At 51.5% G+C, this 69,369-nt stretch overlaps 3 protein-coding genes across 3 annotated transcripts; 1 reads left to right on the plus strand and 2 right to left on the minus strand.

The window, feature by feature from the left end:
• Positions 1-3,749: 3,749 nt before the first annotated feature.
• Positions 3,750-16,312, minus strand: LOC132590620 (atrial natriuretic peptide receptor 2-like). Its single transcript, XM_060263592.1, has 8 exons — positions 16,165-16,312; positions 9,711-10,180; positions 9,319-9,610; positions 7,392-7,594; positions 6,052-6,165; positions 4,993-5,128; positions 4,604-4,698; positions 3,750-4,336 (listed from the first exon to the last, which is right to left on the minus strand). Exons 1-8 carry the CDS (start codon positions 16,310-16,312, stop codon positions 4,187-4,189), a joined length of 1,608 nt encoding a protein of 535 aa, XP_060119575.1. The 3' UTR covers positions 3,750-4,186.
• Positions 16,313-18,119: 1,807 nt separating this feature from the next.
• On the minus strand, positions 18,120-31,902 carry LOC132590621 (atrial natriuretic peptide receptor 2-like). The gene is made up of 7 exons (XM_060263594.1): positions 31,230-31,902; positions 23,240-23,442; positions 22,366-22,479; positions 21,190-21,325; positions 20,804-20,898; positions 20,455-20,551; positions 18,120-18,304 (listed from the first exon to the last, which is right to left on the minus strand). Exons 1-7 carry the CDS (start codon positions 31,900-31,902, stop codon positions 18,120-18,122), a joined length of 1,503 nt encoding a protein of 500 aa, XP_060119577.1.
• Positions 31,903-40,837: 8,935 nt separating this feature from the next.
• LOC132590622 (atrial natriuretic peptide receptor 2-like) lies at positions 40,838-58,041 on the plus strand. Its single transcript, XM_060263595.1, has 7 exons — positions 40,838-41,519; positions 44,660-44,862; positions 47,140-47,253; positions 48,162-48,297; positions 48,581-48,675; positions 48,924-49,053; positions 58,031-58,041. Exons 1-7 carry the CDS (start codon positions 40,838-40,840, stop codon positions 58,039-58,041), a joined length of 1,371 nt encoding a protein of 456 aa, XP_060119578.1.
• Positions 58,042-69,369: the final 11,328 nt, after the last annotated feature.

The raw sequence follows: 69,369 nt of genomic DNA on the forward strand, positions 1-69,369 counted from the left end.
GGAGCAGGTGCGGAAAAGACCTCGAAGGTAACACAGAACGAAATGAAAACGGCAGTATGACCTTTACAAACGTACATGTTTATCATCACTGTTTGACCAACTAAGTTGCTCAATGTTTATTTTTATGGCTGGCTGCTGAGTAGTGAGCAGAGATAACAGTATGTCGGGGGGAGGTAAGACTTCTATTAGGATGTGTGAAATATTGTCAACTGCATTATACTGTTTGAATATGCGACTTCCGGTTTGGACTTCCTTGGTGAGCTCCCGTCCAAGTACTAACCAGGGCTGACCCTACATTGCTTCCAAGACCTAATAAGATAAAGTTAGCATGGGAGGAGGAGAGCTGGCTTTTATACCCCGCTTTTCTCTGTTCAAAGGAGTTTCGAAGTGGCTTACAACCTCCTTCCCTTCCTCTCCCCACACCAGGCGCCTCGTGAGGTAGGTGGGGCTGAGAGAGTTCAGAGAGAACTGTGACCGGCCCAAGGTCACCCAGCGGGCTTCATGTGAAGGAGTAGGGGATCAAACCCAGTTCCCTAGATTAGAGCCTGCCGCTTTTAACCTTTACACCACGCTGGCTCTCACAACACAGAACTTCATCCAGTTATAATATGGCTTGATAAGAGGTGCAAGAACCACTGAACCAGCAAATGAGAATGAACAAAATGTGATTTACTCCCAAGCTGACCAGAGTGGGATTGCTGCCTTTATACTGCTGCACGGACACGGAAGAACGGATCTGAGCTACAGATCCTCATTTTTTTTACAACCCTCCTCATGAGTAAGGTTATGTTCCCTACATATTGATCATACCCATTTCCCCAACATATCTGCTCAGAAGTAAAGTTCCTCTTGTACCTGCCATTAGTGTTGCCTCTAAGCTGCAGAGCCTTGTGAGCAAAAATACTGCTTTGTGAGCTACTGGCATTGGAGTGGTGAGCAAGCAATTTGGCTACTGCATGGATCAGTGTGCTCTGGGGTCATCCTTCCTGAGCTAAGACAAAAATGCGTGAGCTGGAGGCGAAAAATCTGCATGCTGGCTCCCGCTAACAGCTCAGAGGGAACACTGCCTGCCATCATCCCTTTCGTTGTCCTCCTTTCCAGTCCTTGAAAGAGGCTTCTGATTAACTCAGCCGGCCACAACATTCCAGAATTCACTGTTAATCAATGCCAATGTGGTGGATTAGTTAAGAGTGTCAGATGAGGTTCTGGGAATCCAAAGTTAAAAAAAAAAAAACAACCACCACCAGGCCATAGAAGCTCACTGAGAGACCTTGGGCAAGCCAAACACTCCCAACCTAATCTACCTCACAGGGTTGTTGTGAGATATAAAATGGGTGACGGAAGAAACAGGTCAGAGGCTTGGGGTCCTCATTAGTGACACAGAGGTGGTAGAAATGAAGTGAACAAAATCAGTGCTTGTTCCCTGAAAGGGAGAGGGGCTTGAATTGTTTCCTGAAGCGACTGCATTCTTCATGCCCCCGGCTGGCTTGGAGAAGAGACTGAAAGAGAGAAATGAACATATTAACATATGAAGCTGCCTTATACCGAATCAGACCTTTGGTCCATCAAAGTCAGTCTTGTTTTCTCAGACTGGCAGCGGCTCTCCAGGGTCTCAAGCTGAGGATTTTCACACCTATTTGCCTGGACCCTTTTTTGGAGATGCCGGGGATTGAACCTGGGACCTTCTGCTTCCCAAGCAGATGCTCTACCACTGAGCCACCGTCCCTCCCCATGCCTTTTCCAAGTCACTCAACAGTGCAGTAGGGGCTTGGAGAGCCACACCACAGGTTTGAAAGAGCCACATGTGGCTCCCCAGCCGCAGCTTGGCCACCCCTGCTCCAGGGCATTGGTCAAGCCCAGACAAGAGTCGCAGTTTAACCCCCAAAATATCTGTGGCGGCGTGGGAGAGGGCAGCTTCGTTTGGTGACCGCCGACTCCCCCCTGGCCGCCCGGAGCCGCTCACCTGGCCCATTGGCCTGGATTCACCGGCGAGTCCCGTCTGGGAGAGGGCCGCTTCGGAGTCGCAGGTGCCGTCCACCTCGGTGGAGGCGAAGGTAGTGCGCACGGCGAGGCCTTGGTGGCGCAGCTGGGGCTCCAGCGTCTCCAGGGCCAGGCCCAGGGGAAGCGCAGGCTGCGCACCGGCAGCAGCACCCCCAAAGTCACCTCCACCGTCGGGGCGGCGCTGGCCTTCGTGGCCACGGAAAGGGGCGCCCCGAGGAGCTGCAGCGCGACAATGGACGGGGCGGGAGAGACGCTCTCGGGAGCAGAAGCCAGGGAGAGCCTCCGCGCCGCGCTCTCTCGGCAAAGGCGCCCCTTCCTTGCCCCCCCCCCCCCTTTCGGACGCCCGGGCAGGGGCGGAGCTGAAGGTGCCCGCCCCTCGGCGCCCTCCCGCGGATCAATCCCGGACGCAGGGCCGGTTGAGCCAGGCCCAGGCAGGAATCGGAGCTGTAGGCCGAGCGCCGCTCACCCTCGCTGAGTCTTCCTTCTCCAGCTGGGGTGTCGAGGATTCGAGGGGATCCTCCTGAATCCCTGCCCCCCCCATCGAGGCGGGCATCGGGCGCTTCCAGAGACTCCCCTCCCCATGTTACAAAAAATACATTAAGCCCCCCCCCCCCCATTTTTCTTCAAATAATCCTCCGCCACGTTGTCCGGAGCCTGGATCTCAAGCACACACCCCAAAGGAGGTGGCGGTGGCGGCTGCAAGCATTAACAGCTTCAAGAGGGATTGGATCAACACAGGGGACATTTTGTAGAAAAATAGCTGGAGCTCATCCAGGGATTGTTATGCAGCTGCGCATTACTATTCAATGGATAAGGAGGTGGCACTCTCAGGAGGAGGAACTCTCAGAAAGGTTCAGGAGCTGCGTTCCTGTGAGCTCCCACTGAATCCAAGGCCTGGATCAACACATGGAGCAGAGGTCCATCAGTGGCTATTAGCCAGAATATCTAGATAAGGGGTGCCAAACATGCAGTTCGGGGCCAAATCAGGCCCCCAGAAGGCTCCTATAAGGCCCCCGAGTATCTGCTTCATGAAAAAAAAAACTTACCTGGGACAGAAACTTGAGTTTCTCCTAAATGAACCTATTGGCAATAAATCACTTCCCTATTCCAGTAAGCAAGCAGATGATGAGATGAACTGGTGAGTGTTAGAACATCCCTACTTAAGGATGACCGACCCATCAGACTGGAAGCACCCCTTCAAGCTCCAGAGTGTGGGTGGAAGGGTGCACTGGGGATGGCATAACGAATGCCTGTCTCAAAGCAGAGAAAATTACCCATCCTTCACTTGCAGGTCTGGATTGGCCCAGTGTCTTGCTCTGAAGACAAATGGGTCAAACTAGCTAAGTTGAGGAAAGCACTCATTCAGACACCACCCCAAAGCAACTCATAGCTGAGGATGGAGAAAAAGGCACAAATTCTGGTACTTCAGTTTCATCTCCTTCCTTTCCAGCTGTTTTTGCATCTGTGCAGAAGGTGAAACTGAGGCTCCTCCAGATGATCAAATGACATGGAGGGAGGACTCAAATCCCATAAAGCAGGGGTGGCCAACACTAGCTGGGACTGATGGGAGTTGTAGGCCATGCTGGCTGGGGCTGATGGGAGTTGTAGGCCATGCTGGCTGGGGCTGATGGGAGTTGTAGGCAAAAAAACATCTGGAAAGCTACCGTTGGCCACCCCTGCCATAAAGAAAAGCAAAAATGTGCATGTGTGAAAACACTCAATTTCACTGGGTCAATGATAACAAAGAATGAAATGGTAAGGCTTTTTATTTGTTTAAATACACAACCATTGGTCAGACTGATCAGTTTGCTCTCTGTATGTTTTTAGGATTGGTTGCCGTGCAGTGAGCAGTGACGGCAGGTCTACGAGAGAGGAGGAAATCAGGACTCCTATTCAGACGTGTGAAAATACAAACCTGTGAAATCATGCCAACTATACTGTATGAATATATAAAAACTTAACCCAATGAAAACATGCCAGTGCCTTGTGTACAGACAAACTGCTTGGTGGAGAATCAGCTCTTGGCTCCCAGCCAGAGAGCAGAACGGGAGGCAAAATGGCAGCCATCTGAATTTTCCTACTTAGGGTCGTCCTGCTTGTAAGATGTATCACCACTGGAGGTGGCAGAGGGGATGAAAGGCCTTAGGAATGGCCAATGAGAACAGGCCAGTGAGATGACGTCCCTCTACCCCTGGACACACCCACTTTTACCACTGGAGAGGCCATCCATGTTGAAGACACAGTCTGGGTTGTCAAGAGGGGGCCTCCCCTTCTTCCAATGAATGGGCCCCAGCCACTTGATCCGCTTCTCTGGCCCCATGTAATGAGCCACCACCTTTAGGGGAAAGGGGCTGGATTCAGACCACAGGCCCAGGGAACACTTCCCTCCACATCTGTTGCAAATTCCCAGAATTCCATCCAAATGGAAAGGCCTGGAAGCCCTCGCATTTCACCTCCCACTACCCTCAGGTCCCCCAATTTCACTCAGGGCTCTTCAGTGCCTATCTGAGGCATACAAGCCCCTTTGGAGACCCAATGGGGCTGCTTGGGGACCCTCCCCCCTACCATGGCTGACATCTCTCTCCCCACCCCCTACACACACCTGGTATTCTCCGCTCTCCACATCCTTCATGGCCCACAGGTCGAAATCCATCTCTCGGTCATATTTGCTGTTGAGGCTCACTGTCCCAGTGACACCTGGATGGGTGAGGGCAGGGAGGAAGACGCACATCAGTTCTATGTGGCCCCCAGCACTGGTTGTCCCTCATGAACCTTGGCTGAGTTTGCCTCTTGGACAGGCTCTGGGGCAGCTCCTCTCTAAAGCCAGCCCCCCCCCCCATTCCCACCCTCTCCTGCTCCCTCCTGGCCTGATCTCTCTCAGCCCAGGACACCCACCTGCTGCCTTCCCCCAACCCCCAGCCCCAACTCCTCAGCAAGCTCCCTGCCCTCCACTTCTCCACAACTCTTTTCTCTCTGCCAAACATCCAATACCCTGGATTTCCAGGCCCCTCATCTTCTCCAGGATGCGGCTGGTGTCCCGTTTGGTTCCGCCTTCCTGCAATGTTTCATTCAGGGCCCTGAGATACAGCAGCAGCACATCGTGGAAGCAGACGGCCACCACTGTCCCCTGCCAGAGTGAGACACAGAGAGTGAAATAAAAACTGTGGAACTATCCTGTGAGCCCCCTCCCTTCTTGCTAGCAGCCACTGCCTTGAACTTGGAGGTCATCATTGGGGACAATCTAAACACAGCTCTGCTAATGGAGCCATGAGATGTGCTACATGATAGACTATCTCAATCAACTGGGAGCCAGAGGGCCCCTGAATGGCTCCAGACCAGCATCTTCTCCTTGGCTGGGGCATGGCTCTGATGTTGGGAATCAAAGGGTGTCTCAGGAGAGCTTAGATTTCCCAGCCCACCCGAGAAATGAAGCCTGGGATTCACCCTTTTTCAATTTACATGGAGAAGACTCCTGGATCACAACATGAAGCTGAGGGACAGATCGAGGAGGGAAGAGCAGTCCAGACCTGAGTGACAAGAGGCAAGCCTGGAAACACACAAGGAAGGCAGAACAAGGGGGCAGTGCATGCTGGGTGTGGGAGTGAATAGGAGGAAAGAGGGGGAAAGGGGCAGTGGTCACTCTCAAGACTGAAAAAACACAGCAGAGGTTGCACAACTGAAAATGCATTCAGGACAATAACTAAGAAAACCAGGAAGGGCGAAGCAACAACGGTTGCCCAAAACAGAGAACTGCCTAGAAGGCCACTGCAAACTCCCTGCTTTATGAAGGGCTCATTTTGACCTGGATCTATCAAGCCAACCCTTGTGACTCTCCAGCCAAGCAAATAAACAATTGCCTTCCTCAACCCCAAACCTGGAGAATCTCTTGGGTCATTTTTTGGTCATGATAGGAGATTCTCAAGGCCAAGGGAGAAAGTGATTTTGGCCCCAGATTGCTGTGAGATGTCACTTCTAGCAAAGGGCCCAGCGCTCCATCCCATAATAACAGAATGCAGAAGAAGGCATGCAAACAAGAGTGTGTGGATTTACCATGGAGTCATTCACTGCCACACCAAAGTCTCTCTGAGCACGCAGGATCAGCTGGCTCTGGAAACGCCGGTATTCGGGGGTCTGGGGCTCATGGGGAGTGACCACCAGCACCGTCTGCAATGAGAGAAAGAGGTCAGGAGAGCTCCAGCTGGCTGAGACTCCTTCAGGAGTTCCTGAGCAGGTCTGGCAACTCGGAAGACACAACAGCAGGTTAGCCAGGCCAGGGTTCTTCCAAGGCTGGTCTCCTGCAAGATGGAAAAGACTCTGCATCTCAGAGGGCCAGCCTCCCCTGTCCCCTTTCTCACCTCCTTTTGGGCCAAGGGAAGTCTCTACACACTGAATTGCAGCCAGAAGCTCTATTGGGCTTTATCCAGCTTATAACTTACCTGTAACTGTTGTTCGTTGAGTTGCCTTCTGTGGAAGGACAGATCTTGGCCTGAACAATCCCAAATGTGGGATGGCACAGAAGGCTGTAGGCCTTTCCCTGCTGAAGGAGGCCTTTCCCAAGACCCCTTTCAAGTGCCCAGCCAAGGCAGACCCTAAAGAGCCCCATCTGCAGGTCACCCTCCTTCACTAGACGGGCTGTGACTCAATCTGGAGGAGCCCAGAAGCAAACTTCTCTTCTTTTCATGTCAAGGCAAAGAGTCTGGCTGTGGGGACTCACTCCTCAGGGGAAAGATCTCTGCACCTGCTCAGAGTCACTGCAGGACTCATTCTTGCTCCAAATCTCCTGAAGGTTATTGTTTGGTCAGGCACTCTGCTAAGTCCCAGGAGCGCCTTCTAGCTGTGGCCAAATGCACAGACACGTTAAGAACTTAAATAAGTTTTACTGTACTGGTGTATTTATTGTAACTTCTGAAATTACAGCATTCTACTCAAATTATGATAACAAAATCTGCAAATTAAGTAGGAGAGACCTCATGCTGAGTCTTTAAGGTCTAGTGCTGGACAAAGAAATGGATTATTCCATCCCTCATTCTTGCTACAGAAAATACTACACAATAGATGGAAGAAGAGCAATACCATATTTCCCAGGTTTCCTTAGGGCATCTGACCTACACAGTACCTAAAAAACTACATTTCCCACGTTTCCTTAATTTAAAGCTACAGAAAACATTTTCCAAGTTCATATCAGCTGCTAGTTATTTGTCTTGCAAAGGCAGCACAGTCATGGCTCAACACATTAAACTCCCCAAATCCCACCACGCCCTTAAGCTTTCATTGCAACACACCCAGGGAAGGCAATATCCTTTGGGGTGATTCCAGCACCTAAGCTCCCTAGCTTTCCTCCCCTTCCTTCCTCCCCTCCCTCCTTCCCTGCAGCAGAGTCCTGGGCTTACCTGGAAGGCCTCTCGGAGGCCTCCTGCATCTTGGCTCTCTTTGCTCTGCCAGGGCTTGGCTGCCTCACGATGCCCCTCAGCTCTCAGGCTTTCCCCAAAAATGTCCACATAGATGAAGATGTAGTCACCGCTGGTCATGTTCTGAGTCTGTGCCAGGCCCATGATCTCCTGCAACATCTCCAAGGACCCATAGATGAAGACCACTAAGGAGAAACCAGACAGACCAGAGGAGTGTGAGTCAGACACAAGGAAGGAACGGAGGGCAAGCAGTGACAGGAAGTCGCCCCTCAGCTATGCATGAAGCGCAAGGCTTGACTTGATGCTCTGCATTATCTGGGACTTTGGCTCCTCATCACATTGTTGGTGCTGTACACTGGAGTCTCCCAGTCCCACCTCTTGCCATGTTCTGGGGCTGGGCAATATACAACACGGTCGTTGTGAAGCAGTCTCCTTGTCCCCTCCTGGCAGCCAGGTTCCCATCAGTGTCCTTCCCACCCCCATCAAGTACCAGGGAAATTTTCTCAGACTTCACTTTCAAACTCAAGGACCCACCAATTCATGGTGCCATGACAGATGGATTCTCATGATTTTTATGTGGACCACTAAAATTCATAAAGCTTTCTATCTCTCTATCTATCTGGCTTTTTTTGAGCAGGAATGCAGTTCCGGCTGGCTTGGAGTCAGGGGTGTGCCCTAATATGCAAATGAGTTGCTGCAGGGCTTTTTCTACAGGAGCCTGGTGTGAAACAATGGTTGTCAGCGGGTGTGGCCTAATATGCAAATGAGTTCCCACGGGGCTTTTTCTACAAGAGAGCCTGGTGTGAAACGTGATGTCAGTGGGTGTGGCCTAATATGCAAATGAGTTCCTTCCCCAGGGGACCAGAAGGGGGAGGAGCCTCAGCCAATAGAAGGAAGAGGCTTGGCTCAGTAGGTCTGCTGTGCGATTGAGAGAGTCTGGCAAAGCAAGCTCTGCCTTCCCCCCTTCCTCCCCAAAGGAGGAGCCTCAGCCAATGGAGAAAATAGTGGTTTTGCTATGTAGCTCCTGTGTGATTGAGCAAGCCTGGCAAAGCAAGCTGTGATGCAGAAGAAAGCAAGAGAGAGGGAGAAGGAAGCAGACGACAGCCAGTTGCTCGGGGGCCTGATAGAAGCCCTCCAGGGGCCTGATTCAGCCCCCAGGCCAGAAGTTTGACACCCCTGTATTAAAATATATGAAGGTTTTTAAATGATTTTATTAAACTTTTGTTAGCCAGCATATCACAGGAGTTGTTTAACTTTCATTGCTTGTCCTATTAACTGTGATTCCTTTTTTGTTTATTATAATCCCCAGGTGGGGGCAGGGGATACTTTGGAGGCCCCCCCTGCTTCAGGGTCATCAGAAAGCGGGGGAGGGCGGGGGAAATGTCTTCGAGGCGCTCCATTATGGAGACCGATTTCCAGAGGGTATAATGGAGAATTGATCTGTGGGTATCTGGAGCTCTGGGGGGGGGGCTGTATTTTGAGGCAGAGGGAACAAATTTGCAGCATACCATCCAATGCCTCTCCTCAAAAAGATTGGACCAGGGGTGCCCCCAAAGAAGGTGCCCCCATCCTTCATTATTTCCAATGGAGGGAAGGCATTTCAAAGGTGCGCGGTCCCTTGAAATGTGATGGCCAGCACTCCCTTTGGAGTTCAATCATGCTTGTCACACCCTCGCTCCTGGCTCCACCCCAATGTCTCCTGGCTCCACCCCCAAAAGCCCCTAGATATTTCTTGAATTGGACTGGGCAACCTGCCACTGGCAGAGCCCTCGGAGTGGAGTGGGGTGGGGGGGAAGAGCGCACGGGCGCAATGCCCCAGGAGGACTGCGGGGCGCGGGGGAGAGGGAAGGAGCGGCTTCAGATGGGCGGGCCGGTGTTATCGAGCCTTCTCCCGCCTGGCCCGACTCACCTCGCCCGTTGGCCTGGGTGAAGTGGACAGCCTCGCCGGCCTGCTTATAGTAGTGAGTGAGGGCGGTGAAGCTGGGGACGGCCGCCAGCTCCTCCTGCAAGCTCAACAAGCGGGAATAGTATTGCAAGTGATCCCGCTTGGGACTGACGACCAGGAGGGCGCGGGAGGTCCAGTTGAAGTGCCCGAGCAGCTGGGCCAGGAAGGCGCGGAGGTCGGGCCCCGCCGGGCCGCCGTACACCGTCCTGTTGTAAAACTCTCCCCTCCGGTAGGCCCCGGCTCTTAGGAGCGGCAGCTGGAAGGGCCGGACCAAGGACGCCACCCGGTAGCTTGTGCCCCAGCAGCGCGTCGGGCTGGTGGAAGATCATCAGATGCGCGGCCTTGGAGAGGGCCACTCCGGAGTCGCATTTGCCGTCCGCGTCCTCGGTGGAAGCGAAGGCGGTGCGGAGGGCGAGGCCTTGGTGGCGCAGCTGGGGCTCCAGCGCCTCCCGGGCCAGGCTCAGGGCGGGTTGGACGCGCGGCCAGGCCCAGGGGTAGCCCACGTTGCGCCCGGGCAGCAGCACGCCCAGCCTCACCTCGGTCGGGGCGGCAGTCGAGGAGGGCGCCCCGAGCAGGGTCACCAGCAGGGCCTCGAGGAGCAGCGGCGGCGCGGCCATCGGGCGAGGAGCTCTCGATTGCAGAGAGAGCCCGTCTGTGGGGCGGCGGCGCTGCGCTCCCTCCGGACGCCTGGGGCAGGGCGGAGTCGGGGCGGCCGCCCCGTCTGCGCCCTCCAGCGTCAGAGTTGGCTGAGGCAGGCAGGAACCAGAGCTGAAAGCCCAGCGGTGCCCAGCCTTCAGTCCTGAGGCCCCCTTCTCTTCCCCGTGGGCTGTTGAGGATTGCCAGGGGCTCCGTCTGAATTCCCTTGAGTACAAAAAGAAGGAACCCCAAAGCACCAGCATTGGTAGCACCACACAAAGTGGGGGGGGGGGGCAATCCAGTTCTCCAGACGCCCTCTCTCCATGTCTCATGAAAGATGCAGTAACACATCCTCCAATGTGTCATCAAATCACCTACCACAGCTTTTGTATATGTGATCTGAAATGTACGGTACTTTTTAAATAAAATTAAATACTTTAAATGTACTAATTTACAATTTGTCAACCATTTTAATGTCGGTGCAAAGTAATTTCTAAAGTACTGTCTAGTATTCACAGCTTTTGAACAATTATATGGCTTAAATATTTTCAAATAATATTATTTAGTTTGTTATTAAAAATTAAAACCATAAGATAACAAAAATGTAAGATAGCACTAAAATAAGTCAATTTCCTAGCTCAATTTTCCTTCTCTTGTATTTTAACAAATACACTGTGGTACACCCAGTGACCACAACAAAAGACTAAAAACAATTATTTAAGAACAACAATAATAGCTCAGAATATAATTCTTCATTGCAGATTAGCCAGTCTCCTTGAGTAATTAAGTTCATCTTCCACCTGCTCAGATTGTTGCACAGAAGTGGCAACCATGTCATGTAGTGCCTCCTATTTCCACTTTTTCAGTGACCTGCCTGTTCATTAGATTATTGGATAAAAATATGGAGCAGAGGTCCATCAGTGGCTATTAGCCACAGCATATTGATGGAACTCTCTGTCTGGGGCAGTGATGCTCTGTATTCTTGGTGCTTGCGGGGAGGCAAAGTGGAAGGGCTTCTAGACCCACTTGTGAATCTTCTGATGACACTTGGGTTTGGGGTTTTTTTGGCCATTGTGTGACTCAGAGTGTTGAACTGGATGGGCCATTGGCCTGATCCCACATGGCTTCTCTTATGTTCTTATGAAAGCACATACCTTGAATAAAACGTTGTTGGTCTTAAAGGTGCTACTGGACTAAAAGTTTGTCCGAAGGGCTGTTCATTCTGAGCCCATCCATGGCTTTGAGCTACCAGGGTGGCAGGCCTGGCCCCACTGTATTCTGCCCCCTCTTCAATTCTGATGCCAGGACTATACCTGGCAATGGAAAGTTGCATGTCTGGTTTAGCCCTCTATTTTTTTAGCCTGTGTGTTTAATCTGCAGTTTGCCCTGAACTTTGTGTTCTGCCTTCCACTGTGGAATATACTGGGTGGGGGGAGGGGGAGAGAATACTCTGTTATCCTCACAATGACCTTGTGAGGCAAGTTAGGTTGAGAGAAAGGGTTATTGACTCAAGCTTCATGACTAAGCAGGCATCTGAACTCAAGTTTCCCAAGTCAGAAAAAAGCCCCTGAGCTGCTTTGATTCTTTTGTCAGTTAAATGAGTATCAAGAAACCTCATATAAGGAGGGAGGAAAAGTCTAGAAACAAGGAAACAGTGAGTCCTTGGTTGGTGAGGTGGGCAAAAGACTTCCTCTGGCCACCCATGGAAAGATGGTTGGCCAGAACTCCCAGACCCTCTCCCACTTTGGAAGGCATCACTGAACAACCGAGATCAACTTTTTGGAAGAGTCCTGGGAAGACCAAGTCGTAGGATCTGTGAAGTTGCAATGGTTTATTGAGGTGCTATGATTCACACATTGCACAACTGTGATCAAACGGAAGGCTTGATGAATGATAAAAGGCAAAGAACATCTTATCGTGTATTCGGTTTTATCGTGTTTTGTAGTGTGCTGTTCATGATGCCTTGATAAACTATTTTTTTTTCCTATCAGTAATATCTTTGGTGTCTGCACGGCTGCTGACGGATGTCTTTACCCACCAAGGTAACCAAGAACACAGATTTACAAGCACATCTCAAATGTACTTCTGAGGATTGGAAACCACCACCACCTGCGCCCACAAATCAGTCTTGTTTCCCCAGTCTGTTCTTGCAACAGGACAGGCCCCAGATGAAGGTGCAAGGAGGCAGTGGTGGGTGGCCCCTTTCTGGCTCTAGACTGCAGAAGGAAAAGAAATACACTCACACTGAGCTGACCATCCAGTGAGGCCTGTTCTGTATCCATTTACACCATCTCCACTGATAGGATGTTCATGTCCCAGTCACATTCTGCATGCTGTACATTGGGGTGGCCAAAATACAGTGTGGGACCCACATGTGGCTCTTTCGCTCATATTCTGTGGCTCTTGAAGCCCCCATCACTCTTTTGGCTGGCTTGGAAAAGACAATTCAAGTTGCTTTTTTCCACCTCTCCCTTCCCCATCTATTTGCTTTCTCCCCACCTTTCTTTCACATTTTCCTTCCTTCCTTGCAGCTCACAAACATCTGACATTCATGCCTTGCAGCTCTCAAACATCTAGCATTTATTCTATGTGGCTCTTATGTTAAGCAAGTCTGGCCACCCCTTCCCTACATATTCTCCCACCAGCACTGTCTCCCCAGTCAGCTCTGATGCTTTCTCCCCACCCCATGCATTTAGTCTTTTGTGGCTGCCTGCCTGCTCCACCCCCCCCCCCCCCCAAAAATGGTGCAGAAGGTGTCAACACCCAGAGGCAATTTTTGCACCTCCCATCTAGTCTCTTGCTTGTTATAAGATAAGAGAGGGGGGAGTTAAGGCAATCCCCTGCTCTTCTCTGCCCTTCCACTTGGGCAGAGAGGAACCCTGGCTCTCTTAGCACTAGGAAATGGACAAGAAAACTAAATGTTGTTTGTGTGTGCATGAAACGATTGCACATCCATTTAGCAGTCCTTGCGTCTAGGCTCCTCCCTCTTTTAAAAATCAAAAGGGCCTTTCTATAACAGGGAAAGAGAAGGAAGTTGGAGTTTAGTGGTGCCTTTAAGTCCAGGGAAGTTTTATTCCAAGGTATAAGCTTTCGTGTGCATGCACACTTCTTCAGATACAGTGTAACAGAATTTCCTCAACCACTACGTATAGAAACCAACAAAGGCAGGTTGTCAGGAAGAACGTAAGAGAAGCCATGTTGGATCAGGCCAGTGGCCCATCCAGTCCAAAACAGTGTCCAAAAAAACCAGCTGTCATCAGGAGGTCCACTAGTGGGGCCAGGACACTGGAATCCCTCCCACTGTCAGAATCAAGATGCATGAGTAACTGGGTGATTATAGCTGAGATTGGATTAAGGCAGATGGGAAAAATCTGTAAATGGCGATAAATTGGCATGCAAATACAAAAAATAGCAGATGTGAGAAGGAAATGTTAATCGGGGCTTAGGATCACCACAGTGGATGTGGACAGTTCTCAGGAAGGCACAGAGTCACAGTTCTGATGAAACGGTTTCCTGAGGCACTCTAAACAACAGACCACAAAAGCACGATAAAACGGAATCTACGATAAAAGAAAAACTGACAAAATGCACCATAACAGTAACACTTAACGTGCATTAATTGTTATCCTGCTTCTGCAAGTGCTTTATTCTAAGCACCTCTACAAACCACCTGTTTAAACCACCTGTTTTCTCTGCCCTTTCTCAGTTCTGGTGTGGAAGATGAATGCTGGGTTGGTGAGGAGGTGGGCCCATGCTCCTGAAGCAGTCCCAGGAAATGCGCATCTGGCTCAGAATGAGTCAGTTCCCTTCACAGGAGAAGTGTGGAGCTATGGAGACAGCACACCTGACAGGCACCCTTTCTCTTGCAGCTGCCTGCCTGCTCCATGAGAGCCAGTTTGGTGTAGTGGTTAAGTGTGCGGACTCTTATCTGGGAGAACCGGGTTTGATTCCCCACTCCTCCGCTTGCACTTGCTGGAATGGCCTTGGGTCAGCTATAGCTCTGGCAGAGGTTGTCCTTGAAAGGGCAGCTGCTGTGAGAGCCCTCTCCAGCCCCACCCACCTCACAGGGTGTTTGTTGTGGGGGAGGAAGGTAAAGGAGATTGTGAGCCGCTCTGAGACTCTTGGGAGTGGAGGGCGGGATATAAATCCAATATCTTCTTCTTCTTCTGTTGCCTCTTTGTCTTGAGAAGTGCAGCTCTCAGGCTGGACAGTAAATGTGCACGTCACAAGAGCACTTCCACATCTGGGAAAGAATGTGCTACCTGCCGAAGAACCTCTTGGGTGGCAACAGTGGTTCTCCTCAAAGCAGACCACAGCCAAAGAGATGAGGAGGGGAGTGTCCCTTGTGCCCTGATCGCTCTACAAACCACCCTGCGGATCATGGCACAAAGCCCCCTGAGATCCCTTCCCCTGATAACCAAGGAAGGTCAACTTCCAGAACTGACGTTCTTTAAGTGCCTGGCATGGGGTAAAAAGGAGTGTAGGACCCAGCTGAGGCCCCAGAAGTAAAGCTAAGACAAGGCAGAGACAATCTTGGGCTGCTTTTGACTTAGGGGACTTCTCTCCTCTCGCCTCTGAAGCTGAAGTCCATCACACCTTCAACATAGAAGGCCCCACTGCACGATCTCCTGTAGAGGGATTCTCCAAGCAGTAGACACCTCCTCTGTGCATGGCTGGGCGTGAGGCAAACACTCATCTGGAGGTCAGCTGCTGTCCATGGTCCTGGAGTCCACCTTCCTAGTGGGAGGCATGTCAGGGAATAAAGGAAGAGAGAAAAGGGTGAGGAGGGTGTCAGTGATGGATCATTAGTGGGATGTTCAGTCTCAGCCAATGCTCTCATTCTCCTGAATACCCAGAGGAGAGGTACTGTAATGGTTCATCTAGCTGCCATCTCAGGTAATCAAGATCTTGTTTTCTCACCAAACTACCAAATCATTCACGAGCATGTTGCAGATCCACCCCCCTCGGAAGCCCCTTCTCCCTCAGTGAAGCCTGTCCATGGTTCTGGCGAAACTCCTGGGCAAGCCATTTAAATCTATGGCAACTACCAATCTCAATATTCAAGAAAGTGTTTGTAGCAGTGTTCACATTGCACAAGAGGGTCAGTTATCTCTGTGCCTTCTGAGCCAATCTTCCTTACATCGTGCTTCACAGGGATAACGTTGTGCTTCAGCCCAACCTGTCTTTTAGTGGTTTACGCTTTCCACCTATCACAACCTGCAGTACTTCCAAGTTTTCTCCCACAGCCTGTGGAAGCTGGCCAGTGAGTCTTACACTCACCCAATGTAAGGAGAGCTCTCTCATTTTACCTGATCAGACTCAGCCATTCTGGCAAGACCTAAATGTCTTCATTACCTAAGGGGAACCCAGGGAGTGCCAGAAGGTCCCCCTCTGCCAAAGACTGGCTAAACGGGTCATGGCCACAATCTCCCTATGTTATGAGCTGGCCAAGCAACCACTACCTACCTGCCTGTGAGCCCACTCCACCGGGGCGGTGTTGACCTCTACTGCCTCTCTCTGGGGCGTATCCCTTGATGACATCTGTGTGGCTGCCACATGGTCCTCTCCATTGATCTTCATGTCGCACTACTCTCTAGTTGTTAGAGCCTGCTGAGATGCCTCCTTTGGACAGGCAGTATTGAGTCCAACTTCCACTGACCTTCTGTTTCATCAGCGTATTGCAGGTTGGTCTGTAATAGGCAAAAGGTTCTTTGGGTTCTTTGGTTTATTTTGATTGCCAACACCCTCCGTCCTGTTTGTCTACTCAGCTCGCTAATCAGCCAAGTGTGGAACTTCACAGAGACCATAAAGAAGATAAACAGGTTGTGAACCTGCAATTGATGACCTTTGAGTGGACATCTGTGCAGTTCACACATGCCCGCCCAGCTGTCCCCACCGCTGGCATCTCTTGTCTACTTACCTTGTGTTGATGGGACTTACTGACGGCGGCCCAAAGGATCTAAGGAGGAGGGTGCCTTCTCTTCAGCTCCAGGCATACACAGTTGCCACCTGCTCCCAACGCATAGAAGGGAGGTGTGCCAAAACATTTGAGGCTGGCTCTAGAACTTTCTGAGGTTGGGTTCATGTGCAGGCAGCAAAGACACATATGAGACTTCATAAATGACAACTCCAAGAGCATTCAGTTACAGGTAAGCAACCTGTTTTTCCACTCACTCTCCCTGCTCTGCTGGAAACTGACTAGCCCAGAACCAGAGATCTTGAGTGCCCGGCCACTGTTCACCTCAGAGTCAGAAGACTTGAGGCTGCCGTGGTTCCCGATGATGCTGTGAAGGCAATGAAAGAGGCTGCTGAGGAAGCCCATGCAAACACAGAAGACATGCTAGCCCACTTGAGAGCAAGCCCACCTCCTGCTGATAGCTGCCAAATGCATAAGAGGTGGCAGAGAAAAGCCCCCTGGAAAGGTGGCAGGCATATTGTGCCCACAGGACTACCCAGCAAGGATGATTTCTCCCTCTAGATTTATCAACTGACCCTCCTTCTTTTACCCCACAATGATCACACGCTCTACACAGGCACCTCTCCCTGGTCCCTTCTCACAGTCTCACCTCAACCGTGTCAGTGAAGAGTTAGTAGCAGGAATTGGAGTCTCCACTGAAGCTCTCCTTCTCCTGAGTGCCTGGCTGGAGGGGGAGGGGAGAGTCATGGTCATGCAGCCTTGCCTCTGTACAAAAAGAGCAAACCCCAGGACATCTAGCCCCACCCCCAAGCATCCTCCCAGGGATGGCAGTCCCTGCACACACTGTCCCCAAATAGCCCCCTTGCTAATCCCACCCCCCCTGTGTGCAAGCACAAGGCAGATTCTAGGGTTTTCCATGCTCAGCTGCATCAACCCCTTCCTCACCTGTAAGCTGCCAGGGGGGCAGGATCCATTCTGAGTGAGTTGCTGCTGAAACAGGCAATGGGATGTCTTGCATCTGGAGCCAGGCAGGAGTTCATCGGTTCTGCTGAGGCAGGCCCCCAGCGAGCCCCCAGATGAAGACTTGGATGAAATGGCCGATGGGAACAGCAACCATCAAGGTGATCTGGGATGGTACTTGGGGGGTCATTCCTGCTGTGTACGCATGGCTTGCCCGTAGAGGTGCCCACACAACTTGGCACCACAAGAAGCCACACCTATGCAGCGTGTGCCAATTTGAGCTCCATGCAGTATGCCCTCCAGTTCCGACTTGGTCCCCCAGACACTTTTCTCTGTTCTGGGGAGCTGGGAGAAGTTTCTTTCCTGTGTTTGTATGGCAGGGGGCAGCCAACTGTAAGCAAATCCCCCAGGTCAACTTCCTGCTCTCCCACTCCCCGACCACCCTGGAAACTTCCCCATTCTCAGCTTTCAACTGCAACGCAAACATCTCTTGTGAGGAGGGTGAGAATGAGTGAGGGATGCCATAGATTTAGAGGTGAAAAAACCGCATTCACCAGCCATGATCACTCCTGAGCTGAGCCTCAGATCTGTTCACCTCCCTGCCGTGTGCCTTGTTCAGTGTGTGGCCGAACAGCTTCTTAGCTGTGGACTAGCACTGGTGCTTCAGTTTCATTTCCTTCTCCCTTTCAAGGCACTTTTGCATCTGTGCAGAAGGTGAAACCGAGGCTTCTCCAGAGAATTAAATGACCCAGAGGGAAAATGAAAACTCCCATAAGGCTGAGTGCAAACGCGCGTGCTTAAAGGACCTCAATGATAATACAGAATGAAATGAACACCGAACAGTAAGATCTTTACAAAAGCACATGTTTGTAATCCCTGTTTGACCAATTAAGTTGTGCCATGTTTATTTTTATGACCAGCTGCTGAGTAGTGAGCAGAGTTAACAACTATGGCAGGAGGAGGTAGGACTCCCCTTGGGATACATGAAATGCTGCTGACTGCGTTATAGTCTGGAATTGTGCAAAAGCTTACCTGCTAGAGAGGCCTGAGATTCTCTGGAACGGCTGAACTGATTGGCAATAAACCACTTCCCTACTCCAGTCACAAAGTGAGTGCTAGAACACCCCTGCTTGGGAGGTGACCAACCCACCAGACTGGAACCACCATTTCAAGCTATGGAGAGTGGGTGGAAGGGTGCACTGGGGATGGCATAATGAATGCCTGCCTCAAAGTGGAGAAGATTCCCAATAATTCACTTGCACATCTGGATTTGCTCCACATCTTGCTCTGGAGACAAATGGGTCCGACGGGCTAAGGCAAGGAAATCACTCACTCGGAAACCGCCCAAAAGCAACTCAGAGGTGGGGATGGAGAAACAGGCACAAGTGGCTGTGCTCCCATTTTCATTTCCTTCTCCCTTTCCAGCTGCTTTCGCATCTGTGCAGGAGGAGGTGAAACTGAGGCTCCTCCAGATGATTAAATGACATGGAGGGAAGATTAAAATCCCATAAAGCTGAACAAAAATGCACATGTGTCAAAACCTGCATGGCCATCAGGAGGCTCCCAGCACCTCCTCAGCACGTCCCCCCAGCTGCTTACCAGACAAGCGCATACAACAGGGGTGGCCAGCGGTAGCTCTCCAGATGTTTTTTGCCTACAACTCCCATCAGCCCCAGCCAGCATGGCCAATGGCTGGGGCAGATGGGAGTTGTAGGCAAAAAACATCTGGAGAGCTACCACTAGTCACCCCTGGCATACAAGATGCTCAGAGCCACCCGCAAGAGACACCCTCCACCTGGGATGCACCAGAGCCCCTCCCTCTGCCAACCAGTCTTTCTCCAATGCCAAAGCCCCCCCCCTCCCCTTCCCTCTCAGCTCAGGGTGTTCACAATGACCACAGCTCTCCCCCTTCCACCGCCTTCTCTGATGGGCAGCAGCAGATAAAGTTTGCTATAGAAGGGTGGGGTCAGGAAGAGAGGGCAGCCGGTAGGGTGAGGCCAGGGGGATTGAAGCTCTCCCCTCTGGTTGCCGAGGAGGAGTGTGATCCTGCACAGCACAACCCAACAACAAGGCAGCGCAAACGAATTGCAATTCATCATTCACAGCCACCCGTGATACTTCCAAAACACACGCCGCATGTTTTGCTTATTGCTCCTCCTCAGAGCAGCCTCCCCTGACCAGTGTGTTGGGGATGTGCCCACTGGTCCTGAATTCTCTCTCACAGCCAATCAGATCCCCCCTTGTGAGCCACGTGCTTCCTCCCTTTTCCTCGCCTTCCTTTCCCCCATCGTGGCATCCGAGAGCCCTTTGGAAATCCTGCAGAGGGAGATCACTTGCTCCATCTGCCTGGGCTATTTCAAAGAGCCCACGGCCACCAAGAGCCCCTCAAGTTCTTCTGTGAGCAGGACAAGATGTCTGCCTGTGTCATTTGCAGAGAATCGCAAGCTCATAAGGCGCACTTCATGCTGCCCATAGAAGAGGCACATCAGGATTACAAGGTAGATTAATTTCCCCTCCCCAACCTTGCCTTGCCCAGATTTCCCTGCGTCATTGGAAGCAGAGTCTTCAGAAGAGCAGAACCGGCCTGGCCCTTATCGCCATCATCCTCGGCTGCCTTCCTCGTTGGGTAGAATCCCATGCATCTCCACTCAGAAACACGCCGCCCTCTATTCAGTGGGGTTGACCTCTAGATAGGGGTGCATTGGGATTGCAGTTTGACAGTCCAGCCCTGTGCTCCTCTACGCAGAAGGAAGTATTTCTATATCCAGTGGGATTACTTTCTCCCAAGCAGGTGGCAGTCTGGCAATGCTGCCCTAGGCTCTCCCCCGTGCTGTTCTCCCCCCATGGAGTCTGCTCCACTGCCCAGTTTTCCTCCCTCAGTGGAAGAAAACTCGGTGCACCTGCAGCTCCAGCTCTGATGTTCGCAGGGCAGTGGGGGCTCCCACCAAGAGGAGAGGAGATGCACGTTACTCTGCTACGCTTCAAACACCTCCTCCGAATTTTGGAGAAGAAGAGGCTTGACTGGAAGTCCCTCACAGTCAGTGGGCTGGTGGGGTGGGGGGCCCGCACCCAGGGTACCAAAAAGCCTGGCACAAGCCCTGTGTGATAACTAAGAAAAACACGAACATCAAATGGAAATACTTTCTTTTGAAAAAAGAAGAAAATGCATGATTAATCATTACTGTCAGACTGATCAATTTGCTCTCTGCATGTTTTTAGGATGCGGTGAGCAGTGACGGCGGGTCTACGTGAGAGGAGGAAACCAGGACTCCCATTCGGATGTGTGAGAATGTGCATGCGCGAAACGACGACAATTGTGCAGTGGGATATGGAAAAGCTTAGCCAATGAAAAGATGTCAGCGGCTCATGAACAACCAAACTGCTTGGTGGAGAATCAGTTCTGTGGCCCCAACCAGAGAGCAGAACATGAAGTAAAATAGCAGGGTTTGACCGTTCCTACTTAGGGTTGTCCTGCCTGGCAGATGTATCACCAGAGGTAGCACAGGGAATGAAAGAGCTTCAGAATAGCCAATGCGGACAGGCCAGTGAGATCCACACCCTCCACCCCTGGACACACTCACTCTTACCCCAGGGTGGGTTGTCAAGAGGAGGGCCTCCCTTCTTCCAGTGGATGCGTCCCGTCCAGTTGATCCACTTCTCTGATACTATATAATGAGCCACCACCTGTGGGAAGGAGGGGCAGGATTCAGGTCACAGACTCGGGGGGCACCTTCCTCCACATCTATTGAAACTTCCCAGAATTCTACCCAAATGGAAAGGCCTGGAGGACTTGGCATTTCATCTCTCAGCACGTTCGGGTCCCACTCGGGGGCCATTAATGCATATTCAGTGCACACAAGCCCCTTCAGAGACCCAGTGGGGCAGCCCACGCCTAGAATGGCTGACACCTTACTCCTCCATCCCCCATCCACACACCTGGTATTCTCCGCTCTCCACATCCCTCATGGCCCACAAGTCGAAATCCATCTCTCGGTCATTGTTGCTGTTGATGCTCACCGTCCCAGTGACACCTGGAGGGGTGGGGGCAGGGAGGGAGACGCACATCATTTCTAGGTGGGCCCCGGCATCAGTAGTCACTCATGAACCATGGCTGAGTTTCCCTCTTGGACAGGTTCTGGGGCTCCCCTCTAAAGCCAGCCCCCTTCTGCCATCCCCACCCTCTCCTGCTCCCTCCTGGCCTGATCTGTCTCAGCCCAGGGCACCCACCTTCTGCCTTCCCCCAACTCCAGGCCCAAATTTTTTGGCAACCTTCCCATCCTCCACTCCCCACCACTCTCTTCCCTCCACCAAGCATCCAGTACCTCGGATTTCCAGGCCCCTCATCTTCTCCAGGATGTGGCTGGTGTCCCGCTTGGTTCCACCTTCCTGCAGTGTCTCATTCAGGGCCCTGAGATACAGCAGCAGCACGTCGTGGAAGCAGCCAGGCACTACTGTCCCCTGCCAGAGTGGGATGGAGAGAGAGAGAAAAACATTACGGCCTATCCTGTCCCTGCTGCCCCACTGGCAGCCACTGCCTTGGACTCGGAGGTCATCCTCAGGGACAATCTAGACAAGCTCATCTAGTGGAGCCATTAGAAGTGGCCATGATGGTCTATCTCAGGGGTGGCCAACGGTAGCTCTCCAGATTTTTTTGCCTACAACTCCCATCGGCCAATGGCTGGGGCTGATGGGAGTTGTAGGCAAAAACATCTGGAGAGCTGCCATTGGCCACCCCTGGTCTATCTCAACCATCTGGGAGCCAGATGGCTCCTGAATGGCTCCAGACCAGCAGCTTCTCCTTGGCTGGGGCAGGCGACTGAGGCAGGGAACTCAGGGGAGTTTTTGTCTCTGTGGGTCTGATGACCACCGTGTCTCAGGCAAACTTAGACCCAGCAGCCCACCTGAGATATGAGGCCTGGGATTCACTCTCCCTCTTCTATGACAGTGAGGAGACTCCTGGACCATACCATCCAGTTGGCTGACAGATGGAGGGAAGACCAGTCTAGGCATGGTGAGAAGAGGCATGCCTTGAAGCAAACAAGGAAGGTAGAATATGGGGGCAGTGCATGCTGGGTGTGGCGAGTGAACATGAGGAAATGGGAAAGGGGGCAGTGGTCAACCACAAGCTTGAACACACAGCGCAGGTACCACAACTGAAAATGCATTCAGGACAGTAACCGGAAATTCCGGTAGAAAGAAGCAAAAAGGATAGCTATCAAAAGACCACTGCAAACTCCCTGTGTGATCAAGCGCTAATGGATCCATCAAGCCAACCCTACTGAACCTCCTGCAAAGCCAACCCACAGCTGCCTTCTTCAACCCCAAACCTAGGGATTCTCCTGGGGAATCTCTTGGTCCCAAGGCCAAGGTGAAAAGTGGTTTTGGCCCCAGAATGCTGACTGATCTCTCTCATCTCACTTCTCACAAAGGAACCCACGCTTCATCCCGTAATAACAGAGCTCATAAGAGGGCATGCAAGCAGGAGCATTAGGATTTACACATGATTTATTCTCTGGCACAGCAAACTCTCTCTTGGCACGCAGGGTCAGCTGGCTCTGGAAACGCCGGTATTCGGGGGTCTGGGGCTCATGGGGAGTGACCACCAGCACCGTCTGCAATTAGAGAGAAAAAAAGATGAAGGGAGCTCCAGCTGGCTGGGACTCTTTCAGGAGAAAAAGGGCAGGACAGCACAGAAGAGACACCAGCAGGTCATCCAAGGCAGGGTTCTGCCAGGGCTGGTCTCCTGCAAGATGGAAAAGCCTCTCCATCTTGGAGGGTTAGCCTCTGCTGCCCCCCTCTCACCTCCCTTTGGGCCAAGGGATTCTGATCAATAAACTCTTGTCTCGACATACAGAACCGAGGCTAGAGTCTCTACAGGGATTTATCCAGGCAATAAACAGGTTTGTTCGTTGGGTTGCTTTCCATGCAGGCGCGTCTGTGCCATCCCAAATGTGGGACTGCATAGAAGACCAAAAACAATCCATCTCTATCCTTGCTGAAGCAAGCCTTCCCTAATACCCCTTCCAAATGCCCACCCAAGCATACCCCCAAGAACCCCACCTGCAGATCACCCTCCTTCACTAGGCGGGCTTTGGCTCAGTCTGGAGGAGCCCAGAAGCAAACCTCCCTTCTTTGCATGTTGAGGCAAAGAGTCCAGCTGTGGGGACTCCCTCCTCAGAATCACTGCAGGGCTCATTCTTGCTTCAAGTCTCCTCAACGCATTAAACTGTGACCCTCCCCAACTCTCACCATGCCCTAAAGCTTGCATTGCAACACACTTGGGAAAGGCAGTGTCCTTTGGGGTGATTCCAGCCCCGATCTTCAGCTCACTAGTTTTCCTCCTTTCCACTCCCTGCAGAGTCCTGGACTTACCTGGAAGGCCTCTCGGAGGCCTCCCGCATCTTGGCTCTGCTTGATCTGCCAGGGCTTTATTGCTTCATGATACCCACTAATTCTCAGACTTTCCTCGAAAACGTCCACGAACAGGAAGACGTAGTCACCGTTGGCCATGCCCTGAGCGTGCACCAAGCTCATGATCTCCTGCAACATCTTCAGGGGCCCACAGATGTAGATAGGGTGGCCAGACCGTCCCGGTCTCCCGGGACTTTCCCGGTTCTGGCCCCCAATTCCCGGCTCCCGGGCTGGGTATACCGGGACCATTAAGAGGTCCCGGTTTAGCCAGCCAGAGAGCCGGGGGCCGCGCGCCCGGGCGGGGAAGGCGGCGAGTGAGGGAGGGAGCGACCCTGCGCGTACGCAGATCGCTCTGCGCACGCGCAGGGACGCTCCCACCCTCCCTCGCCGCTTTCCCCGCCCGCGCACGGGGCCCGGCGGTGGCGGCGGAGGCCGGGAGGGCGTCGGAAAGGCCCGCGGGGGTCGCTGGAGGCCCTCCAGCGACCCCCGCGGGCCTTCCCGAGGCTTCCCGGGCCTCGCAACCCCCACCCCCCGTCCTCCTCCGCCCGGGAGGGCGTCGGAAAGGCCCGCGGGGGTCGCTGCAGGGCCTCCAGCGACTCCCGCGGGCCTTTCCGACGCTTCCCCGGGGCTCTCAACCCCCACCCCCCGTCCTCCTCCCCCGGGAGGGCGTCGGAAAGGCCCGCGGGGGTCGCTGGAGGCCCTCCAGCGACCCCCGCGGGCCTTTCCGACGCTTCCCCGGGGCTCTCAACCCCCACCCCCCGTCCTCCTCGCCCGGGAGGGCGTCGGAAAGGCCCGCGGGGGTCGCTGGAGGGCCTCCAGCGACCCCCGCGGGCCTTTCCGACGCTTCCCCGGGGCTCTCAACCCCCACCCCCCGTCCTCCTCCCCCGGGAGGGCGTCGGAAAGGCCCGCGGGGGTCGCTGGAGGCCCTCCAGCGACCCCCGCGGGCCTTTCCGACGCTTCCCCGGGGCTCTCAACCCCCACCCCCCGTCCTCCTCGCCCGGGAGGGCGTCGGAAAGGCCCGCGGGGGTCGCTGGAGGGCCTCCAGCGACCCCCGCGGGCCTTTCCGACGCTTCCCCGGGGCTCTCAACCCCCACCCCCCGTCCTCCTCCCCCGGGAGGGCGTCGGAAAGGCCCGCGGGGGTCGCTGGAGGGCCTCCAGCGACCCCCGCGGGCCTTTCCGACGCTTCCCCGGGGCTCTCAACCCCCACCCCCCGTCCTCCTCCCCCGGGAGGGCGTTGGAAAGGCCCGCGGGGGTCGCTGGAGGGCCTCCAGCGACCCCCGCGGGCCTTTCCGACGCTTCCCCGGGGCTCTCAACCCCCACCCCCCGTCCTCCTCCCCCGGGAGGGCGTCGGAAAGGCCCGCGGGGGTCGCTGGAGGGCCTCCAGCGACCCCCGCGGGCCTTTCCGACGCTTCCCCGGGGCTCTCAACCCCCACCCCCCGTCCTCCTCCCCCGGGAGGGCGTCGGAAAGGCCCGCGGGGGTCGCTGGAGGGCCTCCAGCGACCCCCGCGGGCCTTTCCGACGCTTCCCCGGGGCTCTCAACCCCCACCCCCCGTCCTCCTCCCCCGGGAGGGCGTCGGAAAGGCCCGCGGGGGTCGCTGGAGGGCCTCCAGCGACCCCCGCGGGCCTTTCCGACGCTTCCCCGGGGCTCTCAAACCCCACCCCCCGTCCTCCTCGCCCGGGAGGGCGTCGGAAAGGCCCGCGGGGGTCGCTGGAGGCCCTCCAGCGACCCCCGCGGGCCTTTCCGACGCTTCCCCGGGGCTCTCAACCCCCACCCCCGTCCTCCTCCCCCGGGAGGGCGTCGGAAAGGCCCGCGGGGGTCGCTGGAGGGCCTCCAGCGACCCCCTCGGGCCTTTCCGACGCTTCCCCGGGGCTCTCAACCCCCAACCCCCGTCCTCCTCCCCCGGGAGGGCGTCGGAAAGGCCCGCGGGGGTCGCTGTAGGGCCTCCAGCGACCCCCGCGGGCCTTTCCGACGCTTCCCCGGGGCTCTCAACCCCCACCCCCCCGTCCTCCTCCCCCGGGAGGGCGTCGGAAAGGCCCGCGGGGGTCGCTGGAGGGCCTCCAGCGACCCCCGCGGGCCTTTCCGACGCTTCCCCGGGGCTCTCAAACCCCACCCCCCGTCCTCCTCCCCCGGGAGGGCGTCGGAAAGGCCCGCGGGGGTCACTGGAGGCCCTCCAGCGACCCCCGCGGGCCTTTCCGACGCTTCCCCGGGGCTCTCAAACCCCACCCCCCGTCCTCCTCCCCCGGGAGGGCGTCGGAAAGGCCCGCGGGGGTCACTGGAGGCCCTCCAGCGACCCCCGCGGGCCTTTCCGACGCTTCCCCGGGGCTCTCAACCCCCACCCCCCGTCCTCCTCCCCCGGGAGGGCGTCGGAAAGGCCCGCGGGGGTCGCTGGAGGCCCTCCAGCGACCCCCGCGGGCCTTTCCGACGCTTCCCCGGGGCTCTCAACCCCCACCCCCCGTCCTCCTCCCCCGGGAGGGCGTCGGAAAGGCCCGCGGGGGTCGCTGGAGGGCCTCCAGCGACCCCCGCGGGCCTTTCCGACGCTTCCCCGGGGCTCTCAACCCCCACCCCCCGTCCTCCTCGCCCGGGAGGGCGTCGGAAAGGCCCGCGGGGGTCGCTGGAGGGCCTCCAGCGACCCCCGCGGGCCTTTCCGACGCTTCCCCGGCCTCTACCACCCCCCCCCCCGTGCTGGCGGAGGCCCGGGAGGGCATCGGAAAGGCCTCTCCGCCGCCGGACTCGCTGCCGCCGCCGCTGGACTCGCCGCCGCCGTAGGTAAGGGGGCCGAAAGCGGGGGGGGGGGCTGGCGGTTGGGGGTTTGCCTTCCTTTCTTCCCTCCCTCCTTCCTTCCTTTCTTCCTTCCTTCCCTCCTTCCTTCCTTCCTTCCTTCCTTCCTTCCTTCCTTCCTTCCTTCCTTCCTTCCTTCCTTCCCTCCTTCCTTTCTTTCTTCCCTTCTTCCCTCCCTCCCTTTCTCCCTCCCTCCCTCCCTCCCTTCCTTCCTTCCTTCCTTCCTTATGTTCTTATGTGACACAGAGTGTTGGACTGGATGGGCCACTGGCCTGATCCAACAGGGCTTCTCTTATGTTCTTATGTGACGCAGAGTGTTGGACTGGATGGGCCACTGGCCTGATCCAACAGGGCTTCTCTTATGTTCTTAAGTGTGACACAGAGTGTTGGACTGGATGGGCCACTGGCCTGATCCAACAGGGCTTCTCTTATGTTCTTAAGTGTGACGCAGAGTGTTGGACTGGATGGGCCACTGGCCTGATCCAACAGGGCTTCTCTTATGTTCTTATGTGACGCAGAGTGTTGGACTGGATGGGCCACTGGCCTGATCCAACAGGGCTTCTCTTATGTGACAATACTGACTTTGGTGGACCCAAGCACTGATTCAGTGTAAGGGAGCTTTGTGGGGCCCAGGGGGCCGGCGCAGCGGCACGCTGAAGCAGCCTGTCGGTCACTTCCAGGTTCCTGTCCTGCATCTTGACTGGTGTTATTAGTGACAGGCTGCTTCGGCGTGCCGCTGCGCCGGCCCCCTGGGTCCCACAACGATGGGACCGATGCCACAGGGACGGGCTCGAAACACTCTATAACCCCTCAAAAGAACAGCAGTCTAGCTCGCTTCCCCCGAGCCCTGCCGCCATAAGCCTCAAGGGGGCTCATTTTGCGGCATCTCCCGGCGGGAGGGTGGCACCCGCACGGGACACATATCAAATGAAAGAGGGGGCGCAGGGCTATCAGAAACAGTCAGCGGAGGGAGTTGGGAGACCACCCCACTGGGGGATCCACACCCCGAAAGTGATGAAGGTGGCGCAGATAGAGCCAACAGAGCCAACAGGACAAAATAAATAGGCTGCATTATGCAGCACAGTTGAGAAAGTGCCTTATCCCATATACTGATGAAGTATATACAGGATTTGAGAACAAAATTGTTTCCGGCGGTGATATTTGGGGGATTTTTGGGGACGTCACAGGAAGTGCTGTGAAGTCACTTCCTGTTTCCGGCAGGTGACGCGGGGGAAATGATGTCACAGGAAGTGATGCCACTTCCTGTTTCCGGTGGTGGCATGACGTCACCGGAAGTGACGTCACCGGAAGTGACGTCACTTCCTGTTTCCGGCGGCGCGCGCACCTCCCCCCCCCCCAGTGTCCCTGGCTGGCCTTCAGACATTATGGTCACCCTAGATGTAGACCACTAAGGAGAAACCAGACAGACCAGAGGAGCGTGTGTCAGATGCAAGCAAAGAACGGAGGGCAGGCAGGGAGAAGTAATGTGCCCCTCAGCCACGCATGAAGCACAAAGCTTAAGATCACGGCCAGCTCATGGGAGTAGGTGACGTAGACAGCTGCCTGGGGTGCCACCACACCTTTGGACGCTGCTGGACGTCCCTTCCACCTCCCTGTGCTGCCCCCCGCCTCTTCCCCACTGCTACCATCTGCCTCTCTGCCTGGTTTCTTCTCCCTCCCAGCCTGTCACCTGAGGGCAGAGGTAGGCAGGAGCAACCTTGGCTCAGGCAGCTGCCACCACGCCCCACCCCCCGGCTGCCCAGCTCCACCTCCCCATCCATCTCCTGGAATGGCTGCCTCAAGGTGACTGGCTTAGCCAGGGGTGGAATTCTAGCAAGAGCTCCTTTACATATTAGGCCACACACCCCTGATGTAGCCAATCCTCCAAGAGCTTACAAGGCTCTTACAAGCATGCCCTGCGTCCTAAGGCCGACCTTGGCGGAGAGGGAGGGTAAAGGAACGGTGTTTCCAGCAAGCAAGTGGGATGTGCTTCATCAGGTGAAGAGATCTTGCCAGAGAAGAAGATATTGGATTTATATCCCTCCCTCCACTCCGAAGAGTCTCAGAGTGGCTCACAATCTCCTTTACCTTCCTCCCCCACAACAGACACCCTGTGAGGTGGGTGGGGCTGGAGAGGGCTCTCACAGCAGCTGCCCTTTCAAGGACAACCTCTGCCAGAGCTATGGCTGACCCAAGGCCATGCTAGCAGGTCAAGTGGCGGAGTGGGGAATCAAACCCGGTTCTCCCAGATAAGAGTCCGCACACTCCACCACTACACCAAACTGGAGAGAGCTGCAAGACCCAGCTGGGCTTTGGCAGGAGTGAAGCAACCAGGCGGCCTCCCGCCCTCCCCTCCCCTCCCCCTTGCAATCTCAATCCTTTTGAGACAGTTTGGTGTAGTGGCTAAGTGTACAGACTCTTTTCTGGGAGAACCGGGTTTGATTCCCCACTCCTCCACTTGCACCTGCTGGAATGGCCTTGGGTCAACCGTAGCTCTGGCAGAGGTTGTCCTTGAAAGGGCAGCAGCTGTGAAAGCCCTCTCCAGCCCCACCCACCTCACAGGGTGTCTGTTGTGGGGGAGGAATATAAAGGAGATTGTGAGCCGCTCTGAGACTCTGAGTAGAGGACGGGATATAAATCCAATATCTTCTTCTTTTGGCCATCAACAGAATGTATCTGATTTAAAAGCAGACTATCTTGTTTACGGTTAGATCCAGGCGGGCAGTCTTGTTGGTCTGAAGCAGTAGAACAAAGCAGGAGTCAAGTTGCAATTTTAAGACCAAAAAAGTTTTATTCAGAACTTAAGTTCACCCATCAGCTGCATGTGGAGGACAGGGGAATCTAACCTGGTTCTATCATCTTAGAGTCTGTGTTCTTAACCACTACACCAAACTGGCTCTCTTTGTAGACGTGTTGAGAAATTCTCATGTTACAGTTAACGCATGCACAGGTGAACGTGTGGTACAAACCCTGCATTTATCCAGTACTGGTCCCAACATCATCTTTGGCTGAATGAACATGCATGAGGTCTTCCTTCTAAAAAGAAATGAATTGCTGTACGGTGGCTGTGTGTGCATTTATAATAATAATAATATAATAATAATAAATTTTATTTATACCCCGCCCTCCCCTGCTGAAGCAGGCTCAGGGCGGCTAACAATACGGTGACCAATGGTACACCAACAATAAAACAGTTACATTAAAAACATTAAATTAAACATTAAATTAACCTTAAAAACCAGAATTAAAACAATTAACTAAAACATTTTTGACGCTATCCTTGACACTCTTCTAGTTGATGTTGATGGCGGATTTCAGTTATTCATAAGCTAATTTAAAAAGGGTGGTCTTGCAGGCCCTGCGGAACTGATCAAGGTTCCGCAGGGCCCGCACCTCCTCTGGGAGTTGGTTCCAGAGATGTGGGGCTGCGGCCGAAAAGGCCCGAGAGCGAGTATTCTGTAGTTTAATTTGTCTTGGCCCAGGGGTAGTCAGTCTGTTCTTTCCTACTGACCTCAGTGCTCTCTGGGGTTCATACGAGGAGAGACGGTCCTTCAGGTAGGCTGGTCCTCGGCCATATAGGGCTTTAAAGGTGATAACCAGCACTTTGTACTGGACCCGGTATACAATCGGTAACCAGTGCAGTTCGCGTAGCCCCGGCCGCACATGTTCCCATCTTGGGAGACCAAGTAACAGCCTGGCCGCCGCGTTCTGCACTAGCTGTAACTTCCGGGTCCGGCACAGAGGCAGCCCCATGTAGAGGGCGTTACAGTAGTCCAATCGTGAGGTGACCGTCGCATGGATCACCGTTGCTAGGTCCCGACGCTCCAGGAAAGGGGCCAACTGCTTTGCCCGCCTCAGATGGAAGAAAGCTGACTTGGCAGTGGCTGTTATCTGGGCCTCCATTGATAATGAAGGCTCCAGTAAAACACCCAGACTCTTCACCTGCTGCGCCGCCTTTAGCTGCACACCATCGAAGGTCGGGGGCTATTGAAAAACAACAGAATACCACTATTGTATCACAGCTTCCCATTAACAAAACCATAAAAATCATGGACCCAGCATTTCATGGCCCTGTCATGTTGTAAAAAAAATGGGTACCCTTTTTTGTTCTTAAAGATTTTTACCTGGTCTCCATAGCCAAAGCCTTAAGACATATCACACCCATGCCAATGAACTGGGTCACAAAACCCACTTTAATAAACATTTTATTTTATTTAGGAGAGCCAGTTTTGTGTAGTGGTGAAGTGTGCAGACTCTTATCTAGAAGAAACGGGTTTGATTCCCCACTCCTCCACTTGCACCTGATAGCATGGCCTTGGGTCAGCCATAGCTCTGGCAGAGGTTGTCCTTGAAAGGGCAGCTGCTGTGAGAGCCCTCTCCAGCCCCACCCACCTCACAGGGTGTCTGTTGTGGGGGAGGAAGGGAAAGGAGATTGTGAGCCGCTCTGAGACTCTGATTCAGGAGATGTCCTTGAAAGGGCAGCTGTTGTGAGAGCCCTCTCAGCCCCATCCACCTCACAGGGTGTCTGTTGTGGAGGAGGAAGGGAAAGGAGATTGTGAGCCGCTCTGAGACTCTGATTCAGGAGATGTCCTTGAAAGGGAAGCTGCTGTGAGAGCCCTCTCAGCCCCATCCACCTCACAGGGTGTCTGTTGTGGGGGAGGAAGGGAAAGGAGATTGTGAGCCGCTCTGAGACTCTTCGGAGTGGAGGGCGGGATATAAATCCAATATCTTCTTCATCTTCTTCTCCCGTTGACCTTCCCTTCCCCGGGGAGCCCATGTGCGAAAAGATGCGGTGTGAGGGGGGGGGGGAACCCCAGGACTCCGGGGGTGGGGTGGTGGCAGGGTGCTGCTGCGGCCGTCGGGGCCACAGGCAAGCCAGACGCCCAAGGCGGAGAGGAGGGAGCAGTTCAACAAAGCAGGAATCAATTCCCACCTTTAAGACCAACCAAGTTTTCTTCAGAGCGTCAGCTCCGGTGCGCTCTCTCAGCACACTTCATCAGACGAGGGGATCAGGTATAACTAAAACGTGGTTGGTCCTCAAGGTGCCACGGGCCTCCTGCTTTGTTCAGCTGCTTCAGACCGACAGGGCTGCCCGCTTCGATCTATCTAGGAGGGAGCAGCTTCGGTTGTCGTCGAGCCGAACGACCGCCGTCTCCGTCTGGCTGGACTCACCTCGCCCCTCGGCCCGGATGAAGCGGACAGCCTGGTCCGGCTGCTCGTATTGGTGAACGCGGACGGTGAAGCCGGCGCTGTCCGGGAGGAGCTCTTGGAAGTATTCCCGGTAGCGGCTGAAACTGACGACCAAGGCTGCGCGGGAGGTCCAGTTGAAGCGCCGGTGCAGCTGGGCCAGGAAGGCTCCCAGGGCGGGCCCCAGGGGACCGCCGTACACCGCCGTCGAGTTGCCGAATTTCCCCTGCCCCTGGTAGAGGCCGGCTGTGAGGAGCGGCAGCTGCCAGCGCTGGGCTAAGGACGCCACCGCCGAGCTTGTTGCCTGGCAGCCCAGCCCCAGCAGCACGTCGGGGTCGTGGGACAATTTCAGACCCGTGGCCCTGGAGAGGGCCGCTTGCGGGGAGCAGTTGCCATTCTCGTCCTCGGTGGAGTCGAAGGCGATGCGCACGTCGAGGCCTAGGGGGGGCAGCTGGGGCTCCAGCGCCTCCAGGGCCAGGCTCAGGGCGGGTTTGACGCGCGGCCAGGCCCAGGGGTAGCCCAGGTTGCGCCCCGGCAGCAGCACCCCCACCGTCACCTCCACCGTCGGGGCGGCGCTGGCTTTGGCGGCCACGGAGGAGGGCACCCGCAGCAGGGTCACCAGCAGGACCCCGAGGAGCAGCGGCCTCCGCGGCGCCATGGACGGGGCGGGCGAGGAGCTCTGGGAGACAGCAGCTGCAGAAGCCAGAGAGAGCTGGTCTGTGGGGGAAAGGCGCCCCCCCTCCCGCCGGATGTCTGGGCAGGGGCGGGGCGAAGTTGGGCGTAGCCACCCCTCTGCGCCCTCCGGCGCAGCGGTCCCGGACCCAGGACTGGCTGAGGCAGGCAGGAACCAGAGCTGAAGGCCGAGCAGCGCTCAGCCTTCTGAGCCCCCCCCCTTGCCCACTGAGCTGTCGAAGATTGTTAATAGATCCGCCCAGGGTAGCAGGAGCTCCTTTGCATATTAGGCCACACCCTCCCTGATGTAGCCAATCCTCCTGGAGCTTAAAGCAGGCCCTCTAAGAACAGCCCTGTAAACTCTTGGAGGATGGGCTACATCAAGAGGTGTGTGGCTTAATATGCAGAGGAGTTCCCGAGATTGTTACAAAAAACAACCCCCCTAAAAAACTACCACTGGAAGCAGCGGGCCAGGCGGGCATCCGCCCCTTCCAGATGCTCCTCCCATCCTGTTTTAGGAAACACGCATTAAGCTTCCCCCCCCTATTTCTCCCTCTCCCTAAAGAGTTTGGGGAGGGGGAGCAGATCCGAAGGCACAGAATTTCCCTAGCCCAAGACATATTCGTGCCACTCACCCACCCCCCTGCACTGGGGCTCCCAACAGGTTCAAGGGGATAAAATCTGAGACCGAATAGAAACCCACCCAAGCCTGGATCACCCCCCAAAACCTCCAGAAACTGGGTGAGTGGGTGACAATTTGGCCTTGGGTCAGCCATAGTTCTCGTAGGAGTTGTCCTTGAAAGGGCAGCTGCTGTGAGAGCTCTCTCAGCCCTACCCAGTCACAGGGTGTCTGTTTTGGGAGGGAGAAGATATAGAAGAGTGTCAGCCGCTCTAAGTCTCAGATTCAGAGAGAAGGGCGGGGAATAAATCTCCAGTCCTCTTCTTCAAAGGAAGTTCAGGGTTGGTAGGTAAGTGTCCCCCAACCCAGTGTGCTCCAGCGGTGAGCACGGCGACCTCTATGTTAGCTATAAGGAAAAGCACCATCATTGGCAGCACCAGGCAAGTTGGGTGTCCACCACTTCCAGAGACCATTTTAGAAAACAGGCATTAAGCCCTCCCCCCTCCATTTATACTCAGTTCACCCAGCACAACCATGTCCGGAGACTGGATGTCCAAACTCTCTCCCCCAAGAGTTTCAGGAGGGGGAGTATAGCCAATGGCACAGGATTCTCCCCGCCCCAACACAAGTTCATGCCACCCTCCTGCACTGGGGTTCCCATTCTCAGCAGGAATTAATAAAGAGGCTCAAGGGCACAAAGTCTGAAGAGAAACCTACCCAGGCCTGGATCAGCCCAGAAAACCTCTAAAAACTGGGTGAGTGGGTGATAATGCGGCAAAGGAAGTTGGGTGTTGTTAAGTGTGCCCAACCCAGTGTGCTGCAGCAGTGAGCACAGCAGCCTCTCTGTTAGGGATTATTAGAAGAAGAAGATATTGGATTTATATCCTGTCCACACCGAATCTCAGAGTCTCAGAGCGGCTCACAATCTCCTTTATCTTCCTCCCCTACAACAGACACCCTGTGAGGTGGGTGGGGCTGGAGAGGGCTCTCACAGCAGCTGCCCTTTCAAGGACAGAGTCTCAGAGCGGCTCACAATCTCCTTTCCCTTCCTCCCCCACAACAGACACCCTGTGAGGTGGGTGGGGCTGAGAGGGCTCTCACAGCGGCTGCCCTTTCAAGGACAGCCTCTGCCAGAGCTATGCCTGACCCAAGGCCATTCCAGCAGCTGCAAGTGGAGAAGTGGGGAATCAAATCTGGTTCCCCTAGATAAGAGTCCGCATGCTTGACCTTTACACCAAACTGGCTTTCAAACTGGCTCATTAGGGAAAGGATTGAGAATAAAATGGCCTATATTGTAAATCCCTTGCAAAGATCAACAGTGCGGCTTCATTTGCAATACTGTCTGCAGTTCCCAGTGACTCAAAAAGGACATTGCGGAGCTGTGTGTGGGGGGGAATACAGAGCAGGCGCAACGAGGTGATTAGGAGGTTGGAGCACCTTCCCTATGAGGCTGAAGAGTCTGGGACTTCTCCGTTTAGAAAAGGGGCACTAAGGGGGGGGGACACAATAGAGGCTTATAGAGTGATGCATGGGGTAGAGAGAGTCGACCTCCTCGAAATAACAAAGTTGGGAGGGCAATCCAGCATCTCAGCTGGGTGCTTTTCTCTATGTCTGAGCTGACCATCTGCTTTTGGAGGACAGAACAGAGAACAAGAGAGGTATCCAGGCTTATTCTCCAAGGCACATACTTCACCATCACTGCCTGCTGTAGAAATGTTTCACTTACCAAATGGTCCGTGTAACTGCTGTTACTCTTTAAAGCAGGGGTGTTAAATGTGCAGTCAGGTCCCTGAGCCTGGCTGTTGTCTGCTTCCTTCTCCCGCTCTCTTGCTTCCGTCTGCATCAGAGCTGATTTTGCCAGGCTTGCTCAATTGCGCAGGAGCTACAGAGTGAAACCTCTGTTTTCTCCATAGGTTGAGGAGCCTCCTTTGCGCTTTCAATTGCACAGCAGAGCTACTGAACCAAGTCTCTCTTCCTTCTATTGGCTGAGGCTCCCCCCCCTTCCTAGTTCCCTAGGAAAGGAAGGAAAGAGCCAGAGCTTCTTTTGCCCAGTTTGGTGTAGTGGTTAAGTGTGCGGACTCTTATCTGGGAGAACCGGGTTTGATTCCCCACTCCTCCACTTGCACCTGCTGGAATGGCCTTGGGTCAGCCATAGCTCTGGCAGAGGTTGTCCTTGAAAGGGCAGCTGCTGGGAGAGCCCTCTCCAGCCCCACCCACCTCACAGGGTGTCTGTTGTGGGGGAGGAAGGGAAAGGAGATTGTGAGACTCTTCGGAGTGGAGGGCGGGATAAAAATCCAATATCTTCTTCTTCTTCCCTGGATCCCACGGGAGAAATACAAAGAGTGCTAATGTTTTAAGTGCTAATGTTTTAAGCATGTTTTAAGGTTGTTGTTTTTTAAAAAATTAATTGTGTTTGTCTGTGTCCTTTAGGTACACACAGGGCCCAACCCGACAAGGTCTCATTTATGTCAGATCCGGCCCTCATAACAAATGAATTCAACACCCCTGAGAAGAGGAATATGAACCCCAAAGATAGGGAAAATTGTTCAAAAATAGATTGTTTTAAAGTAGGAGTAACTAAAATTGGATAAATTTCAGATTTGATAAAATTAATGGAGAAGCCTGAAAAAAGACTAAAATAAAGACTAAAGCACTCTGTTATTGTTTTTAGTTTGGCTAAGGAGGAAAAGGGATTACTTAGATCTTTAAAAACCACTAAGTTTGTGGGGAGTATTGTTCAGTGAAATGCCTTCTACTTCCAGGTCATGCCTGACTGCAAAAGCCAACGGTTCTAAGGACAGTGCAAAAATGATAGGTGAAAGGGAGCAACCTTGTTGAATACCCCTTGCTGTGGCAGCTTTTCAAGGTTTGTGACAAGACTCTGAGTTCTCCTGACCCCTTCAGGCCTTGTTTGAGGAGACTTGATCCCCCTGTTCCTTCCCTGGAACCCTGGGATAAACCCCCTGTGATAACATATTGAGCCTGGGTTTGGACCTTTGCCCACATAGAACATGTCAGTAAAAGCAACAAGTTTTATTGAAAGAGATTAGAAAACAGTTCATTGTTATAGGAGAAGAAGAAGAAGAAGACAACGACAATGATGACAACGACATTGGATTTATATTCCGCCCTCCACTCAAGTCTCAGAGCGGCTCACAATCTCCTTTATCTTCCTCCCCCACAACAGACACCCTGTGAGGTGGGTTTGTGCTACAAAAGGTGAGCAAGTTTGTGCTACAAAATGTACCAGCCGAAGTACTTAGAGATATGTAAGTTACAGCAGGTTGGTGCAATGTGAGATTCCTGCCCCTCCCTTCCTGGTAAAAGGATTCCTTGAGGTGCACCAATGTGCATGTGCGCATAAACCTCCTACCCTGATTCCTTTGTCCGGTGTCATTTTATAGAGCAACTGGACAACAGCCCCCTGACCAGCTCCAGCCAATCACTACCATGATCCCCCCCCCAATGCTTCTGGAATAAGAGTAAGTTTTCTTCTCCTCCCAACTAATTGTAATGTAAGTGGTTCCCTTTGATATGCGGGTGATGCCCCTTTTGGCTTGAGCAAATGTTATTCTTTCTGCTCAGCTAGTACAAACAGGAAAAGGACTGTTGCCCTGGGATTCTACAACAGAGCCAATAACGATGCTTAAATGGGCAGGCTGATTGGTACAAAGAAGTGCCTCTTAATAAGGTTGTGTCCTTCTGCCATACGATGAATAAATATAGTTCCCATCACTCAAGCTTAGTGACCTTCTCATATGCCATGGACAAGCACACATCCGGACTTTACCTTCTTGAGAACTTCTGGCACATATGTGGAAGGCTGAAAGAGAAAGATGGGACAAGAGGGAAGTCCTCTGGTGGTCTGCTCTTGCCCCCAAGAAAAAATTATAGGAATGCTTGTGCCAACTTTGCTGCCACATACAACCAGACAGCACAATCACAGGACCTAACAACATTAACTACACCGTCTCAGGCTCATTCATATTCATATTGTTCATATTCCAACTAAAAAGGTAAAGGTAGTCCCCTGTGCAAGCACCAGTCATTTCCGACTCTGGGGTGAAGTTGCATCACAACGTTTTCATGGCAGACTTTTTACAGGGTGGTTTGCCATTGCCTTTCCCAGTCATCTACACTTTCCCCCCAGCAAGCTGGGGACTCATTTTACCAACCTCGGAAGGATGGAAGGCCGAGTCAACCTCGAGCCGGCTACCTGAATCCAGCTTCCGCTGGGATCGAACTCAGGTCGTGAGCAGAGAGTTTGACTGCAGTACCGCAGCTTTACCACTCTGCGCCACGGGGCTCTTATTCCAACTATATATATGCCATTAAATGTCAGCAATGCCCTTCGGTTCTCTACATAGGGCAAACAGGACAAACCCTACACCAAAGGATAAATGGACACAAATCTGACATCAGGAATCACAAACTGAGAAACCTGTGGGAGAACACTTTAACCTTCCAGAACATTCATTGGGTGACCTCAGAGTTGCTGTTTTACTGCAATTGAACTTCAAGAACAGAATGGAGAGGGGAATTGCTGAATTACAAATTATTATGAAACTTGGAACAAACCCCTCCCCAGGACTGAACAAGGATATTGGGGGTTTTTTATCTCATTACATATGTTAGGGTAAGAAGGACTCCTTTAAGCAGTGGAAAGCTAGTCCAAGTGAAATTAATAAAAGGGAACACAGGCAGTGGCAAATCAAATGCAAGACTGTGATCAGGCAGGCAAAAAGGGACTATGAGGAGCATATAGCAAAAAACATAAAGACCAACAATAAAAATTTCTTCAAATATATTAGAAGCAGGAAACCAGCCAGGGAGGCAGTGGGGCCCTTGGATGACCAAGGGGTCAAAGGATTACTGAAGGAGGATAGGGAAATGGCTGAGAAGTTGAATGCATTTTTTGCCTCCGTCCTCACTGTGGAAGATGAGAAGTGTTTGTCTGCTCCAGAACCACTTATATTGGAAGGGGTGTTGAAAGACCTTAGTCAGATTGAGGTGACAAAAGAGGAGGTCCTACAACTGATAGACGAATTAAAAATTAATAAGTCACCAGGTCTGGATGGCGTACATCCAAGAGTTCTGAAAGAACTCAAAGTTGAACTTGTGGATCTTTTGACAAAAATATGTAATCTTTCATTGAAATCTGCCTCCGTTCCTGAGGACTGGAAGGTAGCAAATGTCACCCCCATCTTTAAAAAGGGTTCCAGAGGAGATCCAGGTAACTACAGGCCAGTCAGTCTGACTTCAATACCGGGAAAGTTGGTAGAAACCATTATCAAGGACAGAATGAGTAGGAACATTGATGAACACGAGTTATTGAGGAAGTCTCAGCATGGGTTCTGTAAGGGAAGATCTTGCCTCACTAACCTGCTACATTTCTTTGGGGGAGTGAACAAACATGTGGACAAAGGGGACCCGATAGATATAGTTTACCTTGACTTCCAGAAAGCTTTTGATGAAGTTCCTCATCAAAGGCTCCTTAGTAAGCTCAAGAGTCATGGAGTAAAAGGACAGGTCCTCTTGTGGATCAAAAACTGGCTAATTAATAGGAAGCAGAGAGTGAGTATAAATGGGCAGTCTTCACAATGGAGGACGGTAAGCAGTGGAGTGCCGCAGGGCTCAGTACTGGGTCCCATGCTCTTTAACGTGTTCATAAATGATTTGGAGTTGAGAGTAGGCAGTGAAGTGGCCAAGTTTGCAGATGACACTAAATTGTTCAGGGTGGTAAGAACCAGAAAGGATTGTGAGGAACTCCAAAGGGATCTGTTGAGGCTGGGTGAGTGGGCATCAACGTGGCTGATGATGTTCAATGTGGCCAAGTGCAAAGTAATGCACATTGGGGCCAAGAATCCCAGCTACAAATACAAGTTGATGGGGTGTGAACTGGCAGAGACTGACCAAGAGAGAGATCTTGGGGTCGTGGTAGATAACTCACTGAAAATGTCAAGGCAGTGTGCGATTGCAATAAAAAAGGCCAATGCCATGCTGGGAATTATTAGGAAGGGAATTGATAACAAATCAGCCAGTATCATAATGCCCCTGTATAAATCGATGGTGTGGTCTCATTTGGAATACTGTGTGCAATTCTGGTCACCACACCTCAAAAAGGATATTACAGCATTGGAAAAAGCGCAGAAAAGGGCAACTAGAATGATTAAAGGTTTGGAACACTTTCCCTATGAAGAAAGGTTAAAACGTTTGAGGCTCTTTAGCTTGGAGAAACATCGCCTGCAGGGTGACATGATAGAGGTTTACAAGATTATGCATGGGATGGAGAAGGTAGAGAAAGAAGTACTTTTCTCCCTTTCTCACAATACAAGAACTTGTGGGCATCCAATGAAATTGCTGAGCGTCGGGTTAGAACAGATAAAAGGAGGTACTTCTTCACCCAAAGGGTGATTAACATGTGGAATTCACTGCCACAGGAGGTGGTGGCGGCTACAAGCATAGCCAGCTTCAAGAGGGGGTTAGATAAAAATATGGAGCATGGCCTCTCTTATGTTCTTAAACCCACTTTCACAAAGTATGGCTATATAGCCACAGTATTCCAATGTATTTCTTTTTTTATCAGAATAATGTTTTTGTATTGACATATGCAAACAAGGGATATTGGCTGTTTATCTCATTACATATGCAGGGGTGACCAATGGTAGCTCTCCTGATGCTTTTTGCCTACAACTCCCATCAGCCCCAGCCAGCATTGGCCAATGGCTGGGGCTGATGGGAGTTGTAGGCAAAAAACATCTGGAGAGCTACTGTTGGCCACACCTGAATATAGCAAACTCATCTTCCACTATGTTTTAATGTATTTTTTTCTAATGGCAAACTAGAATGATGTATATATTTATGTTACAAGTTAAAAGGTAATTTAGTTGGACAGGGAAAACTTCTGGGAAGGAAATGCTCTCATTTTGACCCAGGCTTATTAGCAATAGAATGATTAACAAACATTCTCACATTCTGACATGTTACTGTTTTATTGGTTTCCCCTGCTAATACTACCCAGATCAAAAGTTTCCTGAATTTTTTTTATTTTACTGTTCTGCTATTGGATTTTAACTTTGTACCCCTTTGCATTCTAAACCCCACCAGCTCTGTGTAGCTCTGCTTACTGGACCTCATTCCTCGTCTGAAGAAGTGCGCATGCGCACGAAAGCTCACATTCTGAATAAAAGTTTGCTGGTCTTAAAGGTGCTTCTTGACTCCTGCTTCCCTCTAAGCTGAGTTAGCCTGAGCTAGGGCAGAGATTTTTAGCCTCCAACTCACACCTTTTTTTGTCTTAGCTCAGGAAAAATAGCCCCAGAGCAAACGAAGGCATGCAGCAGCTCACAACTTTAATGCCGGTAGCTCATGAAGTAGAATCTTTGCTCCCAAGACTCTGCAGTTGAGAGGGGACCTTGTTGAGCACACTTCCCAACACTGAACTTCCTTCGCCAGATTGTCGTTAACGCAGCCAGTTTCCAGAGATCCTTTGGAGTGATCCAGCCTTGAATGGGTTTCTATTCAGTCTCAGATTTTATGCCCTTGATTAACAACCTCTTTATTAATTCCTGTTGGAGACCCCAGTGCAGGGGAGGGGGGGTGGGTGGGAAGAGGCCTGAACTTGTCTGGGGGTGGAGAAATCTTGTGGGGTGGGGTCTGCTCCCCCTTCCGAAAATCTTGGGGGGAGGGAGTGTTGACATCTGGTCTCCCAACACGGCTGTGATGGATAATCAGAGGATAAATAGGAGGGGGGGGGGGGGCTCAATGCCTGTTTCCTAAAAAGGAGTTGGGGGCTGTTGTGGAAGCCGGGCATGACTGCCTTGCCTGGTGCTGCCAATGATGGTGGTTTGGGGCTTGGTTGTTTGTAACAATTGCAGGAATTCGAATATTTATTTCTTTAATTACTTTGGTATATTTATATGCCGCCCTTTCCCAAACGGGCTCAGGGCGGATCACGCTCAAGTAAAACCAGTCAAATATGATAAAACCAATAAAACAATCAAATACAGTTGAAAAGCAAAACAACAACATAAATATTAACAGTCCCAGGACAGCTCAAGGGGAGAAGGAGACTTCAGACCGCTGAGCGCTCCCGTCTCCGGGGGTCCTGCGCCCCGGACACTGCGCGGGAGGGCGCGGAAGGAGCAGCACCTCCCCCCCCCCCAACTTCGCCTCACCCCTCCCTCCCAGGCGTCGGGAGGGAGGGCTGCGGAAGGGGCGTCGCTTCCAGGGGAACGCGGCTCCCCATCCCACAGACGGCCTCCGTCTAATTTCCGCTGCCGAGAGCTCCTCGCCCGCCCTGTCCATGGCCGCGTCGCCACCGCCGCTGCGCCTCTTGGGGGCCCTGCTGGTGACCCTACTCGGGGCGCCCCCCTCCTCCACTGCCTGGCCTGTCGTCGCCAACTCCAGCGCCGCCCCGACGGTGGAGGTGAGGCTGGGGGTGCTGCTGCCGGAGCACAGCCTGGGCTACTCCTGGGCCTGGCCGCGCGTCAAACCCGCCCTGCGCCTGGCGCTGGAGGCCCAGCTGCGCCGCGCCCGCCTCGACGTCGACCTCGCCTTCGCCTCCACCGAGGACGAGAACGGCGACTGCGACTCCAGTGTGGCCATGTTCAAGGCCGCGGATATGAAGTGTTCCCAGGATCCCGACGTGCTGCTGGGGCTGGGCTGCTTCTACACCAGCTCCGAAGTGGCGCCCTTAGCCCAGCGCTGGCAGCTGCCGCTCCTTCGAGCCGGCGTCTACCAGAGGCGCCGAGATTCCAGCACGACGGTGTTCGGCGGCCCCGTCCAGTGGCCGAGCCTGGGAGCCTTCCTCACCCAGCTGCACCGGCGCTTCCACTGGACCTCCCAGGCCGCCTTTGTCCTCAGCCACATCTTTTACCTGGAATACTTTGAGCGGCACCTACCAGCCAGCCCCGGCTTCACCGTCCGCGTTCACGAATATAAGCAGCCCGGCGAGGCTGTCCGCTTCATCCGGGCCGAGGGGCGAGGTGAGTCCGACCAGGTGGGGTCACTCGGCTGCATCCGAAGCTGCTTCCTCCACGCAGTCCTTGGTTTGCCTGCAGGGTTGCCAATCCCCAGGTGGGGGCAGGGGATCCCCCGGTTTGAAGGCCCTCCCTCCGCTTCAGGGTTATCAGAAGGGGTGGGGGAGAAATGTCTGCTGGGCACTCCATTATTCCCTGTGGAGATCGATTCCCATAGGGTATAATGGAAAATTGATGGGGGGGGGTTCTGGGGCTCGGGGGGGGGCTGTGTTTTGAGATAGAGGCACCACAATTTCAGCATAGCATTCAGAGCCTCTCCCCGAAATGCCCTCCAAGTTTCAAAACGATTGGACCAGGGGATCCAATTCTATGAGCCCCAAAAGAAGGTGCCTCGATCCGTTATTTCTAATAGAGGGAAGGCATTTAAAAGATCTGCAGTCCTTTTCAATGTGTTAGCCAGAACTCCCTTTGGAGTTCAATGATGCTTGTCCCAACCTTGCTCCTGGCTCCGCCCTCCAAGTCTCCTGGCTCCAACTCCGAAGTCCCAAGACATTTCTTAAATTGGACTTGGCAACCCTACTTGCCTGTGGCCAAGTGCAAAGTAATGCACATTGGGGCCAAGAATCCCAGCTACAAATACAAGTTGATGGGGTGTGAACTGGCAGAGACTGACCAATAGAGAGATCTTGGGGTCATGGTAGATAACTCACTGAAAATGTCAAGACAGTGTGCGATTGCAATAAAAAAGGCCAACGCCATGCTGGGAATTATTAGGAAGGGAACTGATAACAAATCAGCCAGTATCATAATGCCCCTGTATAAATCGATGGTGTGGTCTCATTTGGAATTCTGTGTACAATTCTGGTCACTGCACCTCAAAAAAGATATTATAGCATTGGGAAAAGGTGCAGAAAAGGGCAACTAGAATGATTCAAGGTTTGGAACACTTTCCCTATGAAGAAAGGTTAAAACGCTTGAGGCTCTTTAGCTTGGAGAAACGTCGACTGCGGGGTTACCTGATTTACAAGATTATGCATGGGATGGAGAAAGTAGAGAAAGAAGTCCCTTTCTTCCTTTCTCACAATACAAGAACTCGTGGGCATTCAATGAAATTGCTGAGCAGTTGGGTTAGAACGGATAAAAGGGAGTCCTTCCTCACCAAAAGGATGATCATGTGGAATTCACTGCCACAGGAGGTGGTGGCGGCTACAAGCATAGCCAGCTTCAAGAGGGGGTTAGATAAAAATATGGAGCAGAGGTTCATCAGTGTCTATTAGCCACAGTGTGTGTGTGTGTGTGTGTGTATATATATATATAATTTTTTTTGGCCACTGTGTGACACAGAGTGTTGGACTGGATGGGCCATTGGCCTGATCCAATATGGCTTGAAGGGCGCATTGCAGAGTGGGAGAAGGCAGCCAGCCTGGAAATGTATATCGAACAGAAGTGTGTGTGTGTGGGGGGGGAGATAGAAAGGAGCAGTGCCTTCTGGGAAGGGAGGCGCTTCCCCCAGGCCCCCTCCAGCCTAAGCCACCTCTTTGAGCCAGTTTGGTGTAGTGGTTAAGTGTGCAGACTCTTATCTGGGAGAACCGGGTTTGATTCCCCACTCCTCCACTTGCACCTGCTGGCATGGCCTTGGGTCAGCCATAGCCCTGGCAGAGGTTGTCCTTGAAAGGGCAGCTGCTGTGAGAGCCCTCTCCAGCCCCACCCACCTCACAGGGTGTTTGTTGTGGGGGAGGAAGGTAAAGGAGATTGTGATCCGCTCTGAGACTCTTCGGAGTGGAGGGCGGGATATAAATCCAATGTCTTCTTCTTCTTCTTTCTCCCCCCCCCCCCTACCCCAAGCTTGGGAGTTCTCTCCTGCTGACAGTGGCTGTGGAGGACCAGCTCAGCCTGATGCAGGGCAGGGGCGAAAGAGGGGCAGGTGGATGCCCCAGGTTAGACTGTTTCCTAAACTGGGATGCCCCAGGAGAGGAGTGGAAGGAAGCCGAGGGAGAGCGAGAGAGGGGTCACATCAGTGGGCTGCTCTAGGGCTTCCATCCAAACTCCTCTTCATCGTGGGGAACCTAGTTGGTGTCTCTGGGGCCTGAGTTCAGTCTACGGATGTTAAGCTGTATAATTTTACAGGGAATGTCGCTGGAGTTTACATAAAAGTCATGAGAATCCATCTATCCTGGCCCCATGAATTGCTGGGTCCATGAGTTTTACAGTGCAGTCTGGGGAAATATTCTTGTTCATTGATGGGGATGGGGAGGACACTGATGAGAACCTGGCTGCCAGGACTGCGGAGGGCGTTAGAATACAAGCTATGCACATTCCAGCCATTATAGAGTTAACTGTTTACCTGAAAGAGGAAATGATGTATTGTGTAATGTACTGAGAACCGAGACGGTTTGAAGGCAACATAGTTTATTCAGTAGCGCATTACAAGAGAGGGAACACGCGGGCCGGGCCCCGTTTATATACAGTACCCGGAACAGCCCCCTCATCCGACCAGGCCAATCCTAGTCGGTCAGACTTCCCGCCACAGATCTTGATGGGCGGGGCGACTGGCGAGCTCCATCCAGGGACCCAGGGGTCGCCTTCAGTAGCGATCGCCATGCAGCCAGGTAACTTATGTTCAATACGTAACATATTGTAACCTAAACCCAATTATGTGCGGAGTCTTCTTTGCCCGCGAAAGATGTAAACCTAACATTGGTCAGAAAGGACATTAGGTGTGAAATGCTTTGATCTTGTGTGCAAGCTGAGTTGCTCTTCTTCCTGGCGAAATGCTCTTTGGGAAGAACGGTTAGACAAAGGGCTGCATAATGTAGCCATGTAGAGAACAGACACAGAGTGGCTGATATGCTAAATTGTACCCTATCCTGATGTTTTCTAGTAAACTTTATTTCTTTTGATAAGCTTAAGCCTCGACTCCAATTATTGCCACTCCAAGCCTCTGAATTTAACGTGTATTTCCCATCAGAGGGGAGGCTGCTCCACAATGCCCACGTGGCGAGGGAACAAAGAGGCCGATAAAGCAGAGCGTCTTAAGTCAAACCTTGCAATTTATGTTTGGCCGAGGGGCAGATTGTCCTTCACTGCCCTCTGTTCTTTGTGTGCATCTGACACACACCCCACTGGTCGGCCTGGTTTCTCCTTAGTGGTCTACATCTGTGGGTCCCTGGAGATGTTGCAGGAGATCATGCGCATGGTGCAGTCTCAAAACATGACCAACGGTGACTACATCTTCATGCATGTTGACATATGGGGGGAAAGCCTGCAAGCTGAGGGGCATCATGAGGCTTTCAAGTCCTGGCAGAGCAAGGAGAGCCAAGATGTGGGAGATTTCCAAGAGGCCTTCCAGGTAAGTCCTCGACACTGGTAAAGGGAGAGAAGGGGAGGAAGTCTAGGGAACTGAGGGTGGGTGCTGGAATCACCCCAAAGGATATCGCCTTCCCTGGGTGAGTTGCAATGCAAGTTTAAGGGCGTGGTGGAATAAGGACTGGCCCTACCCCTAGACTGGGCCTAGGCAAGGCTACCTTCTGGTGCCCCCAGCACAGATAATGTCACTGGGTCATATGGGAGGTGTCCAATATGGCAGCCCCAGAAGAAGAAGAATTGCAGATTTCTACCCCGCCCTTCTCTCAGAGACTCAGAGCAGCTTTCTCCTTTACCTTCTTCCTCCACAGCAGGCACCCTGTGAGGTGGGCGGGGCTGAGAGAGCTCTTACGGTAGATGCCCTTTCAAGGACAACTCCTACAACTTACCCAAGGCCGTTCCAGCAGCTGCAAGTGGAGGAGTGGGGAATCAAACCCGGTTCTTCTAGATAAGAGTCTGCACACTGAACCACTACACCAAATGCCAGCGCCCTAGGAAATCGCCTAATTTGCCTGGGTGGAATTTGGAGAGGGCCACCATTTAGTGTGTTGAGCCATGACCTTCAGGAGGTTTGAAGCAAAAATGAGCCCCGCAGTGATTCTGAGCAAGTGCAGAAATCTTTTCCCCTGAGGAGGGAGTCCCCACAGCCAGACTCCTTGCCTCGAGATGCAAAGAAGGGGAGTTTGCTTCTGGGCTCCTCCAGACTGAGCCACAGCCCGCCTAGTGAAGGAGGGGGACCTGCAGATGGGGCTCCTGGGGTGTGCTTTGGCTGGGCCCTTCGAAGGGGAGCTGGGAAAGGCCTCCTTCAGCAGGGAAAGTAGAGTTGCCAGCCTCCAGGTGGGTGCAATCTGAGATATAGCACTGCGCAAAAACTACATTAATTGATACTTCATATGGCCCTCTTATTTATAATGTCTAGAGCAATTGTATAGGTATGAGAGTAGTGATACAGTGACGTAAGGTAAAGGTAAAGGTAGTCCTCTGTGCAACCACCAGTCGTTTCCGACTCTGGGGTGACGTTGCTTTCACAACGTTTTCACGGCAGACTTTTTACGGGGTGGTTTGCCATTGCCTTCCCCAGTCATCTACACTCCCCCCCAACAAGCTGGGGACTCATTTGACCGACCTTGGAAGGTTGAGTCAACCTGGAGCCAGCTACCTGAACCAGCTTCCGCCGGGATCGAACTCAGGTCGTGAGCAGGGGGCTCCGACTGCAGTACTGCAGCTTGACCACTCTGCGCCACCTTAATGTACACCTGTGATGTACACCTTAAGAAATGATGTAATGAATTGTTCTTGTTAGGCATTATAAATAAGAGGGTCAGATGAAGTATCAATTGTTGTAATTTCTGTGCAGTGCCAAATATCAGGTTGCATCCCGTACACTGTGAACATATGAAGCTGCCTTATACTGAATCAGACCCTTGGTCCATCAAAGTCAGTATTGTCTTCTCAGACTGGCAGCGGCTCTCCAGGGTCTCAAGCTGAGGTTTTTCACACCTATTTGCCTTTTTTGGAGATGCCGGGGATTGAACCTGGGACCTTCTGCTTACCAAGCAGATGCTCTACCACTGAGCCACCGTCCCTCCCCAATTGCTTCAGAACTTCCAGGGCACCGTCCCTTTTCTGTGGTTTCCTCTGTTAGCCTCCAGGTGGGGCCTGGAGATCTGCTTTGACAATTGATCTCCAGCTGGCAGAGATCTGCTCCCCTGGAGAAAATGGCTGCTTGGAACGGTGGGCTCTATGGCACTGGACCATGCTGAGGCCCCTCCCTTCCTCAAACCCTCCCCTCTCCTGGATTCACCCCCAAAGTCTCCAGGTATTTTCCAACTGGACAACCCTAAGGGAAAGAGATGGTTTGGTTTTGGCCTTCCCAAGTTGGGATTCACACAGGTCCAGGCCCAAATGTGTGCCTGCACTTAAGGCAACTTGACTAACAACAGTTACAGGTAAGTTACAACAGTTACAGGCAACCTTGTTTTTTTTCCTGGATAAAGACCTGTGGAGACTCTAGCCTCTATTTTCTGTGTAGAGACAAGAGTTCCTGGGTCATAATTCCTTGGCCCAGAGGGAAATTAGAGGGGGACAGGGGTGGCTAGCCCTCTGAGATGGAGTCTTTTCCATCATGCAGGAGACCAGCCCGAGCAGAACCATGGCCTGGCTGACCTCCTGGTGTGTCTTCCAAGCTGCCAAGACCTGCCCTGGAAGTTCTGAAGGAGTCCCGGCCAGCTGGAGCTCTCTTGACCTCTTTCTCTAATTGCAGACGGTGCTGGTGGTCACTCCCCATGAGCCCCAAACCCCCGAATACCGGCATTTCCAAAGCCAACTGATCCAGCGTGCCCAGAGAGACTTTGGTGTGGCACTCAATGACTCGCTGGTAAATCCACACATCCTGGTTTGCAAACCTTCTTCTGTTATTATGGGATGGGGTGCAGGGCCCTTTGTGAGAAAGGAGATGAGAGAGATCAGGGGCCAAAATTACTTCACACCTTGGCCTTGGGAATCTCCTATTGTGACAAAGAAATGACTCAAGAGATTCTCCAGGTTTTGGGTTGAGAAAAGCAGCCATGGCTTGGCTTTGCAGGTGGGTCACCAGGGTTGGCTTGATAGACCCAGGTCAACATTAGCCCTTGATCATGCAGGGAGTTTGCAGTGGCCTTCTTGGTAGTTCTCTCTTCTGGACAACCATTGCTGCTGTTTCCTATCTGGGTTTCTCAGCTATTCTGCTGAATGCATTTTCAGTTGTGCTCCCTGTGCTGTGTGTTGCATCCTTGCAGCTGACCGCTGCCCCTCCCCCCCCATTTCCTCCTGTTCGCTTTCCACATGAAGCATTCATTGCCCCCGTGTTCTGCCTTCCTTGTGAGCTACAAGGCTTGCCCCTTGCCACCCAGGTCTGAACTGATCTTCCCTCCTTGATCTGGCATCCGACTGGATGTTGTGGTGCAGGAGTCCCCTATGTGTCATACTTGAAGGAGGCCTCGTTTCTTGGGTGGGCTGCCAAATCCAAGCTTGGCTGAGGCATGGTGGTCGCCAGATCTGCACAGACAAAGAGACCCCCCTTGATTCCCAGTATCAGACCCCTGATGCAGCCGGTCTTGAGCCAATCAGGGATACTCTGGATCCCAGAGATTTGAGTTAGACCATCATATGCATCCACATTGCGATTCTTGTGGCTCCAGATTGTCCCTGGTGATGACATTCAAGGCAGTGGTTGCCAGTGGGGAGGGGAAGGGAACAATATAGTTCCATAAGGTTTCTTTCACTCTCTCTGTCCCACTGCAACAGGGGACGCTGGTGGCCGGCTGCTTCCATGATGTGCTGCTGCTTTATCTCAGGGCGCTGAGTGAAACGCTGCAGGAAGGTGGAACCAAGCGGGATACCAGCCGCATCCTGGAAAAGATGAGGGGCCTGAAAATCCAGGGTACTGGGTGTTTAGTGGAGGGAAGAGAGTGGCAGGGGTGTGGAGGACAAAAAGGGGTTGCAGAGGAACGGGGTTGGGCGGAGGCACCAAGCGGCTGCCCTGGGCTGAGACAGATCAGGCCAGGAGGGAGAAGGAGAGGGTGGGGAAAGGGGACTGGCTTTTGAGAGGAGCTGCCCCAGAGTCTGTGCAAGAGGGATACTCAGCCCTGGTTCATGAGTGACGACTCATGCCAGGGGCCACATAGAAATGATGTGCATCTCCCTCCCTGCCCCCACCCCTCCAGGTGTCACTGGGACAGTGAGCATCAACAGCAACAATGACCGAGAGATGGATTTCGACCTGTGGGCCATGAAGGATGTAGAGAGTGGAGAATACCAGGTGTGTTTATGGGGGGCTGGGAAGTGTGTCAGCCATTGTAGGTGGGGGAGGGTCCCCAAGTAGCCCACTGGATCTCTGAATGGGCTGGTATGACCCCAAAAGGTGCTGAAAATCCATGAGGGTGTTGGGAGGTGAAACGCCAGGGCCTCCAGGCCTTTTCATTTGGATGCGGTTATTGGAATTTGCAATAGATGCGGAGGAAAGTCCCCCTGGGTCTGTGATATGAATCCTGCCCCTTCTTTCCACAGGTGGTGGCTCATTACATGGGACTAGAGAAGCAGATCAACTGGACAAGGCCTATTCATTGGAAGAAGGGGAGCCCTCCTCTGGACAACCCAAACTGTGTCCTCAACAGGAATGACCCCTCCTGTGGTAAAGGTGAGTGTGTCCAGTGGTAGGGGGACTTGCTCTCACTGGCTAGACCACACTGGCCATTCCTAAGGCCTTTCATCTCCTCTACCACCTCCAGTTGTGATCCATCTGCCAGGCAGGGCAACCCTAAGTAGGAATGTTCAGACGCCCGCCATTTTGCCTCACGTTCTGCTCACTGGTTGGGAGCACAGAGATGATTCTTCACCAGCAATTTGGCTGTTCACTAGCCACGGACATCTTTTCATGAGGGAAATTTTCACATATTCATGCAATGCAATTGGCATTATTTCACATCTGCATGTTCTCTCACACCCAAATGGGAGTTCTGCTTTCCTCCTCTCATGTAGACCTGCTGTCACTGCTCACTGCACACAACCAATCCTGAAAATGTACAGGGAGCAAGTTGATCAGTTTGACAGTAATGACTAATTGTGTATTTTTTTTTTAAAAAAAGTTTTCCCACGGTGTTTATTTCATTCTTTGTTATCACTGAGGGTTTTCACACGTGCCCATTTTTGCTCAGCCTGATGGGATTTTAGTCCTCCCTTCATGTCATTTACTGATCTGGAGGAGCCTCAGTTCCCCCTGCTGCACAGATCCAAAAGCACCTTGAAAGAGAAAAGGTAATGAAACTGAAGTACTCCAACTTGTGTCCATTTCTCCATCCCCACTTATGAGTTGCTTCGGGTGGGTGGGGGGTTCTGAATGAATGCAGGGCCGGCGCATGGGAGTAGGCCAAGTAGGCGGCCTCTTAGGATGCCACTTGGCCTAGGGATGCCACGAGGTGCCCCCTCTCCACACGCCCACACCGCTGCCATCCTGACTTTGCCGAGGTCTCCTGAGGCCTCGGCAAAGTCGGGGGAGGGGGGCAGCTGTGGGCTTGCTTCAGCAGAACTCTCAAGCTCCTGCCTGGCTCCAGATGCGAGGCATCCCGTTGCCTCATTCAGCAGGGCCTGCATTGACGCACTCAGAATGGATGCTGCCCCCCTGGCAGCTCACAGGGAAGGAAGGGGTTGATGCGGGGGAGCTAGGAAAATCCCTCCACTCAAGCAACTGACTTGTGAATGCACACTGAGAGCCAGTTTGGTGTAGAGAGCCGGTTTGGTGTAGTGGTTAAGTGTGCGGACTCTTATCTGGGAGAACCGGGTTTGATTCCCCATTCCTCCACTTGCATCTGCTAGCATGGCCTTGGGTCAGCAATAGCTCTGGCAGAGGTTGTCCTTGAAAGGGCAGCTGCTGTGAGAGCCCTCTCCAGCCCCACCCACCTCACAGGGTGTCTGTTGTGGGGGAGGAAGGGAAAGGAGATTGTGAGCCGCTCTGAGACTCTGTCCTTGAAAGGGCAGCTGCTGTGAGAGTCCTCTCAGCCCCACCCACCTCACAGGGTGTCTGTTGTTGGGGAGGAAGGGAAAGGAGATTGTGAGCCGCTCTGAGACTCTGTCCTTGAAAGGGCAGCTGCTGTGAGAGCCCTCTCCAGCCCCACCCACCTCACAGGGTGTCTGTTGTGGGGGAGGAAGGTAAAGGAGATTGTGAGCCGCTCTGAGACTCTTCGGAGTGGAGGGCGGGATATAAATCCAATATCTTCTTCTTCTTCACTGAGGATGGGATTAATGAGGGGGCTATTTGGGGACAGTGTGGGCAGGGACTGCCATTTCTGGGTGGATGCAGGAGGGCTGGATGTCCTGATAGGATCCTCCTTCCCTTGGGGATTGCTCGTTTTGTACAGGGCTGATGCTGCATGACCATGACTCTCCCCTCTCCCTCCAGGCAGGAATTCAGGAGAAGGAGGGCTTCAGTGGAGACTCCAGTTCCTGCTACTAACTATCACCATCATAGCTGAGGTGAGGGAGGACTAAGGAGAAGTGTGTTTGCGTAGAGCTGATGGGTATTGGGTAAAGGAGGGAGTTGCTAAAGACAGCTGAGAGACCACCCACTGAAAGGCTGGAGTGATTTCGTCCCCCCCTTCCATGGATGTTCTCCCTCCAGAGCTCAGGAGCTCCTTCACAGCTAGAGGGAGAGGTCATCCTTGCTGGGTGACCCTCTGGGCATCATGTCTGTAACTCTGTCTTGTAAGTAAGAAGGCAGAGATCAGCAATTGCCATAGGTTCAAATGGCTTGCCAAGGAGTTTCTCCAGAACCAGGGACAGGCTCTTCTCAGGGTCAAGGGGCTTCTGAGGGGGGAGGGGTGGATCCACATCATGCTCTTGAACAATCATTTGGTGAGAAACCAAGGTGCTGCTATCCACAAGATATTAGCTGAGATGGCAGCTAGATGAACCTGACTCCTGTAAGGAACTAGGTACCTCAGATGCTGGAGAGTTGTCAATGGGTTTTTTTACAGGTCCAAACCATTGGTTTTGGTCTTGGAGAGTTTGGATGAAGAGACCTGGGAAATTTTAACAGGAATGTCTATGTCTTCCCACTTGATAACAGCAAAATGTTCCCAACAGTTGTGAAACGCACAATCTATTAACAGACTATATACCATTAAGCCCGAAGATTTTGATTGCACGCTAGGATCTTAACTAACTTTAAAGAGACTTCCATCGATTAGACACACCCTCAACGTAACCCTACAGAATAGAAATATGAATATTAAATCAAACCAGACAATTCTAATATTTTATTCAATCCAAATTCAGTACATGCTCGTAGCCTGTAGGTTCAGCATCATTCCTGACGTAATAATAGCTGTTTCTTTGTGACCAACACTGAAGTCCTCAAGTGGGCGGAGGTTACTAGCATCGAGGCACTGCTGTTGAAGACGCAGCTGCGCTGGGCAGGGCATATTTCCAGGATGGAAAACCACCGCCTTCCCAAGATTGCTCTGTATGGCGAACTTTCCACCGGCCATCGAAATAGAGGGGCACCAAAGAAGAGGTACAAGGACTCCTTGAAGAAATCCCTTGGCACCTGTCGCATCAACCATCACCAGTGGTCTGACCTAGCCTCAGATCGCCAAGCATGGAGGCACACCATCCACCAGGCTGTCTCTTCCTTTGAGAACGCACGCATAGCTGGTCTTGAGGACAAAAGGAGATTGAGGAAGAATCGCACTGCTATAGCACCAACCCCAAATCAGACTTTTCCCTGCAGCCACTGTGGCCGGACCTGCCTGTCCTGCATTGGTCTTGTCAGCCACCAGCGAGCCTGCAGCAGACGTGGACTACTGCACCCTTCTTAAATCTTCGTTCGTTCGCGAAGCCAAGCCGAGAGAGAGAGAGAGAGAGAGAGAGAGAGAGAGAGAGAGAGAGAGAGAGAGAGAGAGAATAGCTGTTTCCCATTAATTAAATGAAAAGGCTGGGCTTCATGCTTGAGAATTACAACAATTATCAGAAGCCCAATGATTTTTTTCCCAGTATCCTAGCATGCACCTCGGGTTTTACTGATTAATGTTTCTCTTAAAGTCTGGGGTAGGCTGGGATGAGTCTATGAAATGGTAATACAGTCAGACATCCACTTAATTGGTCTGCATATTTTTTGTTTTGTTTTAATCTTAGTTCCAGTTTTGAGAATATTGTTCGGATGTGACGCTGAAGGTGACATACTCTGATGAAGATTGCCACAAATGAGAGCAGACCCGGACTTCTCATCTACAGGATTCCTTGGCATGCAATCAAGTTCCCTGAAAAGCTGGACTGAAAAGGGATTCACTAGCAGGCAGTTGGTTGAAATCACTGTCACGTTATTTGTAGTTGGAAACGGTTGTTCATGACCTCAGTTTGTCAGTTGAAGACGTTGTTGAATTGGTCAGATCCTGTTTCTGTAATGTGGACATCTACATTGAGGTATTGTTGTCAATAGTGTACATATTGTAGCAAACATTGTCGATGCAAAATTTGAAACACTGCGACAACTCTGTAAATGCAAGTTTTCAAGAACATACAACACATAGGGTGTTTTCGCACTCACCTTCAGCCGGCGCCGCGACCCTCTTGACGACGGAGGATCTGTGCTGATTTCCCACACGAAGCGCTGGAGCAACCAGAAGAGCCGCCAATTTCCGGCGCGAAGCCCGCTCAAGCGTTTTCCTGCTTCCTGGCGATTTACGTTTGAGCGGGCTTCGCGCCGGAAATTGGCGGCTCTTCTGGTTGCTCCAGCGCTTCGTGTGGGAAATCAGCACAGATCCTCCGTCGTCAAGAGGGTCGCGGCGCTGGCTGAAGGTGAGTGCGAAAACACCCATAGTTTTACATGACTTAATGATTATTCCTTTGTTAAGTAAAAGCTGTAACCTCAAGTTACACAGTATTTTCTTCTTTCATAATTACAGTCATAGAGTGCGTTCCCTTTTTGTTCTTTATATTGATCCCACGGCTGTTTTTTAAAGACACTAAAATATCAATATATGGTTGTAATGAACTATGTCAAGCAAGTTTTCTGTATTCCCTAGCTTTCTTTCTTTTTTTAAAGTAAGTCTCTAGCCCTTTCTTTCTTTTATAAAGATATGTCCATAAGGGAAAGGGCTTAGAGACATTTTTTAAAAAATGAAATCTGGGAATTTAGACCTCATGACTGAGGTCTATTTTATATCAATATATCAATATTTTAGTGCTTTTAGAAAATAAAAAAAAATGAAACCACTCTTCTGCGGGAGGGAGGTGAAGGAGGGGTTTGATGACGATGACAGGCCAATCATCAGGAAGTGGGCTGGAGATGGGTGGGACAAACAAAACCAATAGAAACATTACATACTAAGGTAAAGATGACTCAAAATGGGCTGCCAAAAAAAAATGGGAGTAAAAATGGTTTCAAAAGAACTGGGGGGAAACTGGTGGGGGGGAAGGGGAGTGAAAAGAAACTGAAGCTCAGAAAAATGCATGCGGAGATCAGGAACAAATCAAAGCAGGATGGAGTCAGAACTAATGAACCAAAAGAAAATGCAAGAAACCCCCAAAATAAAACATTATAGGGCAAATCTAGACCTGCAAGTGGTTTTGTCTGCACTGAGACAAGCATTCTGTCTACCATGCCCAATCTACCTTTCCATTCCCCAGTGTGAAGCAGTTCCCATTTACATAGGGATGCTCAGACACTCCAATTTAAGCAGTCAGGGACCAATGCATCTATAGGACCACCTCCTCTGTTATGTCCTTGGGAGAGCATTGCACTCCTCAGACAGCAATTTACTGGTGGCCCCTGTCCCTAAAGACATCCATCTGTCCTCATCCAGAGCCAGGGCCTTTTCAATCCTGGCCCCATACTGGTGGCCCCAGGGCCAGTGAGTGGGAGTTGGTGAGGTAGGTGGCCACCTGGGGCACCACCTCACTGCGGGGGCCGGCACTCCCTCCCTGTCCCCGCTCATGCCGACCCTTCCCTGTCCCTGCTGGTGCTGCCTCCCTCCCTGTCCCCACTTCAGATACTCCCTCTGAAGAGGGAGAGGGCTGGGGAAGGGGTGGGGAGGGAAGCGGCTTTGTTGGCTGGGCAGCAGCCGCCTGTGTACTTCTTCCTTCACCTCAAATTATCCTGCCACTTGCCCAGCCCTCTCCCCTGCTTCAGCCATCATGCCATCGCAATGACATCACTTTAGAGTCAGGGGTGGGGGCACGGGATTCTGCCTGCAGCGGCAGAGGCCCTAGTGCCAGGGCTGGGTGGAACTCTGCTGAATATCATCAGGGCATCTGTGTGGGAGGTGGAGCAACAGTGGCCGGCCAGTGTGCGTGCTCTGAGGTGCAGGCACTGGACCATGCCACACTGCCGTGATTGAGCTTGCTGGGGACAAGGAACGGTGTGGGCAGTGGGGGAGGAGAGAGGATGCCTTGCCTGGGGCTCCGGCCTTGCGCCAGGACCCTAGCACCAGCGCTGAAGACAGATACAGAACAAGTATCCTTGGATATACAAAGGAAGGGCACACCTCTGATAAATTTGGCAGCTGTCAGCTAGAGGTGGGCTTGCTCTCAAGTGGGCATCTCAGAAGTGTCTTCTATTCCCTTCACAGCATTATCAGGAACTATGGCAGCCTCAGGTCTTCTGACTCTGTGGTGAACAGTGACTTGGCACTCAAGGTTGTGACTGGTGGGCATCGTGACATCCAAAAGAGAGGGGCAGTTTCTAACGACAACTGAGAGGACAACTGAGAGACCACCCTCTGAAAGACCAGGGGTGATTCCTTCCCTCCCTTCGGCTAGATCCACAGTCAGGGAACAGCGGCAGCCTGGCCTGTCACCAGTACAAACTGGAGAAACAAGATGGATGCTGGGGGGAAGGTAGCCAGGTCTAGTACTCAATGTACACTACAGATGTGCGTGTTAATCTGTGTTCTCGGTCTCCCTGCTGAGTAAAGATAGCAATCAGCAGCACTGCAGAGCTCCACAGGCTGCACGGATAGGCGCTATGAACAGCAAGCCACAAAGCAGGATAAAAACTACATGATAAATGAAGGCCTGATAACATGTTCCTTGTCTTTTATCATTGAACAAACCTTTAGTCTGGCCATAGTTTTAGAGAGTGTTTGGATGCTTGTTTGAAAGTCACAGGTGACGTCCAGACAGATTGAGCTGAGACATATTCTTTAAAGCAAGGGCGTCAAACTCATTTGTTATGAGGAATGGATCAGACATAAATGAGACCTTATCGGGGGCCAGGCATCTGGGTCATAAAATGTAATGCCAGGTAGCGGAGACATAAACTTTATAAGGCACAGACAGACACAATTAAAGGGGTTTTTAAAATATAAAATAAAACATGCTTAAAACATAAGCACGCTTGCAATATTTTAACAGTCTCTGCTAACTGGCACATCTTGCTCTGAATTACTGCATGGAGACAATGTCTGTGCTGCAGTATACTGTTCAGGTGTGTATCTGTAAGTTGCAAACCTACATTTGATTTATTGACATTCATTACAGAAATTTCATGGTCAATGCTCTGTGCCCCAGGGGAAAACATGAAATGACTGGGCATTGTCAGCTTTTGTACATAAGCTGCTTTGTATGCTGGTCAAGAATAGATGAAGGCACCGTGGCACAGACTGAGGGCTGTGTGATATCTACAAAACTATAGTCTTCCCCTAGAAATATAGCTGCAGCTCCTATGAGGCAGTGCAAGACTAGAAAGACACCAGTGTATAGTGGTCAGTATCAGCCTACTAGGTTCAAGATCCCTAGTCTTCAAAGGAAAGGTGCTGGACACACATTCTCAGACTATTTAGATGAGGGATACCATGTTGTTACTCCTCTTGTAAATAATTCACATTGCTTTCCTACTGAGAAAGACTTGATCAGGGGTATCAAACATGTGGCCTGGGGGCTGAATCAAGCCCCCGGAAGGCTCCTATCAGGCCCCCGAGCAACAGGCTGTCATCTGCTTCCTTCTCCCTCTCTCTTGCTTCCTTCTGCATCACAGCTTGCTTTGCCAGGTTTACACAATCGCACAGGAGTTACAGAGCAAAGCCTCTTATTTTCCCCATTGGCTGAGCTCCTCCCATGGGGAGGAAAGGGGGAGGAAGAGCTTGCTTTGCCAGGCTTTCTCAATCGCACAGCAGAGCTACTGAGCCAACTTTCTCTTTCTTCTATTGGCTGAGGCTGGGGAAGGAAGGAGTCAGAGCTTCCTTTGCCCCATTTCCTAGATCCCATGGGAGAAATAAAAAAAATGCACCTTTAAGACCAATGAGTCCTAATGTTTTAAGCATGTTTTAAGTTTTCTTTTTTTAAAAAAAAATATTTAATTGTGTTTATAAATGTATATCTCTGCAACATGATCTTAAATAGATATGCACATGGCCTGGCCTGACATGGCCTAGCCCAACCTTATATAACCCGGCCCAACAAGATCTCATTTATATCAGATCCGGCCCTCATGAGTTCAACACCTCCGTTCTAGGAGTTTAAAAGATTTTACTGCGCTTTTACATTATTTTACAGCATTAGCTTAATTCTTCTGGACCTGCTTATATTGACTACTGTGTATTTTCTTCATTAGTATTGTACAGCTTGATTGTTAATTTTTAAAGGGGGAAACAAAAAAACAAGCAAACAAAAGTTTAGTTGCGTTGCACTTTTAATATTTTCTAAGGTAGATTTAGAGCACCGCGGCGCAGAGTGGTAAAGCTGCAGTGCTGCAGTCGGAGCCCTCTGCTCACGACCTGAGTTCGATCCCAGCAGAAGCTGGTTCAGGTAGCCGGCTCAAGGTTCTCAGCCTTCCATCCTTCCGAGGTCGGTCAAATGAGTCCCCAGCTTGCTGGGGGGAAAGTGTAGATGGTTGGGGAAGGCAATGGCAAACCACCCTGTAAAAAGTATGCCGTGAAAACGTTGTGAAAGCAACTTCACCCCAGAGTTGAAAACAACTGACTACCTTTACCTTTTTAAGGTACAATAGATATTGCATCTTTCCAGAAGTTTACTATACTTCTCTCAGGTTTTAATATTTTAGAAAATCACTTCTTTATTGATTTCATTGACAGTAAATTAGTTGAAGTTCTGATTGTATTGAGTTTAGGCCATAATTAATTCATTGATAGTTTATTATACTTTTCTCAGTTTTTAATATTTTAGATAATCACTTCCTAATTGATTTCTTTGAAAGTATATTAATTGTAGGTACATGACTTTAGGTTATTATAAATTCATAGGTAGTTGTTATTTGACATTTCTCTAGGCTTATTATATTTAATATATTTATTTTTGTTTTACAGGTATACACTATTATTTATTACTTTGACTGTCTTAATATTGCACTTTAACATATTAATTCCTTCATTCATTATTTCTCATATTTAGAAATATGCTTTTGATCAACTGTAACCTGTGATTTACCTAAGAGATTTATTACTGTTTTTACTGCATATTCCAGATACAATATCACTCTGATTTCCTTTTGCTCTCTTGAATTATCTCATTGATGCTTATATACAGTACTTTGCCTTGACCATCCCAAGCCTACATTTGCTTTTCTTTTATGAATTCTAGACCATTTCTACTCTAATCTTTAGGCATTAATCTCTTTCCTTATATGTTTCTTTATAATTCTTCACCTTTTACGTATTCTTTAGGTTTTCTTTGATCTATCTATCTATCTATCTGTCTGTCTGTCTGTCTGTCTCTGTCTTTTGGTTTCCTAAAGGTACTCTGACTCTCTTTTTTCATGAGGTCTTATTTTTTTTTTTTGAGTAACCACTGCTCAGACTCAGCTTAAATGAATATTACATCTGTTAACATAAAAGGACTTCAAAATCCAATCAAAAGAATGAGGATACTTTCTAACTTACTAAAATTGTGTTCGGATATTGCTTTTCTCCAAGAAACGCATCTGTATTCCTCATCACAGCCTCTCCTAAAAGCCAATTGGATTCAACATCAATTCAATTCTAAAGGGACATCCAAATCGTGTGGGGTCTTCTCCATTCTGCTTTTAAACAAGGAACAGTTTGAACACAAAGCTACAAAATCAGATCCACATGGTTGCTTTATATTTGTCAAAGGACTTACAAGAGATCGAATGTTTACACTAGCCTCAATCTATGCCCTGAACGGTAACCAGTCGCCATTCCTGGAAGATACCTTTTTGAAACTTAATTCCTTTCAAGAAGGTGAGTTATTACTGGGTGGAGATCTGAATCATATTGTTAATAATGACCTCAATCGCTCTCATCTTGTTTTTACTGTTGACAGCGAAGAACCCAGCTTACAAAATTGGCCTCATTATTGGATGGGTTCCATCTCCTTAATATTTGGTGTCCTATGCACCCAAATGAAATAAATTACACCTACTGTCCTCCAAGACACAACATTTTTACCAGAACTGATTTTATTTCAACTTCAGCTTCCTTTCTACACAAAATAACAGAGATGGATATTGGAAATATTTCCTGGTCAAATCATGCCTGGGTGTCTTGTTCTATGCAGTTAGATACTGTCACTGCCCATCCTACTGCCTGGTTGTCAAATAAGTCCCTCTTTTACTCTGCACTTTGCACCTCTGAATTAGAAACCAACATCAAACAGTATTTCTTGGAGAACTGACTGGAAGATTCATCTTAGAATCATAAAGTCGGAAGGGGCCTCCAGGATCATCTAGTCAACCCCAGACTTATTATATCTGTAAAGGAGGTTCTCAGAGGACATCTCCATATCATCTTGTCTGGAAACCCCCCCCCCCCCCAAATCAAGCTGTACTGGAAGATCTTAACATTAAAATCCAACCTCTGGAAAGACTTCATAAACTAGCTGGTAGCAAGGAAATGTGCCGCCCATTACTCAACTATCATAAACTGTTAGAAACCCCCAGGGAATGGGGGCATCTCCTTTATTTGAAACAAAAAACCCTTCCTTTGCCGCATTGTCACCCACTCCCCGAGTTGGTGGAAGTCCTCTGGGACGATCCAGGATTGGTGGGTTTCTGTTCAGACTCAGCTTTTATGCTCTTGAACCTCTTGATTGATTCCTGATGGAAACCCAAGTGCAGGGGAGCGGGGAGGCATGAACTTGTCTTGGGATGGGAAAATCCGGTGGAATTGTCTATGCTCCCCCTCCCGAAACTCTTGGGTGATCTGGAGAGAAATGGGGTGGGGGGGAGCTTAATGAATCTTTTGGAAAACAGGGCGAGGGCATCTGGAAGCGGAGATGCCCTCCTTGCCTGGCGCTGCCAATGATGGTGGGGTTTGGGGAGGGGGGGGGGTGACAATCGCGGGAATTCAGGCGGATCCATGGAGAATCTGAGACAGTTCAGTGTGGGAAAGGAGGGGGGGGGGACCTCCGGAAGCTGAGCGCTGCTCGGCCTTCTGCTCTGGTTCCCGCCTGGCTCCGCCAGCCCTGAGTCTGGGAGGGTGGAGAGAAGAGGAAAAAGGAAAGGAAAGGTCCCCTGTGCAAACACCAGTCGTTTCCGACTCTGGGGTGACGTTGCTTTCGCAACGTTTTCACGGCAGACTTTTTACAGGGTGGTTTGCCATTGCCTTCCCCAGTCATCTACACTTTCTAGGGTTGCCAATCCTCAGGTGGGGGCAGGGGATCACCCGGTTTGGAGGCCCTCCCCCCGCTTCAGGGTCATCAGAAAGTGGGGGGAGGGGAGGGAAATGTCTGCTGGGTACTCATGATTCCCTATGGAGACTTATTCCCATAGAAAATAATAGAGAATTTATCCACGGGTATCTGGGGCTCTAGGGGCCCTGTTTTTTGAGGTAGAGGCACCAAATTTTCAGTATAGTATCCAGTGGCTCTCCCCAAAGTAGTCCCTAAGTTTCAAAAAGATTGGACTAGGGGGTCCAATTCTATGAGCCCCCAAAGAAGGTGCCCTTATCCTTCATTATTTCGTATGGAAGGAAGGCATTTAAAAGATGTGCAGTCCCTTGAAGTGTGATGGCCAAAATTCTCTTTGGAGTTCAATTATGCTTGTCACAGCCTTGCTCCTGGCTCCACCCCCAAAGTCTCCTGGCTCCACACCCAAAGTCCCCAGATATTTCTTGAATTGAACTTGGCAACCCTAAGACTTTCCCCCCCAGCAAGCTGGGGACTCATTTTACCAACCTCGGAAGAATGGAAGGCTGAGTCAACCTCTAGCCGGCTACCTAGCTTCCGCCGGGGATCGAACTCAGGCTGTGAGCAGTACTGCAGCTGTAACACTCTGCGCCACGGGGCTCTTGAAAGAGAAGAGGCGACCCCCAAATAGGCCACCGCCTCCGCCCAGGCGTCCGGAGGGAGTGCCGCGGAAGGGGCGCCTTTTCCGAGGGAGCGCAGCGCGCCCGCCCCACAGACGGGCTTCTGCAGCTGCCCAGAGCTCTTCACCCGCCCCGTCCATGGCCGCGCCGCCGCCGCTGCTCCTCGGGGCCTTGCTGGTGACCGTCCTGGGGGTGCCCTCCTCCGTGGCCGCCAAGGCCAGCGCCCGCCCGACGGTGGTGAAGGTGGGGGTGCTGCTGCCGGGAGCGCAACCCTGGGCTACTCCTGGGCCTGGCCGCGCGTCCAACCCGCCCTGAGCCTGGCCCTGGGGGCGCTGCAGCCCCAGCTGCGCCACGCCGGCATCGACGTCCGCATCTTCTTCGCCTCCACCGAGATGAAAGGCTCCTGCGACTCCCAAGAGGCCCTCTTCGAGGCCCTGCGTCTGAAGTGCTCCCACGACCCCCGACGTGTCTGCTCGGGGCTGGGCTGCCACGGCACAAGCTCTCGAGTGGCGCCCTTAGCCCAGCACTGGCAACTGCCGCTCCTTCGAGCCGGGATCTACCAGAGGCGGCACGTCGATGTCGGCAGCACGATGGTGTACGGCGGCCCCGTCCAGGGGCCCGGCCTCGGAGCCTTCCTGACCCAGCTGCACCGGCGCTTCAACTGGACCTCCCGCGCCGCCTTGATCGTCAGTCACGACTCTTACCGGGAATACTTCCGAGAGCTCCTCCCAGACAGCTCCGACTTCACCGCCCACGTTCTCGAATATGAGGAGCCGGGCGAGGCTGTCAGCTTCATCCGGGCCGAGGGGCGAGGTAAGTCCGGTCAGAGGGGAGCCGGAGGTCATTCCGCTCCACGACACCCGAACCTGCTCCCTCCACTCAGTCCTGGGAGGAGGCTTGCCCGTGTCCCCGAACACCTGGAGCATTGCGCCCCCTGTGTTCCCCCCTTCCATCCTCAGGGGCAGGGGCTAACCCAAGCAGGGAAGGCCAGTGGGTGACGAAAAAGAAGAGGAAGAAGAGAAAGAAAAAGAAGAGGAAGAGGAGGAGGAAGAAGAGAAGAAGAAGAAGAAGAAGAAGAAGAAGAAGAAGAAGAAGAAGAAGAAGAAGAAGAAGAAGAAGAAGAAGAAGAAGAAGAAGAAGAAGAAGAAGAAGAAGAAGAAGAAGAAGAAGAAGAAGAAGAGAATTTGGATTTATATCCTGCCCTCCACTTGGAATCAGAGTCTCAGAGCGGCTCACAATCTCCTTTCCCTTCCTCCCCCACAACAGACATCCTGTGAGGTGGGTGGGGCTGAGAGGGCTCTCACAGCAGCTGCCCTTTCAAGGACAACCTCTGCCAGAGCTATGGCTGACCCAAGGCCATCCCAGCAGCTGCAAGTGGAGGAGTGGGGAATCAAGCTCCCAGATAAGAGTCCGTGCACTTACAGGGGTGTCAAACATGCAGCCCTGGGGGCTGAATCAGGCCCCCAGAGGGCTCCTATCAGACCCCCGAGCAACTGGCTCTTGTCTGCTTCCTTCTCCCTCTCTCTTGCTTCCTTCCTTCCGCACCTCAACTTGATTTGCAAGGCTTGTTCAATCACACAGGAGCTACAGAGCAGAACCTCAGTTTTCTCTGTTGGTTGAAGCTCCTCCTTGTTCTGGTCCCCTGGGGAGTGAGGGAAAGAGCCAGAGCTTCCTTTGCCCAGTTCCCTGGATCCCACAGGAGAAATACAAGGAAAGCACCTTTAACACCAATATTTTAAGCATGTTTTATTTTAAGGTTGTTTTTTTTAAATTTAGTCGTATTTGTCTGAATCCTTTAAAAAGTTCATATCTGCTACCTAATCGTAAATAGGTACACACATGGCCCAGCCCGACACAGCCTGGCCCAGCCCGACAAGGTCTCATTGATGTCAAATGAGTTCCACCCCCCCCACCACCAAACTGGTTCTCAGGAGGACGCAGCAGAGGGCGGGAAAGCAGTGAGCAGTGTTCCCTCTAAGCTGAGTTGGCGTGAGCTAGCTCACAGATTTTTAGCCTCCAGCTCACACATTTTGTCTTAGCTCAGGAAAAATGGCGCCAGAGCACAGTCATTGATGCAGCAGCCCACAACTTTAACGCCAGTAGTTCACAATGTAAAATTTTTGCTCACAAGACTCTGCGGCTTAGAGGGAACATTGGCTGCCAGCCTAGAAATGTGCGTCAAGGGTGGGGGGGAGGCCAAAGGGAGCGGCGCCTTCTGGGAAGGGAGACTCTTCCCCCAGGCCTCCTCCAGCCTTAGCCCTCTAAGTGGTTATTGTTGTAGTTCAATCGCACAGTCGAGTCCGACTCTTTGCGACCCCATGGACAAAGTCAGGTCCTCCTGTCTTCCACCATCCTCTGAAGTCCAGCCATCTCATCTTTTGCGTCCCCTTCTTCTTTTGCCTTCAGTCTTTCCCAGCATCAGGGTCTTCTCCAGGGAGTGCTCCCTTCTCATTGGGTGGCCAAAGTATTTGAGCTTCAGCTTTAGCATCTGACCTTCCAGGGAACAGTCTGGGTTGATTTCCCTTAAGACTGACTGATTTGATCTTCTAGCAGTCCAAGGGACTCTCAAGAGTCTTCTCCAGCATCACATCTCAAAAGCATCTATTCTTCTGCGCTCGGCCTTTCTTATGGTCCAGCTCTCACAGCCATGCATTACTACTGGGAATACCATCGCTTTAACTGTACAGACTTTTGTTGGCAGGGTGATGTCTCTACTTTTTATTATACTGCCCAGGTTCACTATAGCTGTCCTCCCAAGGAGCAAAGTCTTTTAATTTCATGGCTACAGTCACCATCTGCAGTGATCTTGGATCCCAGAAATGTGAAGTCTGTCACTACTTCCATGTCTTCTCCTTCTATTTGCCAAGGTGTGATGGGGTCAGATGCCATGATCTTAGTTTTTTTGATGTTGAGTTTCAAGCCTACTTTTGTGTCCTCCTCTTTCACCCTCGACAAGAGGTTCTTTAGGTCCTCCTCACTTTCTGCCATTAGAGTAGTGTCATCTGCTTATCTGAGGTTGTTGATGTTTTTCCCGGCAATCTTAATTCCAGTTTGTGCTTCATCCAGGCCAGCATTCCGCATGATGTACTCTGTATATAAATTAGCAGGGTGACAATATACATCCTTGTCGAACTCCTTTTCTTATTCTAAATCACAGTTGTTCCATATCCCATTCTGACAGTCCTCTAAGTGGAGGGCGGGATATAAATCCAATTTCTTCTTCTTCTTTCTCCTCCCTCCAACAAGCTGGTGAGTTCCCTCCTGTTCGCGGTGGCTGGAGGGGACCAGCTCTGCCTGATGCAGGGGGGAAAGGGGATCAGGCAGTTGCCAGGACAGGTTCCCCTCCCTATAAACTGGAATGCCCCCGGGGAGGAGTAGAAGAGGAAGCCGAGGGAGGGCAAGAGAGGGGTCGCCTCAGTGGGGCTGCTCTGGGGCTTCCAGCCAAACCGCTCTTCATGGGGCACCTGGTTGCTGTCTTGGGACTGAGTTACAGTCCAATCCAGATGACCTGAAATAGATCCTCCTGAATTGCCCTGATTCTTCCGGTGAAACAACTCACAGCCATCATCAGATTGAAAGGCCTCATAGGTGAGTAACATGGTAAATAGCATGCCTTCAGGAATTTAATACTTGATGGTTCTGCATGGCACAAAAACCACTTTGCAAAATGCAGAACCTCTGGATTTAGAAAGTGCCCAAAAATGCCCACCGGTCCAGACTGGGGCTCTCCAGCTGTCAGCAGGGGCAAGCTACCTGGGTCAAGTTCTGCGCTCTCACCCTGGGACTTTTACAGTGGCCATCAGCCTGTTCCCGGAGCCAGTTTCCTCTTGCAAGTCCCAAATGACAGCCCAGTTGCTTTATTTATTCTATTTATTTATTTATTTATTTATTTATTTATTTATTTATTTATTTATTTATTTATTTATCTATTCAGTTTTCATCCTGCCCTCTCCACTGAAGGGGGCTCAGCATGGGTCACAACATATGACCCGCCTTTAGGGCCCTACTGGTGTGTCCAGGTTTGTCTCCCAGAGAAGAAGGCAGGAAGGGGAGAGACTGTGGCTCAGTGGTAGAGCATCTGCTTGGTAAGCAGAAGGTCCCAGGTTCAATCCCCGGCATCTCCAGCTAAAAAGGGTCCAGGCAAGTAGGCATTAAAAACTTCTGCTTGAGACCCTGGAGAGCTGCTGCCAGTCTGAGTAGACAATACTGACTTTGAAGGACCAAGGACCTGATTCAGTAAAAGGCAGCTTCATATGCTCAAGGGTTTCTTTCCTGAATGTGAATCTCTTGTGCTAGGGGAAGAGAGAGTAGAGATGTGAAGGCCAGGAAAAATTTGGAAAAAAACCCTTTTTTCCCATTTTTTTCCCTGAAACCTTTTTTTGTTTTTTTCCAAAAAATTGAAGAAAAGAAAAGAAATTTATTATGGAATGTTTTATTTTAACATGATGAATAAAATATTTTAAAACAAGGCGTTCAAATATTTTCCAAATCATTTCTAAAAAATATGTATGGTATCAAATTATTCTAATTTCTGTGCACTGAGGACAAGCAAGTCCTAGGTCATGCCCATTCATTGAAACTTAGTCCTACACTCCCTTCTATATACTTTCTCCCCCTTCAATTCTTTTGATGAGAATGAGTTTTTTATTTTTATTTAATACTGTGGGGAGGAAATAATTGTTACTTCTGGATTTTTAAACATTGCTTTGTGGAGGTTTTTTTGTCTGTTCCACATAAACTAGGAACAGTTCAGGAGATTGTTGCTCCATTTGTTACGATTACAAAGAAAATTTAAAAAGTAAATTCTGTTTGTTAGGGTTTGTAGAATCTTTCGGGCTCAAGTGCCGTGTTCTACTGGAGAAAGTTTTTCTTCCAGGCGTTTCGTTCTCAGCTGCGGAGAACATCCTCAGTGGCGTTGCAGCCGGAGCAGGCGCTCTGACCTTCTTGGCTGCTGTGCATTGAGTGAGGCCAGGGCTGCTGGAGAGCTGCTAAATTCTGTTTGTAATAATTGTTTGAATACACTATATTTTTAATATGCTAGTTGTGATCATTTCATGCCAAGTAAAATTGTCCATAGTCATATTTTATGTTCCTAAGGTAACAGACTGACTTTCAACCTGGAAAAGAAAAAAAAAGTGCTAATGTAGCATTTTTTTCAATTTTTCCAAAAAATTCCGGGTTTTTTTTTTTTCAGAAAAAAATTGGGGTGGTGGTGGTGGTTCCAAGCTTCAAAATTTCCAGAAATTTTACATTTCTAGGAGGGAGGCTGCCCGAAACCCTCACCAACCACAAGGCCCAGCCACAGAAGGGAGAAGCAACAGGTCACTCTACAGGGTCGCCACACGCCTGAACACCCTTTTCTCCCTTGGATGCCTCATAGTCTATCAACCTCTTAGGTGCTGGGGAAGGGCACTGGCAAAAAGCCAGCCAGATGCCTGAGTCCCTCAACTTTGTCACCCACAACAGAGCCTGCCCTTTCTACTTGCTGAGGACTGGTGATGCAGCAAAGCCCCCAAGTACAACCACCCTCCTCTCCTCCCAATGCAGAGTGGTGAGCCTGAGCTGTCATAGAGCCAGGCCTTGAATTCAGCAGGAGCTCACAGGAGCACAGCTCCTGAACCTTTCTGATGGGCCTGCCTCCTCCTCCCCACCTACCTTGCCCATTGAATAGTAGGTGCAGCTGCATAACAATCCCTGGATTAGGAGAGTGGGCAGCCAGCCAGCCACCAGGGGCTTTGCTACACCCCCAGCAGCCCTGATTAGCCCCTGGAGAAGCCCACACCACCCTTTCTCCACTACTTATGTGATTTTGGGTGGCAGATGGTTTGCTGGCCTTTTTGACTTTGGAGGGGGGTGGCCAAGGAGAGCCCTGGTGACCAGGGCTTTGTTTGTAGAAAAAGCAAAACAGGGATGGATTTGCATATTAGGCCACACCCTCTGACACCAAGCCAGCCGGAACTGCGTTCCTGTGCATTCCTGCTCAAAAAAAGAGCCCTGTATATAACTTTACAGTGAATTTCAGTGGTGTCCACATAAAAGTCCTGAGAATCCATCCACTGCAGCACCATGAATTGCTGGGTCCATGAGTTTTAAAATGCAGTCTGGGGAAATGTTCTTGTTCATTGATGGGGGTGGGGAAGACATGGATGGGAACCTGGCGGCCCGGACTGGGGTTGGGAGATGGCTCCACAATGCCCAAGTGATGAGGAGCTGAAGATCAAGATAATGCACTGCATGCATGGCTGAGGGGCGCGTTGCCCTTCACTGCCTGCCTTCCGTTCCTTGCTTGCATCTGACTGTCAGGCACGGTTGTTTGCCTCCTAAGATACCTGAGGTATTGTCAAGTAAAAGCCGTGGTTACCCTCCATCACCTACAATGCCTTTCTCACGTCCCTGCAGCCATCTGGCAAAGGATTTTTATCTAATGGAATTGTCTGGCTCTGTGCTCTTACTCCCTCCGTTTCATCTCCGACACTTCTCAGGCCTTATCTTGGACACGGATTGGTGTGAGACAGCTATTGCTGGATAGAGGAAAATTACTGCTTTACCCTTTGAACCCTAAATTCCAATAGTGTGTTGTGTGTTTGTAACTGTTACAATACCCTATATAGCATCCTGCAATCTCTGATTCCTTAGTCTTCTCAAAGACAATGTTCTACGTGCAACTTGGAGTTAAATAAAGAAGGTCACTATGAATCAAAACAGAGGACTCTATTATTGAACTACTCGTGTGTAGAGCTTTGGGGATGTATGTTCATTTGCATATTGGGAGGAGTGTATGTAGGAGTGCCTAGAAGAAAAGACAACTGGGTAGTGGGAGGAGCAGAGGCCTAGTCCTTTGGCCTCTCCAAGGACTGAAGCACTGAGGCCTCAGCTGAAGAGATTTTTGTCTGGTGAGGGCCATCTGTTTTTTTGGAATGGACTGTTTTTCTGGAGGTTAGCCCCCAGACCACCTGCCTATGAACTGAAGCTGACTTCTTCTGTTGGATGGTGAGGAGAGAGATCCTGAGGACTTTCCTTCCTTAGGGTTTGTAGAATCTTTTGGGATCAAGTGCCGTGTTCTACTGGAGAAAGTTTTCCTTCCAGACGTTTCGCTCTCAGACGTTTCGTTCCAGACGTTTCGTTCAAACAATGGGCACATCCACAAACTAATTGCCCTTTCATCACACCCCCTCCAGCCTACAAATAGCAGCTCTCCAGCAGCCCTGGCCCCACTCAATGCACAGCAGCCAAGAAGGTCAGAGCGCCTGCTCCGGCTGCAACGCCACTGAGGATGTTCTCCCCAGCTGAGAACGAAACGTCTGGAAGGAAAACTTTCTCCAGTAGAACACGGCACTTGAGCCCGAAAGATTCTACAAACCCTAATGATGTTACCAGCCGTGAAAACCTGAAATCTTTGACTTTCCTTCCCACTGGAGGCCTGCTGCTTCTGAGGGACTGCGACTGGGCCAGCTTCATCAAGAAGGCGGCACTTCTGGGACACTGACTGCTGGATCTCTGGTTTGGGAAGGGAAAGTATTTTGGGGGTGGGGAGCACCATATCCTGTGCACAAAACAGGGGTGGGGAGCACCATATCCTGTGCACAAAACTGTGTTTACTCTTATAATAAATAGTTACTTTGCTTAAGTCAAGGTGTGTGAGCGGGAGGGGGGGATTTGAGAAAGGAGGCCTTAAGCCTGGTTCTTCCAGTGCCTGGGTTACACCTGCTTGACATTTTGAGAAGACTCCCTTTATGTGGGGGGTCTAACTACACGTGCTTGACACTGACACACACTCTTCTGTTTGGTCTGGTTTCTCTTTAGTGGTCTACATCTGTGGAACCCTGACGATGTTGCAGGAGATCATGCACTTGGCGCATGCTCTGGGCATGACCGACGGTGACTATGTCTTCCTGTTTGTGGACATTTTCGAGGGAAGCCTGAGAGCTCAGGGCTATCGCGAGGCAGCCAAGCTCTGGCAGAGCAAGGAGGGCCAAGATGCGGGAGGCCTCCGAGAGGCCTTCCAGGTAAGTCCAGGACTCTGCTGCGGGGAGGGGAGCATAGGAAAACTCGGAAGCTGAGGATGGGTGCTGGAATCATCCCAAAGGACACTGTCTTCCCTGGGTGTGTTTCAATGCAGGCTTGAAGGTGTGGTAGGTTTGGGGGAGGGCCACAGTGTAATGTGTTGAGACACAGTCTTCAGGAGGCTGGAAGCAAGAATGAATCTGGCAGTGATTCTGAGCAGGTGCAGATATCTTTCCTCTTATGAGTGTGTCCCCACTCATTGTCTTGACATGCAGAGAAGGGAAGTTTGCTTCTGGGCTCCTCCAGATTGAGCCACAGCCTGTCTAGTGAAGGAGGGTGACCCACAGGGGGGCTCTTGGGGGTCTGCCTTGGCTGGGCACTTGGAAGGGGTGTTGGGAGAGGCCTCCTTCAGCAAGGAAAGAGATGGCTTGTTTTTTTGTCTTCTGTGCAGTCCCACATTTGGGACGGCCCAAGCCCTGATGTGCCTGCATGGAAAGCAACTTGATGAACTTGTTTTTGTCAGTAACTGTGTAGCTTATAAATTACTGCATCTTAGATCATCTGCTGTCATCTACTGTCAGAGTGATGAGGTCATGTGACTGAGATCACAGGACAGGCTGATGCAATACCTGGTAATTGCCTGTAGTCACAGTGAGTCAGCATATTTGCTGATTGGTGGGCTGAGCTATAAAGGTGCTGACTAGCAAGGTTACTTTCTCTCTCTGTATTGATGA

Source organism: Heteronotia binoei, unplaced genomic scaffold, assembly GCF_032191835.1.
Source record: "Heteronotia binoei isolate CCM8104 ecotype False Entrance Well unplaced genomic scaffold, APGP_CSIRO_Hbin_v1 ptg000366l, whole genome shotgun sequence".
Taxonomy (NCBI): Eukaryota; Metazoa; Chordata; class Lepidosauria; order Squamata; family Gekkonidae; genus Heteronotia; species Heteronotia binoei.

Excerpts from the sequence above, each read along its gene's own strand:
- LOC132590622 (XM_060263595.1), top strand. The coding sequence starts at position 40,838 with ATGGCCGCGTCGCCACCGCCGCTGCGCCTCTTGGGGGCCCTGCTGGTG. Across the intron at positions 44,863-47,139 it reads ATTTCCAAGAGGCCTTCCAG|ACGGTGCTGGTGGTCACTCC; the intron begins GTAAGTCCTCGA and ends CTCTAATTGCAG. Across the intron at positions 48,676-48,923 it reads TAGAGAGTGGAGAATACCAG|GTGGTGGCTCATTACATGGG; the intron begins GTGTGTTTATGG and ends TTCTTTCCACAG.
- LOC132590621 (XM_060263594.1), bottom strand. The coding sequence starts at position 31,902 with ATGGCGCCGCGGAGGCCGCTGCTCCTCGGGGTCCTGCTGGTGACCCTG. Across the intron at positions 22,480-23,239 it reads GCCTCCGAGAGGCCTTCCAG|ACGGTGCTGGTGGTCACTCC; the intron begins GTAAGTCCAGGA and ends CTCTAATTGCAG. Across the intron at positions 18,305-20,454 it reads TCTTGACAACCCACCCTGGG|ATGCGAAAGCAGCTGGAAAG; the intron begins GTAAGAGTGAGT and ends CCTCCTGCACAG.
- LOC132590620 (XM_060263592.1), bottom strand. The coding sequence starts at position 16,312 with ATGGGCTTCCTCAGCAGCCTCTTTCATTGCCTTCACAGCATCATCGGG. Across the intron at positions 7,595-9,318 it reads CACCCAGGCCAACGGGCGAG|TGGTCTTCATCTATGGGTCC; the intron begins GTGAGTCGGGCC and ends GTTTCTCCTTAG. Across the intron at positions 6,166-7,391 it reads GCCTCCGAGAGGCCTTCCAG|ACGGTGCTGGTGGTCACTCC; the intron begins GTAAGCCCAGGA and ends CTCTCATTGCAG.